General features: G+C 39.5%; 6 protein-coding genes and 1 long non-coding RNA gene across 11 annotated transcripts; 3 read left to right on the forward strand and 4 right to left on the reverse strand.

Annotated features, from left to right (window-relative positions):
• Positions 1-4,038: 4,038 nt before the first annotated feature.
• On the reverse strand, positions 4,039-4,658 carry LOC122758850. The gene is made up of 2 exons (XR_006358203.1): positions 4,546-4,658; positions 4,039-4,230 (listed from the first exon to the last, which is right to left on the reverse strand). It is a non-coding gene; the product is annotated as an uncharacterized LOC122758850 (long non-coding RNA).
• A 955-nt stretch (positions 4,659-5,613) lies between these two features.
• rgrb (retinal G protein coupled receptor b) lies at positions 5,614-10,376 on the reverse strand. Its single transcript, XM_044014519.1, has 7 exons — positions 9,895-10,376; positions 8,290-8,446; positions 7,546-7,667; positions 7,067-7,220; positions 6,835-6,952; positions 6,189-6,302; positions 5,614-6,045 (listed from the first exon to the last, which is right to left on the reverse strand). The coding sequence occupies exons 1-7, from the start codon at positions 9,968-9,970 to the stop codon at positions 5,905-5,907; spliced, it is 882 nt and encodes a 293-aa protein (XP_043870454.1). The 5' UTR covers positions 9,971-10,376; the 3' UTR covers positions 5,614-5,904.
• A 2,993-nt stretch (positions 10,377-13,369) lies between these two features.
• Positions 13,370-16,970, forward strand: lrit1b (leucine-rich repeat, immunoglobulin-like and transmembrane domains 1b). Its single transcript, XM_044014518.1, has 5 exons — positions 13,370-13,667; positions 14,204-14,664; positions 14,894-15,199; positions 15,317-16,443; positions 16,514-16,970. Exons 1-4 carry the CDS (start codon positions 13,546-13,548, stop codon positions 16,393-16,395), a joined length of 1,968 nt encoding a protein of 655 aa, XP_043870453.1. The 5' UTR covers positions 13,370-13,545; the 3' UTR covers positions 16,396-16,443; positions 16,514-16,970.
• A 649-nt stretch (positions 16,971-17,619) lies between these two features.
• Positions 17,620-20,784, forward strand: LOC122759172 (leucine-rich repeat, immunoglobulin-like domain and transmembrane domain-containing protein 2). Its single transcript, XM_044013795.1, has 3 exons — positions 17,620-17,879; positions 17,983-18,764; positions 19,253-20,784. The coding sequence occupies exons 1-3, from the start codon at positions 17,770-17,772 to the stop codon at positions 20,029-20,031; spliced, it is 1,671 nt and encodes a 556-aa protein (XP_043869730.1). The 5' UTR covers positions 17,620-17,769; the 3' UTR covers positions 20,032-20,784.
• A 534-nt stretch (positions 20,785-21,318) lies between these two features.
• Positions 21,319-33,729, reverse strand: LOC122759171 (cadherin-related family member 1-like). 3 transcript variants are annotated; one of them, XM_044013791.1, is made up of 18 exons: positions 33,580-33,716; positions 33,333-33,335; positions 33,069-33,164; positions 32,603-32,748; positions 32,475-32,525; positions 32,074-32,163; positions 31,889-31,975; positions 30,552-30,668; positions 29,667-29,810; positions 29,513-29,591; positions 29,333-29,433; positions 29,043-29,246; positions 28,565-28,717; positions 27,791-27,955; positions 27,305-27,372; positions 25,722-25,950; positions 24,697-24,951; positions 21,319-22,952 (listed from the first exon to the last, which is right to left on the reverse strand). In XM_044013791.1, the coding sequence occupies exons 1-18, from the start codon at positions 33,638-33,640 to the stop codon at positions 22,410-22,412; spliced, it is 2,592 nt and encodes an 863-aa protein (XP_043869726.1). In that variant the 5' UTR covers positions 33,641-33,716; the 3' UTR covers positions 21,319-22,409. The 3 variants fall into 3 exon arrangements, with proteins under 3 accessions (XP_043869726.1, XP_043869727.1, XP_043869729.1); XM_044013794.1 differs by lacking the exon at positions 21,319-22,952 and adding an exon at positions 23,435-23,667 and having other exon boundaries at positions 33,580-33,729; XM_044013792.1 differs by lacking the exon at positions 33,333-33,335.
• A 2,976-nt stretch (positions 33,730-36,705) lies between these two features.
• On the reverse strand, positions 36,706-40,724 carry ghitm (growth hormone inducible transmembrane protein). Its single transcript, XM_044013799.1, has 9 exons — positions 40,638-40,724; positions 40,104-40,262; positions 39,425-39,527; positions 39,055-39,166; positions 38,811-38,952; positions 38,519-38,627; positions 38,113-38,301; positions 37,467-37,638; positions 36,706-37,317 (listed from the first exon to the last, which is right to left on the reverse strand). Exons 2-9 carry the CDS (start codon positions 40,233-40,235, stop codon positions 37,230-37,232), a joined length of 1,047 nt encoding a protein of 348 aa, XP_043869734.1. The 5' UTR covers positions 40,236-40,262; positions 40,638-40,724; the 3' UTR covers positions 36,706-37,229.
• A 426-nt stretch (positions 40,725-41,150) lies between these two features.
• Positions 41,151-53,272, forward strand: LOC122759173 (carbohydrate sulfotransferase 3-like). 3 transcript variants are annotated; one of them, XM_044013796.1, is made up of 3 exons: positions 41,151-41,802; positions 45,843-46,058; positions 46,254-53,272. In XM_044013796.1, exons 2-3 carry the CDS (start codon positions 45,979-45,981, stop codon positions 47,473-47,475), a joined length of 1,302 nt encoding a protein of 433 aa, XP_043869731.1. In that variant the 5' UTR covers positions 41,151-41,802; positions 45,843-45,978; the 3' UTR covers positions 47,476-53,272. The 3 variants fall into 3 exon arrangements, with proteins under 3 accessions (XP_043869731.1, XP_043869732.1, XP_043869733.1); XM_044013797.1 differs by lacking the exon at positions 41,151-41,802 and adding an exon at positions 45,444-45,590; XM_044013798.1 differs by lacking the exon at positions 41,151-41,802 and having other exon boundaries at positions 45,612-46,058; positions 46,359-53,272.
• The last annotated feature ends 17,383 nt before the right edge of the window (positions 53,273-70,655 follow it).

The following is a 70,655-nucleotide window of genomic DNA, read 5'->3' on the forward strand; positions in this document are numbered from 1 at the left end:
AAATTTCCAGATCTGATTCAGTTTAAAACAGTGCCAACAATATTCAAAGTGAGACATCATTTATTTTACTATAAAATAAAGACATTGTTTTCAGAGAGACAAGGGAGTATACCATTTAAGAGGGAAACTACATTGTGTTGAACATTGAGAATGTAAAATACAAAATACTGTAAATATGTCAATATTTGGTGATGGGATAAAGTAGTGCATAAATAGGAATGGGGTATAGATACATGTAAGTTTATACTTCTGCATACTCCTTTTCAAACATGTGAGGAGATGTAAATGTTGCATCTATCTAAAGAATACAAATACATGTTGATGCTCATTTTTATCAATGTGGCTGCATTTACTTTATTCACAAGCATGAAGAGAGATCAGAGTTTTTTTCTTTTTTTAGATTAGAAATGCTCAGCACAACGAAAATGTTTTAAAGAAATCCATTGTCAACATGATTACATAAAAGTAGTTCCCAGTTTTCTTTTACCAATCAATCTATTTAACTATCACTTTCCATAATAATCTAATTTGAAAAAATGTATATTACATAATCTTAAATGTCCACTGAGTAACATTTATTTTTATTTGGCAGAAATTGAAGATTTTTCATAAAAGTACAATCACCTGATTGTATTAATAGTTTATTATAAGGGTTCGAGCACAAGGTGTGTAGAACCCTATTGAAACTGTAAGAGTTATTCTTCCAATTCTTCCGCCCGCCAAATGAATCGTGTTTGAACATACACCAAAACTCACCAATTTTTGCAACCGCATCAGACCTGGTGAAAAATTACATCTATAAGTGGTCCATAGAAGAAAAATAAAACCTTTAAGTGTAAAATGGTAAAGACAGAACTAAAAGATAAAATGAAAAGCCAGATGAAATAAAATGGTAAAAACACATCTCTAGTTAAAAGAAGGCATTTTAAAGCCAAGTAGTCTAATGTTCAGTGGCATATTTATATGCATTAGAAATAGTGGCTAAAAGTAGGGAAGTTGTGAGATGGGGAAAGTAGCAGCATCACCATCGGCTGTAGCATTCCCTGCTTTAGAGTCCAATTTATTATATTCCCTTTAAAATCTGTACAAATCCATATAGGGTTTGAGTTTTCTGGTTAAGATCAACCGAACACTTGGAGCAGTGTCAAAAGGTGCCAAGTCTACAGCAACAGATCAGTGCAATTTGTTTTAAAAGAATTCCACATCTTTACGTTCAAAGCACTAACTTGTCAAAATAACACTCATCATTGAAAAAATATAAGTCAACCATAAAGTTAAGAACAAAAGTTTTACTTGATATAAAGAAGGCAATAAATACAAGTTTTCAATGTCTAACATTACAGGCTGAAAGTAGCAGTGTCTGCTACTTTCATGCATATCATGACAGGCTGAGTCACAAAATCAGATGGATCCTGATTTTGGAAACTTCACAGCCAAGGTATGCCACTCAGTCAGGATCCGTGGCCAGATTTCCTCACACACAGAGAAGAAGGGGAAGGACGAAATGCCTTACCATGTTACGAGTCGACTCAATTTACCTTGTTCTCTGTTGTGTGAAGAAAACCCAGCTCATGGTCAATCTCGCTGACCATGTCCTGTTCGGCAGAGTGATGTAGCAGCCATTGAGGCGTGTGTACAGTTTGGCAAGTTCCAGCATCTAACAAAAAAAAAACAAAAAAATAAGAATCAGCAGACTTTAGTATTAAGTAAATATGGATTAAACAAATTGAGTACCACCTGAAAGAACGTACCTGAAGACATCCCGTGGAAATTATCTCTAAAGGTGTCGCTCACCTTTTTTTTGACAGCCTTTTGTATATGGCGGGTCCGACCAGGTCTCCGTAAGCAGGAAGCAGGTTGTTCCTTGAAAAAAAGTTTGTATTTTAATGACTACATTAAAAGTTTAGAATTATAAAAGACATGTATAACCCTGAATCAGTGTTTAAACCAGTGGAAAAACTCAATCGTAATGACCATGAGTGGAACAGTGAGTTAACATAGCACAGCAGCCATTTTAACTTGTTAATGGATTGGTTTAAGTGTTTGAGTTTCAGATTTTCTTTATTTTGTTAAATGTGAATATTTTCTAATTTCTTTGCTCTATTTAAGCTATCATTGAAATCAAATAATATAAGAATCTAACTGAAACAGTGAACAACATTTAACATTTTATGGACCAAACATCAAAATAAATCACAAGTTAATGAAAATAGAAATTAGATGCAGTCCCATTTAAACCAATAATTTAACTGCTGTAACCAGACAAAACGGCTGCCAATTCAGAACTGGCTCACAATGAGGCACAGCTTGAATATTGAGGTAAGGCTAATTTTTAAGCAAATAATTAAGATAAGATTAAAAGGCAGAGGCAGAGCTTGGCCACCATTGAGCTAAGGCTAATACTGAGCAAACAAATTAAGCTTATATAAATTAAGCTTAAAATGAAGCACAGCTTGAGCAAAAGCTAAAATTGAGCAAATACCTAAAGCAGAATTAAAAATAGTTCGGTAAAGTTGGAAAGATTTTGACAGATTCGGACTTTGCGGTTCAATAACGTGTAAACGAAATGTTCTATAAACATAAGAGTGGTCTCTTAATCAGAATTGTGTACTTAATGATCTTAACTGTAGTATTACAGAAACCACCTTGCACAAAGATGTACTTCCCATGGTCACACTACACCTATTATTTTGGACAATAAATGATTTTAAACATTTTTGATGAATTTTCGTTTCACATCAGTTCCAATAGCTTTTCTACTGTACATTGTATGGTCACCAAAATCATCTCATACAAAGATGACCTTCCCATGGTCATACTACAATTCTTATTTTGGACCAAAATGATTTTGAATAATGTTAGCAAATTTTTATTTCAAATAATTTAATAGCTTTTTCTACTGTACATTGTACAGTCACCAAAATCACCTCACAAAGATGACCTTCCCATGGTCACACCACAACTCTTGTGGACAACAATGATTTTTAACAATTGTACTGAATTTTTATTTCAAATAAGTTAATAGCTTTTCTACTGTACATTGTAATTGTTTGAAAACATTATTTTTTTCAAAACCAAAAGGTGGTGTGACCATGCTACATCTTTGTTTGAGGTGATTTTAATGACTGCATTGTACAGTAGCGAGGGCTTCCCTGTCAACATACACCTGCTAATCGTGGAAAAGCGGACTCAGCCTATTTATAATATACACACACACACAGACATGTATGTATGTATGTATGTATGTATGTGTGTGTATATATATATATATATATATATATTTTTTTTTTAAGAAAAAATAGCTTAACTTTCATTGAATCTAATGCAGCCAAAATCACTCCACACATTGAGGGTCTCTGTAACTGCCCAGCTCTATCATGTAGGGTAAGCATCTCTCATGCATTCCCATTTATTAAAAATCATGCTGTAAAGTTACCTGTAACTACTGACCTGTTACCTAGAATTTTGCTATTATCAAACGCATTGACAAAACTTTTATCAGTCTATAAAAGTGTTTTTGTCTCCATCTAGTTCAGTGTGGTTGTTGGTGTAATATTCTGTAAGTACAGATAATGTAGTCGCACCAATGGTGCATTTTATATCTAAGCACAGAAGTAAATTAATAAATAAATTAAATTAATTTTTGCATTGAAACTGTTAATTTTGAAGCTGGATTAGCTGACCGTCAACCCTGTAATGATTACATGTTACCACTCATTTTTACCAACAACTGGTAATTTGTAATGGTAGTCTTAACAACCTGAATATTGACCACCCCATCCCTAAAAAGGAATTCAGTGTTTCTTATGTTATATGATGACTGCATTTTTAATGTAATTTAGTAAAATGAGTTGATCCATAAAAAACCTGATTTGAAATAAAAAAAAAAATCATCGAAATTGTTTAAAAGCATTTACCTCCAAAATAAGAGCTGTAGTGTGATCATGGGGAGGTCATCCTTGTGAAGTGATTTTGGTGACCGTTCAATGTTCAGTAGAAAAGCTATTGAAACTGATTTGAAACAAAAATTCAGCAAAATTGTTTTAAATCATTTATTGTCCAAAATAATAGGAGTAGTGTGACCATGGGAAGTACATCTTTGTCCGAGGTGGTTTCTGTAACACAGTTAAACAGCAATGAACCTAATGATTTTTTTGTCGAGCTCGTGTTTTCAGCGACGCACTTTGCAGACGGTCCCTGGGCATGCGCGTCACACCCGTCTCGCTCCCGCTGCACATAAACACATGTTATTCTTCCAGCGCGGAATTCAAGTCACTTGGATGAACATGTTATTGTTGCTCATTAAGTACACAATTCTTATGTTTATAGAACATTTCGTTCACACGTTATTGAGTCTGTCAATATCGTTCTAACTTAACCAAATTAAATAATTGGCCAAATAATTAAGCCAACATTAAGCCAAACAATTAACTTACAATGACACATAGCTTGAACCAAAGCTGAAATTGACTTAGCCAGGGCTAAATATGAGCATATAATTCAGCAAACAGTCACCATTAAGATAACTTGACAAAAGTTACTCACCAATCTGGACCAGGTCGAACACACCATCCTGGAGCTCTTTGCTGCGTTTTTAATACAGGAGCTGATGCACGCGACCAGAACTTCGGCGTCTGACGTCACGCCGCGGTAGTTCTCTTTTTTTTCCCCTCTTCTTTTTTTAAAGTTCCCTCGTTCTTTTTTGAGGTTTTAGGGTGGTTGGTGCATTACCGCCACAAGTTTCAGTAGTTAAGCAGCGACACCTTTTTCGCGTCTTTTCTTTTTCGTGCAGCTTCTCTTCAAAGTAACATCACGAAACTGCTGCTTGGAGGAAGATTAAATAAGAAGAGGAGGAGGAAGCAATCAGCGGTCATCAGCTGATTGAAAAACACCTGCGTGAAGGCGAGCAGGTGTGTTGTGTCACCAATCAGTCTCCTCTTTATGCTTCTTCTTCTTTTCTGGGGTTTTATGGCGGTTGGCAAACAACCATTTGGTGCATTACCGCCACCATCTGGTATGGAGTGTGGATCAAAATGTTGATCTAACTGAACTATTACCTAAAAGTAAAAATAATAATTATATGTCTCTATATACAGATATACATACTACAAAACACAAAAAAACAACCACCTATATATGCATACATACACCTATTCATACACACACACATCCTATATCCTCCCAATCAACTTTGTGGTTTTAAGAAACTGGAGTAATATCTTGTAACACTCACTCCGGTTCTTCCACAGTACATCTGCCAACTCCAATTCCTCATCAATGTCTCTCCACTTTTTAATCATTACTTCTCTCTCTCTTTGGTATTTTTGACATTGTTTTATAACATGATGAATGGATTCCTCCTGCCCACGGTGATCACATCTGTCTGTATTGTGTTTGTTGATATGAAATAATATGTTGTTCAATCCTGTATGGCCAAATCTGATCCTCGATATTATATTTTCCTCTTTCCTGCTTTCACCTCAGTCTTCACAACAAAAACCCAACACATTCATTATCTTAGTAAATGAGTCATTAAAGGTCATCTCTGGATGTTGGTTTGCAGTTTTTCCAAGTTGAAAACCATTTGAAAACAGATGAAGTCTGAAGCAGAAGAGCGGCAGCACAGTGTTTTTTTTTTATTATTATTGTGAATGGTTAAACATGGACGGAGGAGCAGTGCAGACAAATGACGTCAGAAAGAAATGAAACACATTTTGTAGATTAAGTGCAATGCAGAATGAGGGGACAGAGGTAAAATGCAGACTGTTTCATATACATAAGACAATAGTATTACTCCAGTACAGGTATCTAAATGCCACAAAGATGTTTCCTTAACCTAAATTATTAACATTCTATCATAAGAGCAAAGGATGATTTGGTCTCGGAGGATGTCGACTTTTCCTTTTATTTTGACTTCTTAATAACTGGGTCGACAATCTTTTGTCCAGTGAGGAAATGCCAAACACCGCCTCGGTAGAACTCATTTCCAAACGTGTAGAGGAGAGCGTTGAAGATGGGATTTGTCTTGGCCACGACAGGGAGCACCTGAGAGACGAAACAAGGACCTCCATCATTTTTTAACATTCTCAATTAAATTATAGGTTTGTATAGGTTACGGCAAAGTCCACACACCAGAAACAAACAAGACGACAGTTTGTTAGATAAAAAAACAAAACACAACTTCTCACCATTCGCAGCTTTGGAGACACAATCTTCACATTCTCAAAGCAGGCGTAGATACACATGAGGACATACGGGCCCCAGCACATCAACATGACCCTCAAGGGTAAATTGGTGTTGAACTAAAATAAAAAAAAACAAAGGCTGTTGCATTAGAGCAGACATCACACATATAAAATTAAAATTAAAATGACATGACGGAGTGGTTCTGCGTGTTTCGTACTTCCTTAGCCACATTTTGTAGTCATGACGCAGCTACACTTTCTCATCTTCTGTCTTTATACTTTATATGTGTCTAAATGTGGTTTGTGAAGCACACAACATAACAAAACAATTCAGGATAAAACAGTTCCAATATTTTCTTCACTCGATTGCCAAGAGTGAGATGAAAATATTCATATCAGTTTCTTAGCTGCATGTTAAATATAGAGAAGGTGATCAATATGAAGGACTTTGAACGAGGCAGGGTCTTTGTCAATCTGCGCTTCCCAGGTTTGAAACTTCATTTCAGTCACGAGAACAGCATTGGACTAACGTAAACACATTCACAATAACATTATTTCCCACACAGCCACTGACAGCTGTTCTTTCACACATTTGTCTGGTGATTGAAGAACAGTTACAGTGGACTGTGTCCTTTAGAGAAACATTTACCCTGTGGTGATGGACTTTTTTGAAGTGCTTGTGGATGGCGCTGTAGCACGACATCATGGTGAAGGCGGGGAACATCAGGTAGAGCAGCACCAGCGTGAGCATGTACGTCACATAGTCCCTGTTGAAAAGTAGAATAAACAATATAGAACACTGTTTCTGACAGCACATGCTAATTTTGCTGATGACAACCGCAGCAAACTGGATATTCTGGCCTACGCGTCCTTATGTCTACCTGTCCCCTCTGGTGTAGTCCAACGTGCAGCAAGTCCTCATGGGCTCAAAGTCATAAACACCCCATCCCATCAGAGGAACAGCTGCCCAGAAGATGGACAGAATCCAGATGATGCTGCTCATTGTCAGCGTTGTGCTCCAGAAGAGCTTCTGTCCTACAGAATAAAAACACACACGGTGTCATGTGATGACGACGGATTAGAATAGAGGGGGGGAAAACATGCTCTACACCAGAAACAAATATGAAAGACTATAATACATTCAGTTATAAACCACTGTGAAAACTAATAGAAATGCCAAAGCACTTTGTATTTACTTTATTCCAATTAATGTTTTTCTGTGTAAGTTATAAGTGAAATGTGTTTACAATGACTTATATGTGAAATATGTGAGAAGTTTCTTTAAAGTCCAGAATCTAAAGGTTTCACAATGATGTTTTTAAAAAGGATTTTGACTCTTCAACACTTCTTGTATCCTCACTAGTGCAGTACTGGTGATATCTGTCCCAAGCAATGGCAGCCATGAAACTGATTGAGGCCAGAACTGCTATCATGCCCTGGAAACCATGATAGGAACATCCATCTTGTCCAAATGGCCAATATCTAGAGACAAGAAAGAAAACAATCGATACATTATTATTATTATTATTATTATTATTATTACAACATTGTTATTGTGTGAATGAGACAGGCTGAAAATGCTAATTCTTTAATTCTAGAGAAAGATAAATACTTTATTGATCCCCATGGGGAACTTCACATTATCCAGCAGCTCTTGATATGTAAGTATAAAAACAGACAAGTATCAAACAAAAAACAGATAAATAGTAAAAAGCGGAACTAAATAAATATCTATAAATGCAAGGTACGTCTATCTGTCTGAGTGTTTATCACATAATTGCCCAACAGTTTGCTTGACAGGCTTCAAATTTGGCAGGTGACTCATTCAGGGCACCGGCGTGTGGCAGTGTTTGGATAAGAACTGCAAGATTTCGGTAGAAATGCAACAGATGCACACTTTAAAAACACTCAATGTCAAAAAGGTTTGCAGCAAAAAGTGAACCAAAAATGACACAGTGAATAATGTGGATTGTGAAACGTAAAGGGCTTATTTGGCCTGTGGTACCAGTGGCTCGTATCAAACACTAAGCCTTTTTTGAGGGGGGGTTGCACACTACCCATAATAAGTAGAGGTGAGAGGAAACTGAATGAATGTGGTTGATACCTGATGTAACTGGCATAAGCAGCTGTGAGACCGTTAATGTTCAGGCTGATGTCGGCCAAAGCCAGATTGAAAACAAAGAAGTTACTGGGAGTCCTCATCTCCTTCACTGAGAGGAAGGACACAATGCTGACCGCATTGAGGATGAACCCGAGCATGCCTGCAAGTGAGAGAGAGAGAGATTTAAATTTCATTACTGGAAATTCAGAAAGTCTCCATCATTGTCCTCTTTTTAAAAAATACCCCTAAAAATGAACAGGATTTCCCTTGAAACAACCTAATGGACAAAAGTATTTGGCTACACCTGTTAAGTATTGCATTCAGGTGACCCGTGACACAGAGCCCTGACCTCAACCCCATCGAGCCCCTTCCTTTGAGATTAACCTGAGCACAGATTAACAGCCAGGCCGTCTCGTCCAACATCAGTGCCTGAAAACCTGAATGGACACAACTTCCCATAGAAACACTTTAAAATCTTGAGGAAAGTCTTCCAAGAAGAATGGAAGCTCTTATCACTGCATAATGGGGAACCAATGATATCCACTTTAAAGTACTGCATATGTATTTACATCATTACAGTTCCTGTTGGTGTAATGATCAGATGTCCAAATACTTTTGTCCATATAGTGTATTTCTCTTTTACAAGGGAGACAATGGACAAGACAGCTCACTAGTTACAGTACAGACAAAATAATAAACAACACAAACAATACTCAATATAAAACAACAGTCAAATTTATGTGCTTGAGGGAAAAGTAAGGTTGCAGTTTGAGATTATTGTCATAATTGATTAATCTGCAGAGTATTGTCTCAATTAATAGATTAGTTGTTTGGTCCATAAAATGTCAGAAAATGTTAATTGAATGTTGAGGATGGTCTTGAATATCTTCGTTGTAATATGGATCAAAGGATAGACAAATACAATAAAATAAATAATAAAACCAAAAAAACAAGTTGTTTTAATTGTCAAAAACGACACTCAAACCAATTAATCCATCACCAAATAGTTGGTGATTAGTTTAGTAATTGATTAATAATCGATAATCTGGAAAACAGAATAATTTTGATTAAAACAGATGCACATTTTCTACCAAAACACATTTTAACTTTCACATCTTACTAATATCTTACAATTCTAATACATACTGCTGCTAATAACAGTGTTTTTAGGTGGTCTGGTTTATGAGAGTTATTTTTAAGTTTATTCAGTACTTTATCATTGAGTTCCCTTTAAAGAGCTACGTAAATAAAATGTATTCTTTTTATGATTATTATTATTTTATTGGACTTTGAAGCTTGACTCGGCATATCAGCTTGGACTTATCACTTATCAGCACAGTCATGTGACCCTCACGTTGTCCAGAACTTCACTCCCTGACCACGAAGTAGGTCAGAACAACAGAAACGGTTTTTTTTTTGTTGTTTTTTGAAAACAGAAGTGGGTTTGTTCACTTGTAATCCAGCACAAAACTTCACTTTGAAAGAAAACAATGTTTTTTTTGTTCACATTTTTTGAAGCACTTAATGGTTTAAGGGTGAACTGTCCCTTTAAGTCGTGTAGAACCTCGTGCGTAAACATGTGTGCATGTGTGTCGTGTGTCCACTCACCCCCGACCAGCAGCGCTGTGCCGAATGTAAACATATCAAAATCCGTGAAACCCTCCGGTAATGTGTACGCCGCCATGGTGAAAAGCACAAATTCTACTTTCTCTTCCTCTCGCAGTTGTGTCGCGGATCAGCGTGTGTGTGTGTGTCACACTGACGCCTTTATAAAGGCTCTTTCACGTGAAAAAGCATAAAGAGACTAATCTTGGTTAGAAAAAAAAAGCCCCTCGTCAATCCTCGCAGGAATGTCCTAACGAGCTCACTTCCTACAAACTCACTCTCAACTTTCTGAGCGCTAAAGGTTTGCGCCTCTGCTGCGCAGCGCTTTGAAGAAAAGGTCAGAAGTTCAGTCTGTGACTTGACTCTTTGTTTGCTGTGAGATAAATGACAAGGTTTGAATGAAGCTGCACAACAACAACAACAACAACAACACAGAGGAGAGGAACTTGCATCGAGCGCTCGTGTCATTCAGCAGCTGTGGTTGATCACAAGAGAGAGAGGAACCATGGGAAATGTGGTCCTTCAGCAGACACACGCTGACCATTAATGATAAATCAACAGTCTGTATAAAGTACCTTAAACAGATACTTGAGTAAAAGTATCTTACCAGAAAAAGTAGTAAGACTTTTAGTAAAAGACATGGTAGATCAGTGGTAGGGCGAGTTGTCCTCTAACTTGGAAGGTCGTGGGTTCAATTCCTGGCTTTGCTCGTCTACATGTGTCCTTGAGCAAGACACTTAACCCCATGTTGCAGCGTGTGAAAGATCATCAAGACTAGAAAAGTGCTATATAGATACAGACCATTTACCAACTCTGGTAGTAAGGAGTAACAAAGATAGTTTTAGAGTAAATGTAGTGGAGTAGAAGTAAAATTGGCCAGAAATACAAATAAAGTAAAGTACAAATACGTGAATTGTGCACATTAATGCAGTATGTGTTACATTACAACACTATAAATCAGTGTGCTGTGTGTTACAATTTCAATACTTTCTCAACATCCCACATTCAAATACCATGTATTCAACCAGATGCTTAATGTTAGTCAAACAGCAAAGGTATACATTTGCACTCTTGCTCTTCCTAAATGTCTTTACACTGACCAACATTAATAGTGAGTCATCAGTGAATATCAGTGACCTGCTTTTAAGGACTTCATTCTGAACCAACAATAACAGGAGTTCAAATCTTAAAGGTCCAGTGTGTAACACTTTCACTTCTGTGGTGTGACCTGTGTCCTCTTCTCACTGAGCATCACTGACATTACAAATGTAAGGGTAAAGTAACTGCAATCAAGTAATAAAGGTCAAATAAGCCTCCAAATGGTATTATAAAAACTAGAGTTGAAAAAAAGAGGACACCAGAAATTGACCTTTGGCTCTCACAGCAGCATCAAGCTTTTAAAATGTAACATTTGTCTGATTGCACCACTAATCTGTCCACAGATTAACCACAAACTCATTAACTATGAAGTAATGATGTGTCCCAACAGACTTATAATACCCTTTTCTGAAACTGCACATATTGTCCTGACTAAAAGCTCAGTGCCCCAGTGTCCCCCTGTTGTTTTTTATCTTCCAAATAAACTGATAATTTGTTCATCAACACGTCTGTCAACTGTCCTCAGTCCCAACAAGAGGCCTCTGGCAGTGTCGGTGTCAGTAAAGCAGCAGGGAAACAGTTTGACAAAGCGTACACGTCTGTTAATCTATCGCAGCTGAATGTGTCGACACAAAAACCAGGTCGATCCGGCACAACAGAGGACATGAATGCAGTGGATTGATCAGCTGAAAATGATTAACTGTAAACTTGAGGAAGTCGCTTGTGTCTTTTTTTATTGACTCCGACATCTTTAACGACATGCAAAGTAAAAACTTCACTTTTGTTTGCTCTGCCATGACTTGATGTGCTCCTCTCCAAGTAACAAAACCTTTAGTAGTGAGTGACGTGAATCTCTCCCAGTAATATACTCACACCCTTTGTAGTGACGGTGCTTTGGTGAATAGTCCATAGCACCGTCATAATCTGCTGGTGTTGTAATGAAACAAAGGTTTCACTTATGAAACTCCATTTGCACACAGGCTGAGGAATGGGAGAAAGATAACTGACACAAATGCTGTTCATTCTCTTTAAAGTATTACGTGATTAAGTTTTGCAGCAATCTGACTTCACCATGTCTTTCCTTAATTGGGGAAACACTATTTTAGAGGGAGATATATGAATAGTTACTCCACTGCACATGTAAAATTATTATGTAGAGAAATAAACAGCCTTATTCTTTATCTGCATTTAGATGATGTATGTAATTTTCTATTTACACTGTTTGAATGCTGTTTTATTCTCTGTATTATATCTCAAATATTATAATTTTTCAATTCAAAAGTGTAAATATGGGACATTTAAAATGAAGTTTCTCTAAAACTCTACAGTGTCCTCACAAATGTCCGATTTGCAGTATTATAGTAGTCATAGATGTCCTCAACACAACCGAGAACTTACATTTTCTCTAAATTTCTCTGATTTACTGCTAGTTGTCATATATGTCCTGAGCACAATTTTGTCAGTTTTATTTTGAAAACCGCATGTCGATATCTTTACAGATAAGCCTGACTCATTGATCCACAGGGTATTTTCTACCAAGAAATCCTTAAAAAAGTTACATTTTGACTGCAGTTGCAGACTAGGGATCCTTTTTCTCTTCTCTGGGAATCTTATTTTTGTTTTATTATGAATTTTTTTTTTTCATTAACCTCCTCCCAATCTCTGGTCAAAGATGCATCACTCTGGAGGTTTTTTTCGCTGGTCATCCCCCAGGGAAACATCCATTAATAAGAGACACAGAGCGATGACAGGATTAAAGGATTTGAAATCCTGTCAGACAACCACGGCTTTAAACCCCTGCACCTGTGAAAACAATAAATAATTGTCAGTGTGTCACATTCTAACACAGTTCCATGAAACAAAGTCACGTGTTCATAGATCTTCAGAAATAATAAACTGACACCGGCAACATAATGAATACAAAAATGATCAGTTGAATGAAAGTGGTGTAATTCCGGTGTAATTACAGATGAAGATGGGAAACTCACTGCCATCTAGTGGTGAGTTGCTGCTAGGTCACAGTCATGATGAAAATGACTTTTCTAAGTATAAACCCAACATGTACTGTATCTGTTTTCCTTCTTTGAAATGATGAGGAAAAGTCTGACAGCATGAGAGACAACATGTGACAAACGCCCACTCCAACTTAAAACCTTAACATGCCATATTTTTACCTTTATGTTTAACCTGTATTTAGATGCTGTTAGTCACTTCCGCGCATAATTAACCACCCAAACAACTATTCGAGAGCAACTCCCTGACAATTTTCAGCGAAAAACGGTGCAGCCTATCAGCTTCCAGGAAGCCGCAGTCTAATCGTGTGAATGAAAATAACCCAAGTCCTCACCACTAATCCCTGCCCATCCTTTTTATCTCAGGACTCTGAGCGGTGGGAGCAGAGCAGTGTGGAGCCGTGAGCCTGCCGAGCAAACCACCATGCATCAGCCTGTGTCCTGTTAGACCGACCAGCAGCTCCTTCACACACACACACACACACACACACACACACACTGTAGTTTAGTTGCATAGCAGTTAGTGATCTGCAGGAGAGGAAACATGAGTGGACACATCAGTGCTGCTTTTTGTCTGGCTTTAGTTTTCCTCCCTGTGCTGGGCTCAGCGTGTCCTGCACAGTGCAGCTGCTTTTACCACAAATTAAGCGATGGATCAAAAGCGAGGTAAGGACAACCACTATGATTTGATTTTAATAACCACAGAATGCTTTTATATATTATATATTTGTCTTTCTAAAAGCTTCCTTCACTTTAATCACGGTGTGTAGTGGGGGATTAACTTGGAGTTGCTCTTTAATCTCCTTTGCTTGTTACAGAACAATAGATCACTACGTTCCTCTAAATTGAACTCTGAACTCATTTTTTAGAGTAAACCTGAGGCAGAAAATGTATTTTGCTTGTTGGTAAATTCACGGTTATAAACCCAAACATCTTCACTATAGCTGTACTTTCTATAAATGTATATGTAGCTGGATAATTTAACACTTCAAGTTTATATATTCTTGTGTACAGTTTTATTCTTTTGTTCACACGTATTCTTTTTATAATTGGGTACAGTTTTCTTTACATTCTAATCTACTTTTTCTATCTTGTTTTAGCACAATAGGGGCGTGTCGCAATTTTAATTTCACAGAAATGCACCAAGTACAATCTGGTGTGACAAATCAACAAATCGTGTATCTTCTGTTGTCTTCATGCAGGAGTGTGCTTTGCAACGACCCAGAAATCACCGCGGTCCCTCCAAATTTCCCCGCGGACACGTCGAAGCTCCGCATTGAGAAGACTGCGATCACAAGGATTTCCGGCAACAACTTCCACTACCTCAACAACCTGGAGTTCCTCTGGATGTCCTTCAACTCCCTGAGCGCGCTGAGCGTGGACAGCTTCCGGGGTCTTTACAACCTGGACGAGCTCAGGCTGGACGGGAACTCCCTCGCCTCCTTCCCCTGGGAGTCTCTGAGCGACGTGCCAAACCTCAGGCTCCTCGACTTGCACAACAACAAGATCTCCACCATCCCCGCCGAGGCCGGCGCGTTCATCAAGAACATCACCTATCTGGACTTGTCCAGCAACAGTCTGACGACCGTCCCTGCCGACGTTCTCATCATGTGGCTGAGTGTGAAGCCGGCGCAGGACACCGATTCCTCCAAACTTATTCTCGGTGAGGAACAAGCTGTGACATATTAAGACAGTGATTTAAGCTGCCTCGCATGATGACCACTGCTTTGACTTCAGAGTTAGGGATTAGTCTAATTATAGTTATTGTGTGCAGTTTGTCAGGATGTCGGACTATCTCTATTTATCTATGTCTTAGTCTTTCTTGAAGGACAGACAGTAAAGGACAGTAGTCCATATGAGCATGTTAGTTTCATGAGTTGTTTCCTCTACAGGGCTCCATGACAACCCGTGGCTCTGTGACTGCCGGCTGTACGATCTGGTCCAGTTCCAGAAGTCCCCATCATCGTCGGTGGCTCTAATCGACACCAGGCTGAAGTGTGCCGACCCAGAGAGTCTGTCAGGAGTTCTTTTCACTGAAGCGGAGCTGCAGAGGTGCCAGGGCCCTCGGGTGCACACGGCCGTGGCTCGCGTTCGAAGCTCACTGGGCAACAATGTCCTGCTCCGCTGTGGTACAGTCGGAGTCCCCATCCCCGAGCTGTCCTGGAGCCGAGCCGATGGCAAGAAAATGAACGGCACAAGTGAGTTCTGCTGAACTAACTGCAGATGTGCTCAGATTAGAACACTCAACGCGTTAATGAGATTTAAGTTATTTGTGCCAATGTTCCTTAACTCACTTCTCCTTTCTTATTTTACAGTTCAGCAGGAGATTTCAAAGGAGGGAATTATTTGGTCCATCCTGAGTGTGCCGGCGGTCTCCTACCATGATTCTGGGAAATACATTTGCAAAGCAACTAACTTTGTGGGCACCGCGGACGCCATCGTTTCTCTGGTGATCACAGATACTTTCCGGTCAGAGGAGACAGGTGGTGGTGGTGGTGGTGGTTCTTCAAAGAGAAACAGAGGGAAGAAATCCGGTGGCATGGGAAAAGCAGCATACCAGGAGAAACTCATCGCCAGATACATTCCTCCGCCGACTACCAAAGCCGGACAGCCCATCATCGAACCTCTCAACGGTAAAGGTGTGACCGGAAAGTATGAGATCGAGAGCTACAGCATCTCTGACAGTGCTTCCCCAGAAAAGGGCAAGGAGTCAGACTCTCAAAGTCCAGAAGAGGAAGAAGAGGTTCTGAGCAACTTAGCAGCCAATGCCTCATCCTTACAGCAAGCTCCAGAGAAAAGGATAGTGCGCTCAGTGAAGGTGATTGGCGACACCGACCACACCGTCTCCCTGAACTGGCGAGCCCCCACTGCCACAAACACCACAGAATTCAACGTCCTGTACGCTGTATTCGGTGAGAGAGACATGCGACGCATCAGCGTGGGTGCGGGGAAAAACCGGATCACCATCGAGGGTCTCGTACCCAAAACAAAGTACATCGCTTGTGTTTGCGTCAAAGGCCTGATCCCGAAAAAGGAGCAGTGTGTAATCTTCTCGACTGACGAGGCGGCCAGCGCAAGCGGCACTCAGAAGCTCATTAATGTGGTGGTCATAACGGTGGCGTGCGTGATCGCCGTGCCCTTGACACTGATCGTGTGCTGCGGGGCGCTGAAGAAGCGCTGCCAGAAGCTGCTGGGGCGGCAGTCCAAGGAGATGCAGGACTCATACGTGACATTTGAGACCCTCGGCCCTGGGACTAAAGCCAAAGGGATGGAGGGTGAATTTCTGACAAGGTTAAACCTCGACGAGTCCAACAGGCTGCTGTCAGCGCGGTCTAGTGTTGACTCAGAGGCCACAGTGAGGACTGAGGGGCCTCCCAATGAGTACTTCTGCTAAAACCCAACGTATGCCTCAACCTCCGGAGGATGCACTTTGTTTTCTAACAGCCTGTGATGTGATGTGATGATGATGATGATGCTCAGAGACAAAGATTATTCTCTCTGTGTGTCTCCAGAGGACGATAATATTTCAGCGTGTGGATGTGTTATTATTTTACAGCCTTGTGGGAGTAAAACACCACCGATTAATGGATGGGCAGCAAAAAAGGGAAAATGCACACAGTGATGATTTCAGTATTTACATGTAGTTTCAATGTGTAGTAAAAAAATCATGCACTTTTAAAGGCGATGTTTTGCAGAGAGAATCGTCTTGACGTGTTTCCCTATGCTGTAAAATCCAGATATTCTTTCCAATATTTAACCTCTGCACTGTGTTTAAAACTTTATTCAAACAATATTTAGAGAAATTCTAATGTAATTCCGCAGTTATTAGTCTTTTTTTTTCTCGTATTTTCTATTTGTTAATGTGCCAGATTTTACCTAAACCACTGTACATTTTTATAAGGTAAATACATGTGACCTGAAATATGTATAATGTAATATGTATATTATATTACATATTATAATGTAATGAATGTACTGCATGAAAATAAATATTTTTATACTGATACATTTTTACAGGTTTCTTCTTTTGTCGTGGCATCTCAGAATGATATTCTGAAAGGTGTTATTTACCAAATTAAATGTATTAAAACTAAATCCACTCAGAGCACAGATTGTTCTGCCTGCGTGTGATGATGTGGAGAACATTTATAAAATATTCATTTTAAAAAAACACACTCATAAAGGCTTTTTATTGGTAATTTTCTTCCTGATAATCCATATACATGTTAAACTCAGGTGTTTGAAGACAGTAAAGGACATTTAGAGAGCTTGTTTTCACACTTGCTTGATTCTGCCTGAACCTGCGAGACGACCAGTGTTGAGATTATTGAGGTCAGGTTACTGTCGTCTACAGACATCTGTCTCTCTCTCCCCCTCTGTGCAGCTAAGCCTGACGCGTCCGGCTCTGTTTATACGGACACGTCTCTCCTGTAGCGTCAATGCTCGCACTTTTGTGGTGGCACAAATAAAGTAAATTAGACTGATGCTAAGCCTCTCTGGGGTTTATACCTGAAACTAAAGCAGTGACGACATTGCTCACTGAACGTGGGTTCAACAACACAAGCTGATATATATTGTTTTGTCTGAGCAGATTTTTCTTTTAGACTAAGTGGTCCATCGCTATAAATATACCTTTCCCTGTGTTTGCAAAGGTTATTTGTTGTCTTAAGTGTTACGTCAAGGAGGATTAAGGTAATAGGCTTTCATCCATGCAGGCCATGGGCATGTGCCGCCCTCACAGGCCTATTTCACATGCTCCTCCAGGAATATGGACGCCTATCGTGTCACATTGCATGTCGTGTTGTTATTTTATCTCATCACCCCCGGATCGACCACCTGTCCGAGTGGCTGCTCCTGCACAGATGATAACTTGGGAAGGTAAGCTATCAGTTTACCTGAATAAATTCATATAATAGGTTTGAAGTAACCTCTCAAATGTGTGTGAAAACTGACAAAAATATGTTCCATCTCACCATCCCAGGTCTTTACTATGTATGGAAACCTCCATGGGACAAATCCCACAACATATCCCACGCGATGCCACGAAAATACGAATCGAAAACTGCCACCTGACGGAGTTACCGCAGCAATCTTTCTCTAAAGTTAGCGCCTTGGAGTTCCTTTGGCTGAATTTCAACGAGATCACCCTGATGAACATTAAAAGCCTGGAGGGACTGGACAGCCTGACAGAGCTGCGGCTACAGGGCAACAAGCTGACTTCAGTGCCGTGGACGGCGTTTCAGGACGTGCCCAAACTCAAGATTTTGGACCTGAAGCACAATCAACTCGATGTCCTCCCTGAACACGCTCTGAGACACCTATCTGCCCTGACCTACTTAGATTTATCCTTCAATCAGCTCGGTGTCATTACTAAAGATGTTTTTGTGAACTGGCCTCTTTACCAAAGAGCAGAAAAAGAATGGGGGAAAGAAGGACTGGTGTCCAACGTGGTTCTGGCCCTGCACGAAAACCCCTGGTTGTGCGACTGCCGCCTCAAAGGCTTTGTTGAATTTATCAGGACGATCAGCACTCCCATCATTCTGATGAATTCTTACTTGATGTGCTCGGCTCCCGCCTCCGAAGCCGGCAAGTTTTTCCACGAGATCCAGTTAAAGTCCTGCATGAAGCCGGAGGCGACTGCCTCGGAGAATAACATCACTTTACCTCTCGGAGCAAACGCAACGCTCACATGCTTAGTCAAGGCTCGACCAAGCCCGACCGTTCAGTGGATGTACAGTCAAAAGATTATCAGAGGATTTACCGGTAAGATTTTTTTCTTTTTAAACCACTATCCATTAAACTGTCATGTACCTGCTGTGACAGCACAGACGTAGTGAGCTATTTCTTAAATCTTCAACGACATTCTTTTTAAGATGAACGTACCATTTCTTTATCAGACGTAAACTAAGTGGCAACTGGTGATGACGTCACCTGTAAGAATCTGAACTCCTGTTTTGACCAGAACCATGTCCACAGACACTGGTGTCCACTGATATGTGGCGAGCCTTATATTTTTCCTGTAAATGGAAACTTCATTCTCTATTGAAGAAGACCTAAAACTAGCAATTGGGAACATTAACTCCTCAGGAAAATGTTTAAATCTAGTGAGAAGTGGGTTCATTTTCACATAGACCTCCATCCAAAGGGAGTTGTTTTTTCAACCAGCAGGGTTTGCCCTCTGGTGGCTATTCACTATATTCTTATTTCCTTATTTTCCTCAGCCAACAAACCACTCTGTTTTCTCCTTTCAGCCGCCGAGACTCACATAGATGCAGACACTGTCACCTCCCAGCTGCTGATTCCCTCTCTTCACCTGGCGGACCGAGGTATCTACACCTGCACGGCCCACAACTTCATTGGCAACTCCTCAGTGAGCATCGTGGTCAACATAAGCTCCCCCAACTCCACCGCTCCACTCCCTCCCCCCGTCCCCATGTTGTCGACCGAGGAAAACGCCTACATTGACATACGCATCGCCAAGCAGACAGTGTATGGCATCACCCTCGAGTGGTACGCTGTGACCGACAACCCTGCAGAGACCTGGTTCACCATCCACTTTGGCAAATACGATTCGCCGAAGAAGGAGATGATCTACATCGGCCCTGGCATCAACAGCTACTCTGTCAGCGACTTGCTCCCTGTCACCAAATACAAGGTCTGCGTGTCCCTGAAGAACCACCCGCCGAGGGAAGGCCAGTGCATCGTCTTCGTGACAGGAAGTGACATCAGTGAGCTGGAGCAAAGAGAGAGACTCATCCACATCGTAGTCATCGTGTGCGCCATGGTGCTGGCAGTGCCGGCCGGCATGTTTGCCTGCACCACAGAGGGCAGGTTCAGCTGCATGGAGCGCTGCCTGGATCTGTGGAAGAAGCACAGGCGACGCAGAGAGAACCTGCAGAGAGCCGAGAGGCAGGGAACCTTTGACAGCCTGCAGGCCACGAGCGAGGAAGGTCTGTGCAGGGACTCAGAAGAAAGACCAAAGAAGAAGGACGAAAGGTGCAAAGGAGGGAGTCAAGCTCACCTGTACTAAAGAACTGCACATGCATGTACACATTTGAGTGTAGCCCCAGTTTGTGCCTCTTTTAAATGACATAACTATACTTCAGAGATTCTCAACAGCAATAGTCAGTGTGATCAAATTTGAATTCTTTGACTCCCAGTAAAATACCTTGTCTGCTTTTGTTTTTGAAATGCTTTGACAAGTAGAAGCTGTGTTCTACTGTGTAGGCAACACAAGAAAAAAAATAAAAAGTCCCTTAGTCCCTTTTAAAAATAAAACATTAACATCTGTACTGAGGAATAGATAATGGTGAGTTCTTTAAATTGGTTTAAGCTGCAAAAATCCCAAAAACTGCATGAAAAACTGGGGTTTCTTTCTTTTTTTGAACCCAGATACATCGTGTAAAGCTGTGACTTAATTGTTCTTCAGAACAGACGCAGACACATGACCAGTTGAAAATGGAGGCCTTCCTCCCTCGTTATACAGGGAGTTTGTTTTTGTCTGTGTGAATGTGCTTAAATGTATGATAATATCATAACTACTATATAAAATGTATTTACTTTGTCAGAGTCTTGTGGACAGAATACAGAGACATGCATTTAAATTAAACATGTGTATAATCAACACAGCACAATGTCTCTGCTGGTTACTTTGATATTAAGTTTATGTTTCAGTGGATTAATATTTCAAGATGAAATTGAAATTCATTTCCACTGTCTTAAGATTTGCTGTCAGAAAACAAAAATCATGTTGGGTGTGGATTAAAGGAAAGCCAAAGACGAATGCTGAGACATATTCTGATTTGTTTCTAAAGTGCAATCACTCAAAGGATTTGTTACATAAGCAGCGTTTCCCCCGTGCATTTATACGTACACTCGTAAGCAGATTAGAGTGATTTTCTATCTGAATCCTTTTCAGTGGGACATGATATTTCCATTTAATGACAGCATCTGGACCTCAGCTGTGCGGACACGTAGTCGAAGAAACGAGAGGATGTGGAAAACATTTCTTTGTTTCTGTCACAGCATATAAATATGAGTCTTTTAGCTGAGTCATATCCACAGTGAATCATTTATCACATATGGATCTTTATTTAAACACAAGACAACGTGTGAATTGCTGCTAAATATGATCATGTAAAATACATTTTCTACAGTAAAAAAAGACCTTAACACCTGTATATTGTGCATTTATAGTATTATTTGTTGAATGTACTCAGAAAACAAGTCCCTTTAAAAAACGGAAGAACAAATCTAGACAAGATTTAGTGCAAAAACAAACTTAAAATCAAAAATGAAAACAAGTGTAGGACCAAAATTCTTTTCAAATATTTATTCAAAATCAAGACGATACAAAGACGATACAAAGATATCACTAGAGTTCATAAGATATATCATTTGTCTCAACTTATCTAAGACATTGTAATTGAAATTGTACATGATATCTATAACAGTTAATCAATGTGCCTACATTTGAAGGCATTGGAGAATGTGTGTGGACCCTAAACACAGAATCTATTTAAATATCTCTCTAAAAGATAATGTTCAAGCAAGTTATTTACAATCTGAGCTTGAAAAATAAAAAGGTTTTATGACCACTTATATATACTTCATTAATATCCAATTTGTTCATTCGATACATTGGAAATGAGTGTGTGTCTTTTCTTATACTGTATGTATATTCACAATGATGAAAATAATACAGTGCTGTACCTGCTGCGTGTAAAATATATAAAAGCATTTAAACTCTACAAACACGCAGTCAGACGAACAGAAGCAATCTCCGCTTGTGTTACTGTGAAAAAGCGACAGTGGCACATAATTGTAATCATACAAAAAGAGCAACGCCTCAGCTCTCGAGTGGCTGAAGTAACACAGTAAAAATATCATGTAACACACGGACGGGTCCTTTAGCACTTCATAACAAGCAGTGTGTTTGTCAACTGCGATATTTCAAGATTTTTAGTTCAAGATTTATCGAATGAAACTCTTATTCTGTGATGAAAAACTTTCCAGAGAGTAATGTAACTTGTGCAGACAGTCAAGTCTCCGTTATCCTCTCCCTGGGTAATTTACAGTGGTGCTTCTTACTATTAGGATGACGTGATCCCTCCTCAAGATGGCAGTGTTGAGAATGATGTAGGACTGCACCAATGGCAGACTCTCAGAGCTCTCTCCTCTCTTTATCTGAGCCAGGTCAGCTGAGGATGCAGTAGACCCTCCTCGTTTTATATCTCACCTTAAGACATAAATATTTGTAAACCTTCCCGTTTTTTGTTTTTTTTTAGCATTTACTCACGAGTGATGTAATGTCCACTCAGAGCTTCCGGTACTAACTCTCGGACGACAGATGAGGTTAAGAGCGGCAGAGTCGTCAGAGCATGGACTGCAACCTGACACCAGATGTGTCTAACAGTAATAACCCTGGTTGCTCTCAATGATTTTCTGCTCCAGCTTCATTTTGAGCTCGGACACTAAAGCAGAGCTGATGTTTCCTTCTTTTCGCCGATTTGATTTCGCTTTCTTGGATCCTTTGGAGGCCAGTGTACCAGATATTGTTGGGACCGCGCGGGGCCTCTCACTGGCCCGCATGTTTGATGGTGGTGGAGGGGGAAGACAAGGAGCGCTGGGGGGTGGGGGTTTTGTCCGAGGGCTGCTGCCGTCCCGCTGAGGACTCTCTGGGTCGCCGATGAGGAACTTGTCCGAAGGGTTATAGAACTTGATGAGAGGCATCTTGAAGGTCCAGGGCTGCTGGTCCCTCTGTCGCCTCTTGATGACGCGACGCACGGGCATGATCCTGTTAGACTTTGAGTTGCGCATGTACATAGCCGTAGAGATCAAGACAGTCACCCCTACCAACACGCTAACGATAACCGTGACCATGCCTAAAGCTTTCATCGGATTGTCCCTACTTTTCATTAAAAAGGCCGCCATGGGCCCCTTGAGAGGCGTCTGTGAAAAAGCACAAATGAAATAGTTTAAATCAAGTCCAAGCGACGCACTCCAGATGGTACTGCAGCATTTGCCTTGAAGCATGCAAGCGTGAGAGATGGATGAGCAAAGCACTGACAGAGGAGGCCCAAAACAACATGTCTAGCAACACTCACACCCACTCATCCGTCTCCTCTGTCCTACATCAAAGGACTGCTGATGCAAAGCTAACAACTGAGAGCAACACTACGCTAGTTTGTCGGGAATGTGTCTGACAGTGCGGTGCGTCACATGTGAGCGGTGAGGAAGAAACGAGGATGATGACAGTTCATGAGATCAAAACAGAGTGAAGAGAATGGCTCGGTCTCGAGTCGGTCTCGATAAAAGGTGTTTTAAATCGTTAAAGATGGAATATTTGAAGTGGACAAACCTTTTTTCTTTTCTTTTTTTAACAAAATAAAGAAAACTCCCAAACACAAACCAAACCAGTAGAAAAATAAATATATGTTTAAAAGTTGGTACAGGGATCAGCAGTTTTTCACTTGATTCTGCGGATCACTTTAATATAGTTACTCTCCGGGTTGATTCTGGACTTTTTCACGGCGTTACAGTACAGGATTGTGGATATGCAGATTGTTAGTAAAATGAGAGACGTGACAATGCTGACACAAATCCCAAAAACAGTCAGTGGACGCTTGCTGAGGCCCATGATGTATGAAATAATTCGACCTTTGATCTGAAAAGCACGATACACAACACAGAAACAGAACCAAACGTTATCTCATCATGAAGAGTGACTGAATGAACACACAATGAAAACATGAGGAATTGGGAGAATGTGTGTGGCAGTAAAATCAAAAATAATGGGTATCAATGTGAGTCAATGACAACTTTAAAGGATATTGCTTTGGTTTGTATTTGTATTTCCAAACACCCATCTCGAAAACTGCATTATTAATGTTTTTAGAAATTCATTGTGTGCCTCTAATTTAACAGGGACCTGGCACACTGAGGTTCTGACTGAAAATGAACCAAAAAAGACGGCAGCGAAGAAACTAGTTTGTGGCACCACATTAAAGTGCCACGATGCAACAACTTGTGTTTTTCAATGGCTGACAAATCCTTGAAAAATGCTTTATTGGCCATTAATGAACCACGTTTAAGTGATTAAGCTGTGAAAAACAGAAAACAGAGTTGTTCAAAAATCTCCATTTATCAACTTTTAGGACAGTAAACTTAGTAGTTTAACCCTTAGAAAATGTTGTGTTTTCAGTGAAACTTTTTATGAGACATCTAATAATCTAATCTAATAAAATAAAAAATGAAATAATACTATGCCACTTTACACTTAAGTGAACTTGTTTTTTTATGCTATGTATTTTGCTAGTTTAACATAAAGGCATATTTGCGATTGCACTGAATGGTGTGTGCAGAAAATCTGTTTATTCTAATTCAGATTTAGATTTTGAATCCTGAAGTTACTCATGTCCTCTGGATGTTTAAATGATGTTAAATTAATGCTCCTTTCAAATCTTTAGGACATCGACAGAGGAAGAGTTACATAGTGACGGAGACGTCATTGGATGAATGGTTTCATCTCTTCACGGGGGAAAGTTGACAACATTATCCTTTAAAGAACGTGAGGTAAAAGAAAAGTGAGGATGCTAAATTAGCCGCTGCGTAGCGTGACAGTAATGCATTTTTATCATGAAACTGCTTCCATCTACAGCGCTGCAAGCATGCGGCGAGTCAGAGCGGGTCTTACCGCCTCAGTGATGTCGATGTTGACCACGGCGGTCGTGCTGAAGGACGGAGAACCTCGGTCGCGCGCCTGGACCACCAGAGACCACTTGCAGTCCTTCAGCTTGGTGATGTTCTGCACGATCTCCATGGACTTGATGTACGGCTTCAGGTTGATCTCGCCGGTGTCAGTGTTGATGTCAAACGCGTTGTCAGGATCGGCCGTCATGATGTAGTACTCGATGACGTTGTTCGGAGACTCTGCATCGTCGTCCATTGCCTGTAAAAAAGGCAGCAGAACAGCACCATTACCATTTCAGTCATAACATCAGATACATTCAGTTTTGGGAGGAAAATGATTGAATATATGAACTGGTGAATGGAAATTGATTACATCTCAAATGTAAAATAATGAAGGATTATAAATTCGACATAATCTGATTTCTTAATCTCCATATTTAGTGATTGTATTGGTGTGATACTTATTTAATTTTTTGTCCGATGCATATTCAACAAATTGTTCTGTGTCATTATTTATAATGTAATGCATAAAAAACACACATGCCATATCAAGTCATTAATGTATGATTGGAATGAAAATAAGAAAGGTATACAAGCCTTGTCAAACATGACAGTTAAAATAAATGCTAACATTTTTAAATTATGCATGTATGAATAAATTAGGGAAAAAAAAAAGATCAATTGAGAAGTCCTGGGCTTCCAAACCACAGTTTTATGATATTTACAACTGAGTTACAACCTACTGATGACAGGATGCACTGTATTTCACTATCAGGATGAAATGGATCTATAATATTGCTAATTATCAGGTTAAAATGTCAGATGATTAAATATTAATCACAGAAAAATTAAGAAACTAGTAAATAGTTTTAAAATCCCTCAAGGAAAACAACAAACACTTAAACAGAGAAACATTTCACAAATCTGAGGCAAAACGTTCACACTGACATACTGTACATTAAACCTTTGTTGTGTTGATATTAAAATGCGTGATACTATATACTGTTATTGAAATATTGCGTGACATACCTCCACTCTGACTGGCGCGCCAATGACCATCGTCTTCTCCAGGAGTTCACTGTCAAATTCCGGAGGGTGGTCGTTCATGTCGAGGACGGTGACGAAGACTTCAGCCAGACTGTACTTCCCCTCCGAATCCTCGGCCTTGACGTAAAAGTTGTACTTGGATCGGACCTCGGCGTCCAGGCTGGTCCACGGCTGCGTGGAGATGAGGCCAGACGACGGGCTGATGGCAAACCTGCAGGTTCACAGCAGTTCCGTCAGCGTATGAGTCCATTATGAGCTCGAAACACATCTCACCTCCAGGTGTTTCTATGATGGACATCTTCAATTCACAGTGCAAGTGATATTTACTTCATAACCTGTGAATCTCAACATGAGTCACTCCCTAATGGATTTATTGTATAAAAGCTTCCCTTTTTCTTTTCTTTTTATCTCTGGGAGCATGTTGCAAAATATACTGATGTGTGAAGAAGAAAAGTCAGATGACTGAACGTGCCAGAAATAGATGATTTGTCTGTGTAAACGAATGCTAAAATAATAATTGAATAGAATATAAAAATCATACAAACCTGTCTCAAAGAATAAGTAATCAGGAGATGGAAATAATGCTTTTTCTAAATAATGTTTAATTTAGTGATTCTATTATTGAGTCGATTATCAAAACAACAGCAGCAGGGATTACAGTAACACTTTACAACCACTTGGAATATGCTGAAGAATAATCAGATAATGTGTGCTTTGCATTTGTTATGTTTTTATTGTAGCTGAAATCTAAAATTTGAGGTATGCAACCTTATAATTGTTTATCTGTGTAGGTAAGGCCACTGTCGGCTAGTTATTTTCCTCCATAAAATGTCCTTAGATTTTTTTTCCCAAACACAGAATTTGCAATTTTGACCATGTGACAGGCTGCCCCAGTGTTCGTCCAGATTTTCCTATTCAGTGAACAAAGTCTGTTTGCCTTTAAATCCATTTTAAACAAGTTATTATAATCACATAATATTTTACACGAGAGGGCACTGAGGAAAGGCTTCGTTGTGTGCCTCTTGTTCCGACATTGTGCTCATACTGCTGTTTTATTCATCCGTCTTCTCTGTCTGTGAAAATTCACAAGTTGCCTGGCTTCTGATAACTTTCGCACAATTAACTCAGCTCGCTGCCTGCAGACCGGCATAAATTCTCACTTTTCCCTCGCTGCACGCTGCCTTGCTTTCCAAAGCTGTTTCTGTGGCTCCAGCTGTCACACTGCATGCTAATTGGCTCTGCCTATATGAGACGGGCCAGGCTGACTATTTTTAACCCTCCAATCCAATTAGAAGATTAGTCAGTATCTCGCAGCCATTTTAGAGCGAGGTGTTTGTGTAGCAGTGGGGCCAATCAAACCGTTTACCTGCTTACGTCCTCCGTCAAAGGGACGAGGACGTGTCCTGTTGTTGGAGTTTGATAAACACGCTGAATCTCAGAGAAGACTTAGCATAAAAATAGCTTCTTCCTCTGTGAGAGGTGTTAATGTGAAAGTGCAAGAGTTGAGCCTCTGATCAAAGTCAATACAAAATGGCAGGCGTGAAGTTTTTTTCTGTTTTACTCACAAATCTGATCCTGATCCATAAATTGTGTATTTGACTTCACCCCAAGGTCCTGAATCTGGATCATGAGCCTAGAAGCAAAACATGGTAGAAAAGGTTAAATTAGAAGCACTTCTCATGTATGGTGGGTGGGGCAGGCTGTAAGTCTCTTCCTGTATGGAGGTGTAGGTCAGCATGATTAACCTTGGGGTAAAATAAAGCTTTTTACACCGCACAGCTTGGCCATATTGTCTGCTGCAGGATTTAAACAGTATAAGATTAGTAGATTAAAGAAAACGTGTAAATGCTCGTATTAATGACGCCCCCCTCTGTGAGCGCTCTGTGGAGACATGAAGGAAGAACACAAACAAAGCCAGAGACAGCGGATGGGTCTGGCAGTGACCACCTGTTTTCACCTCGTGAACTGCGCAGAGTAATACGCACTTATTGCAGGATTGGTGGATGGATTATAGAATCACTTTGGTCAGTGTTTAATCATGATGGACGTACCGTCACAGAGACAACGCTGGAACCTCCGGGGGAGTTCTCAGGGACTCTGGCCATGTAAAAGTCGGACGTGAATTTGGGCGTGTTGTCGTTAGTGTCCAGCAGGTTGATCAGGATGTCCGCCGTCGCACTGAAGTGCTCAGGAGTGTCGATCTCCACTGCCAGCAGCTGCACTCACACAGAGGCAAGGTGTGATTAAATCAGTGTTGTCAATCAACTGATAGGTTGACAGACATTTTGGAATCACTACCACATATCAAAATGAAAAAAGACTGTAGGTTTTTCAAATAGAGTTGTTGTGTTGGAATCATTTATGTCCAAGGGAGTGGTTATTACATAAGAAATAAATTTTTGTCAAAATGCAAAGTAACACAACAGTAGAATGATGTGATATAATTCCTTTTTGAACTACTAAACAGTTCATATATCAAAGAAGTGGACAAACTAAATTATAGTAACTGATGAATCAAAGTTTTGATACAATCACTTATGTCCAACTCTTTATGCAGCAAGAGGAAAAGTCCGTGGATCACCAATCTCCAAAAGAATCATCCTTTATGGACTAAGAATGTCTGCACACAATAACAACAGTGGTTGTTGAGACATTTTTAGCCTGGACTGAAGCTGAAGAATCATAATCACCTTTCCTTTATTTGAAAATTCATACACAACAACAAATATACCAGAAAAAGGAAAGCCATGTCATTTATCGTGAGCTAATAATAGTAATAGCGAATAATAGTTTTAAGCCCTGGATTAAACATTGGTGAGTCAAACCTTAAAAGCCAGAGTTGTTCCTTTTTCATAGTCGATGCCAGATGTGTCCTCCACAATGATGGTCACCTGAGCTTCGTTGAGAACAGTCTGGGGAACCACTCGCAGCACTCGACTCGGTCCCACAAGTCTGAGTTTAAATTTAGCATTAGCTCCCTGCAGAGACAATGAACAGCGGGACGTAGGAACTGTGAATCATCATAGTAAATATGAGTGTAGCTGCTGAGAAACCCAATAAAGAATGGGAAGGATAATGTTTCATGTGTGATAGACAAAGGCAGGATAGAGAGAGCAAACATGATGAGTCTTGAGTCAAAGAACATTTTATAAACTGTTGGTACTGTGTCTGTCCACAGGGGAACAAATGCACATGACATTTAAATCTACTCCTATTTTGTTTTTTAAAGAACATTAATGTAAAGTGAATGTCTTTTTAAACAAACACACAAATACATCAAACGAAAAGTGGGAATAAATCTACCTGGTCGGAGTCATTGACGGTGATCTTAAAGCCGCGGAGGATTTCTCCCGCTGGTGGATGCTCGTACATGGTCACCTCGAACTTGCTCTGTGGTCCGTTTTCTCCATAAAAGGTTGGCGGGTGGTTGTTGAGATCCACCACCCGGACAGTCATCGTGGTGATGTCAAAGTCCAACAACTGCTCGTTCGGTCCGACCTCAGACGCCTGAAAGAGAAAATATGGCGTTCAGTAAGTAAGAGAAGCAAATGAACGGTTATCACAGTGTGACTGTTTAAGAAAACAAACGTTACCTTGACTAGAATTTCATATAATTCGTTCTTCAGCAGCGATGGATAAGTTGTCAGGGTGATGCATCCGCTGGTGCTGTTGATGTCAAAGACGCCATCGCTGCCTGAAAGGTGATGACAGAAGAAGTGTTCATGCGTTTTGAGACAGGTCACGTTTAAATCTCCATGTACGCGTTTTCTTACCATTCATGATGGAATAGTGTATGGGGTGAGGACTGCCTTGATCTCCATCTTTAGCGTACACAGTAAATATTTCAGAGCCCTGGAAGATCAATGACAATGACTTAATGTAAGTAACATGACTGCAGTGTGCACAGAGTAAAAGAAAAGGACTTACAGGGACTGAGACTTCATAGACGTAGCCAAAGTAAGGGGTTCCAATAAAGGAGGGAGGCATGTCCTGAGCATCGATGACATTCACTGTAATGGTGGCAGTGGAGGTCAACACCTGATGCTTCCCTTTGTATTTACCTCCTCCATCCTGAGGAAAACAATTATGACGCAGAGAGGAGTCATGATTTCATTGCATTTGTGGAAATGTTAATGTTGAAATAAACATTGAAGTTACTTTCCTTTTACATCTTAAATTAGGGTAAGGGTTCATCTTCGTGCATCCTTCTTGCTGCATGATTCAGTACATACTGTTACACTACAGTATAGTAACAATAAAGGCATTAAAGCTGTTCAGAGCTGCTTTACATTTAGGTTTTGCCATTCACTCACATTCATACATGGCATGACATTATAAAATAAACCAAAATAAACACACTCCATGTGTTTTAAGTGGGTTTGAATCATGACTAGGATGTCGGCAGTCAGATTACATTTTACATGTGAATTATGTTACCATGCAACATTCTTTCATAGAGACTTTTGTCCCTGTCTTTTCTCAGCTAAGATAAACTGACTGATTTGATATCAATAATTAAACTAGCATTTCATATGTAGTGTCTTTTATTAGCTTCAACCTCTCAGTATCTGATTAGTCTACAGATACAAAGAGGTGAGGTAAATTGTGTGGAAACTTAAGACCAAAGTCCTCATGACCTTTGACCCTCAGCAGATTCTTCAAAAACAGTCAGTATTAAATAAATATCATTGTATTTTTCTGATTTGATTACAATGCAAATGGAATAAATGTCAAAAATGTTGTTGAAGGTGTGTGTGTGTGTGTGTGTGTGTGTGACAGAAACAAACCCAGAGGACAACTGTGGCCTCTCACCTTTGCGACCACTGTCACAAAATGTGTTGGCGTGGTCTCGTAGTCCAGAGTCTCGCCTGGTTTGACTCTGAGGATCCCACTGTGCCCATCGATGATGAACTTGGCAAATGAGGAAGTCTGGGGAGATTTATTTATTTTAGTTTATGACAACGACAACAACAGATGCATGTTTTATTTTGGCTTTTGAAACACATTTCCACCAGGAGAGTGTTGTCTCACAGCTGACACATAAACAGACTGCATCAAACTCTACTGTAAGCTCCTCTTGAGCCTTCAATGCCTTGCTCAAATGTAATTGAAATTTAATCCACAAAAGGTAACACCATTTCCAGACGGCTCTGTGGAATAAGATTAATCGTTCCCCCTCCACACACTGTCCTATCATTTGAATGCATTTTTATTCTCTCCACACGGCAACAGCACAGCTTGACTTCTGGTCGATCCCTCACACGTGACTGCCAGATACGAGTGTGACGTTAATGCAGGTGTGATAATAAATGATACATTTTTAATTAATTGCAAAGTGTAAATGGGGAGAAACTATAAAAGTGTCTACATAAAAAAGTAAGTGCGAGCGAAAGGATGAAAATAGTAATAAGTTAAATAAAGGTTTTAGAAGTGATAAGCATGTTGGCAGACTTCACAGGTAGTTCATGACACAAAAAAGGATGTAGATAGATGTAAAGTCCATTTAAATGTAAATAAATACATTCAAATTGAAAACAAAACATAATGTTTGTTTAATGTTATACAAATGCACTCAAACAGACCAAATGGTCAATCTAAGTAGTATTTCCTTTTCTATGTCTGTTGATTTGTTTTCTTTTTCTTACTTTAGTGATCTTGCTCATTCTGCCGTTTTTTTGCTTAAGTTGGTCTTGTTTTGTTTTATGTCTTCGTCTTGCAATGTCAAATTACTTGTCCTGCATTTATGTTAGTCTTTTTACATTTATTAATTTGTCCAATTAACACTCAATTGGTGACTAAAGAAATGAAATGTGTGGAGATTCAGCCTGAAGCCAAATAACGACAGCGCCGTTTGTGTTTAGTAAAATCTTACAAATCACAAGTGAAATTGTTATTTTAGGTCATTTTTATGACCTTGTTAAAGCCAATCTGCTGTTTTTGTGCATTAATGCGAGTAAAGGCAGATGTGGTGCGTGAAAAGGTATAAATTACTTTTGTATTAATTAATACAAAGTAGAAACGGACTAATAATAGTAATATGAGTAATATTTTCACATTCGCTTTCAAAATCAAATAAGAATTATATGAGTGAACAAAACTGAGAGTAAAACCTATTCTACTACTTCTATTCAATAAAGCAGTTCAATTACCTGTAGATGATACGAGACGCTGCCTCCTGAGCCCAAATCCTTATCTAATGCTTGAACTCTGTAGATGCTATTTCCTGGAGTGGTGTCCTGGTAAAGAAACAAGATATGTTATTGTCCAAAAAACATAAATCACTATTTATTATTTGCTTGATTGAGATCAATATCATAACACGTGTATTTTGTACTTCAGGGACATCAACGGTGAAAGGCGGGTTTTGAAATTCAGGAGCTTCATCATTGGCGTCAGTGACAAACACTCTCACTGTCTCAACAACCTGAAAGGACGGACAAAAACACACAAATGTAAATCACATTGTGAACTTGCTTTCAACGTTAATATCAAGTTTTTTACAAACTGAACAAAGAGATTAAATGTAAATATAGCCTGTGCATACATTACTTTTCTTTCTTGGAGTAAATATCACACATAGACACATCGTCTATTTATATTTGATTGTACAATTACCACCTAGGGTTATACCAAAAACTGTGAAAATATAATGGACTATTAGTGAAGAGGAGCGATTACTGCTGAGGAAAGTCCGTATGGACCAAAACAATGTCACATAAAGAAGTGAGAACTTACTTTATTTCGACCATCTGTTATGCTCACGAGCACTGCGATTTCATCTTGTTTCTGCAAATAAAAGCACACGCGTCACGCTGAGCCACACTGGTGACAGATTCTCGTTAGGGTCTCGTTAACAGTCTCACCTCCCTGTCGAGCTCCTGAATGAGAGTCACGTTTCCGGACTTGGATTCCACCCTGAAATATTCTGTGGAGCCCATCTCAAAAGTCAGACCGTATCGCACTGAGTCACCCTCTGGATCTGTACCGTTCAGGACGTATATGTGTGCACCTGAGAGGACACAGGTGACAAAGTCAAGATTGACGTGTAATTAATAAAAGGCTTAAAAATTCTGTTTACATTCGGTGTGAGCAACACGTTTGATAATCTAGTCAAATGAGCCACCACCCTTATTGTTTTTCCTCCTCCTAAGTCTTGAGGCACGTCACAATCCAAAAGGTGTTACAGTGATTAGCCGGAGCCTCAACCCAGTGCCATCATTTCATCATCGGATAAATATCTCGAACCTGGACTGAATTTCACCACACAGTGAAATGAACTGGACCTTCTCTCTTCTTAAAGTCACCGTCAGAGGTGCATGTGACACTTACCAACTGGCGTGTCCTCGGAGATGCTGAAGAAGGCCATATTCCCACTGGTGCTGCTCGGTCCATTATCATAAAAGTACGGAGCATAGTCCAATTGCCCTTAACAAATAAACATGCTCCGAGTTATTAGAGTAGAATGAAAATGACACAACCTTACAATACAGTTTACTCCACATACTGTACACCAATATATCTATGTATGGTTCACTTTGTAAGGGAAATACTATGTGGTTAAGGGATAAATGAAGTGTTAAAGGTTGCACTCACTTGCTAAAAAGGGCAGGAACCGAAGGCAGGGAGGAGGAGGAGAGTAGACATGAATTATACATACACATACTTCAATTTCTACTATCAAAATACAAACAAACACATTTAACCACACTAGTATAAGCAGCAGGAACAGTCCACACTAAGATGGACATGCCCTCTGAGTGTGCTGGAGGATTAACCAGATAAGAGTGAGGCAAGGAGTCTTAACCACAAAGACGAAAGGCAAAAGAAAAACAGCACCTACCAAAGGTGAAATGAAGCAGGAGGAGAAACAGTAAAGCATTTGTTTTCTTTTCTTTCTTCATCCTGCTGGGGAGGTAAGGCTTGGCTGGCTCATGTGGAAGGCCTGGTGGAGGGAGAGCGAGTTGTGAGTGTCGAGCCCTTCGGAGAGCGTCGCAGTCACTCAGGAGGAAGAGGCTGGGACGAGATTCTCAGGCACTAATCCAGTGACGCATCCCTTTCTCCGTTCCTCAGGCATCTTCCACCACGCTGCTCCCACTCTCATCTCTCCTGGAAAACTGGAGAGTTCAAGTTTTTCACACAGTCTGTGAAGAGGTGTGACCAACACTTCTCTGCACATATGACTATGTTCACTCAGAATAGATCAGAAGGCAATAACAATTTAGGTTGAGAACACTAACACAGTGGTAATCATTGTGTTACAGTGAGGTAATATTGTGGCAACACCATCCTATTTCTAATGCAACCCCCAGCTTTGTAATAACAATGGTAATAATGTGGCATTATCATAATACCATGTTATTATCAAAGTACTAGCCAGGTAAATCTCGGTATTATGAATTTCTGGTTTACCATCAGTATATTAGCTACACATGAAAGGTAAAAATGTATAATTAGTATAATTAATTAGTCAAAATTCATCCTACCTGATGTTCTGCATGCATTTTCCGTTGTTAATAGCAATCTATTACAAGGTGATTATTATGTAGGCTATTACTTTCCATTACAAAACTATTATCACACGGAGGTCAGGTCTGGTCAACGCAGCCTTGATTACACTTAAATCACAAATCAGTAGGAGTAATTTTAAACATCAATGTGACGTTCAGGTGACACACACACACACACGCACACGTCACTGATCTGCAGCCAATTACAACTCCGTTCACAAAAATAAATGCTGAATCCATGGATGGTACAATGTTTACAGAGAAGTACTAGTACTTGTACTAGTACTACTTTGCTATAATATGTGGTTCTATCTGTTATCAATTGGTCTATAGGTGGAGTTTATTACAATTATGCAGAACAAAACAACTTTATCAGTTTTTTTGTTTTGTTTTTAAAACTAAAACGCTTTTAAAAAGCTATTCTGCACTGTTTTAATTCCGTGTGAGTGACACATTGATAATCTGGTCAGAAGATCATGATTCTGACTGACTTTAGGCACATGCGGCTGCTCTCTTTGACAGCAGCAGCTCAATGACCAACACAGGTCTGAGCTGTCCTTGTGGATCTCTGATGCACTCATCGCCACTTTCCCAGGGAGACCCAGTGATCTGTCAATCACTCACAACATCATGTGACCCAAAACGGTGTGGGGATTTTTTTCGATGCAATTTTCACTTTGGCCTCAAAGGACTTTCTTTTTTTTTGAAATAATAATTATATTAATCACATTCCGCTATGAGAAGGTATCATGTGAGTATATGTTTGGCTGCTGGTTCAGCGTGATTTTCTCACTGTATTAACTTACTCACTTTGAGGTGTTGACTTGTGCCTTCCCGCATTTACACATATAAAAATAGCACATGACGTTCAGGTGACACACTCGTCTATGTCACTGATCGGCAGCCAATGGCAAATTTACTCAGTACACGAAAATAAATACTGAATCCATGCATGGTACACACTTTATAGTGAGAGGAGTACTACAGTTTCACTATTTTCATTAATGCAATGTGTGTTATATACATATCTGCAAATGTTTTATAATGATATTGTGATCACAGATTTATTAACAAATGGGTAAAAATAATGTTTGGTGTTGTCAGTGGTCTATACTTAAATGAGAAATATGGTCAGGGACACAAATTTATCACAGCCATAGGTTTCCCAATGCTTAGGGTTTGTTTAAATAAGGAGGATAAGTAGAAACAATATGATTAAGATATTAAGTTATGAGCCTCTATGATTTAAAATGCTTATTGTACACAGAGTATGGTGTTGTTGGTTATAATTTCTGTAACTCTGTTGAGGTGAGCTATTTTGGCCAGGTGTCCCTTGAAAACATGGTTGTAATCTCAGATTAAAGAAATACAAGTATTTTGTTCTCTTATTTAAAAATGTGCATCATCATAGTCTGTAACTGTTGGTTTGTCAATAACAAACTTTCAGTGGATTCAGCTGATTATTAGCTGCTAAATATATTAAATTAAAAATGTAAATTTAGACTTGTAGGTCAGAAGGTAATTTGTAAACGGGAATGTTTTGAAACTACTTGTGAAAAACATTTAATTTTGGGTAATTTGGGTTAATATAGTAAAATTGTGTACTATAACACACTTGTAAACACTTCTTTTCAATTAGCAGTAAATACCTTGGTCATCTATTTGAAAATGCCTGACAGAAGGTGACTTTTATCTGCAGTAATGGCAGATCGCATTTTCCATCTCATCCAATCTCACTCAGCGCTGCGTTTATCCCCCCGTCTGTGTGGTATTTTCAATTCACAGTGTCTAAAAATCATAGCTGTCATAAAAACGAACATGATCTAAGAGATTGAAACGCTGGCTGGCAGCTGTGCCATCCGTGTGTATGTGTTTTAATGAAGCACCTGCATATTTACAGATGTTAGCATCTGCTGCAAGTGCCCTGGTTTGGAGGTTTAATTCTAGAGGAGCAGGCAGATGGTGGACAAGAGGATTACTGCTAAGCCTTTGTCATCTGCTGCCACACACTGACTGTTTGCTGGCAAATACAAGGTGGACCCCCGCTGGTCCCTCACAGTCATGGTCTCTCCAGAAACTACTGTTTGTATGTATGTACAAAGCAGTGTTAGATTAACACCAACATTTCATTGCACTAACTTTGGAAGCAGCTCATTATTGCTTATAATTCCTGCTTAGGTTTGAGTTTTGGAAGCTACTTTTGCACATCTCTGATCTCATTTGAAACATCACTGCTTGTTGCTGTTTATAGGCTAGACTTTGATATAAGGGACCTTCTTCCAAGTGTTGGAGAACCTTAACGCAGCTTGCATTCAGCAAGCATCAAAGCTCAAAAAGTAAGGTGTCTTTTGGGGTCCATTGTAAATTGTCACCATTGCAACATGGTTAAAATGGTGGTTACAACAAATTGTCAATATGTTTCTTGCCACTTTGCAAACAAAAGAATATAAAAGCAGTCGTAATTTAGAAAGTACATTTATTCATCTTTTGATTTTAAAGAGTTGTTTTGAATGAAGTTGCCATTAAACGAGTTTCTGATGAATACATGGACTAAGCCAATCCAAAAGTACAGAAATGCAATATCACTTCCATTAACTGTGAGTATAGTCTACATAGTGTGACATTTCTGTTGCATACGACTGATTCTTGAATCTTCATGGAAAATAAATAGAAAACATATAGAGGAATACAAAGGACAGGTTAATACATGCAGACAGATCAAATCCATCTGTAAACCCACACATAAGCCAGATACTTTTCTGTGTGTTATCAATGTACAACATTTCTTTTCAACTTGGACTGGTAACCTGACCCACAGAACCCAATCCTCATCTTCACACACTTGCAAAGCAGCCATGTTTATTTACTAGTTTGATATGAACTGCCTCTAAAATGACATTTGGTGTACGCTGCTGGTAATAAAACATGGCTTTGTTCTGTTACGTGTAGAGTAAAACTGAAGCTAAAGTCAAAGTTCTGCCATTCACTTTCTTTTGCCGCCGCCACCGTTTGCCAGAATCATCACTAGCCTCATGAAGATGTTCAGTGTGTCCATGTAAATCCCCATGCACCTGCAAGATAAAGAAAATTAAACATGCAGTCTTAGTCCCATATGATGAATACATATATTTTCACAAAGTATGGTTTATCTGAAGATCCATTTTTCCTATGTGCTTGATGCCATTTGAAGTGTGTGGTCCTGTTTCCTGGAGAGACTTACGCGTTGATGGGATCAAATTTCTGTACAGCATAGAGTGGGTATGTTTCTGCCTTCTTGATGACTTTCTGTGTATCATAGAGAAGGAACATGCTGAAAAGGACCAGGCCTCCGTAGATGGCGACAGAGTATAGTCCAGCTCCAAAGGCCGAGGTGGGAGGCAGGAACATTGATCCTGGAAAAAGCCGTGAAATAATCAGCTCCTTAGGTTTTTACATCAACTTAATTGCATTTTTGCACTTACTGTCCTACAGTGTTCAGAAACTGAGCTATCCAAGAAAAAGCACTTTGTCATGGCTGCAAGATTTTTGTCAACACAGTAACTGCCAGTATTTATACATGTTGAGTTGAATGCATAGTGTTTCGTAATGGAAATTAACATTTTAAAAATACATTTAACATCTATGTTCACCTATAATTAATCCAACCTACAATAAAGTTACACTTGTTTAAAAAACCTTTGAAAATATATAATTATATAATTATCCGAGCTTCAGCACAGACTTATTCAGGAACAACACTATAATCTAAAAACCTGTAATTCATTGACTTTACTCAGATCACTGTCTGTAGCACAGCAAAGCATTTGCACTATTAACTGTCGCACATCAGAGTGAGACTTTAAGAAGTGAAACAGAGCGACACTCACCAATAGAGGAAGCAAAGACCACTCCAAAGCCAACAGCCAGTGGGCCACCCATATTAAGGAACTTCTCACTTGGGGCACACATAGCTACAGTGGACAGACCTCCCACAATGCCTGCTGTGTACCAGGCAGCCCTCATCATCAGAGGCCCTCCCAGGAGAGTGAGAGGTGCGATGACAGCACCCATGACACCTTATCAAATGAGCAAAAATCACATTCAAAAACAAAAAGTAAACAGACCCGTGCTATACACCTTGATCTTTGTAGGAAGAATACAAGTGCAGTAATTTCACACTGATGTTGTATGTGACTGCCATCTAGTGTTAAAAAGAGGGAACTACAAAGAAGAAATAAAACTGAGTAGAACATTACACGTTCATATTACGCCACAGGACATTGTGCTACAAACCTGCATGCAGCATCCACGCGAGATGTTTGGGCACTGGGCTATGCTCATATGAAATGGATCGGACCAACATGCCGGCACCAATCATGGCTGCAAAAGTTGCTCCAATTGCCTGATGTCAGAGGAAACAGGAGCCATTAATGTTAGTTACCAAAATATTAATATAAATAATTCAAATAGCTTTCAAGTTATTATAACAAGCTCTTTGGTGTATTAGCTTCCACTCTGGTGTAAAAACAAAAATGTAGCAATGAATAGTGAATTAAAATCTTCATCTGTGTGTTATTAAACTTACGAGCCAGGACCCCCTCATCATCAGACCCATAAGTGCCGGGGTCCTGCTCACAGCTACAGCTGACAGAGCAGTCAGTCCAATACTGCCTGCAAAGTACATGTAGGTGGAGTGAATCCTGTCCTTCACATACTGAGGCCAGATCCTGCACAAAGGTCAAACAAAGGTTAATAGTGGACATATTCAAATTGACCTTTGCATCAAAATTGAAAAACAGCCAATAACCTGTCCCAAAAAGATTACCCACACTGCTTTCTCAATGGCACCAACTTCACTGGACATGCCAAGTCCATAGTAGCACAAAGCTCCAAGGCCAACTGCTGCACCTCCAGCCAGAAATATTCTTCCCATACCGTCGACTAGGAAGAAAACAAAAATACTTTTATACATTTTTTATAATCACTTCACATTGCACCATAATGAAAACTCAAATACTTAACTGCCATTGCCAGATAATGTTTAATTTGTGCCTCATAACAAATAAGTCATTTTACTTGTATCAAAGAAGGCTTCCGTCAATGATAGTAGTTTATAGTTTTGAACATAATTTTAAGTAATTTAATGTAGCAAATTAATACATAATTAAATATGCAACTTGTAAATTTCACAGTATTTACTTCTAATGGCTGTGTCTGTCGCTGGCTCAAAAGCAGCTTCTTTGATCTGGTCTCTGGCCATCTTCCCACGACGAAAACCAAATCTGGCCTTAGATGAAAAACCCTGGTTCAAGAAGAACACGCATTAACAAACAAGCAATGACTGATCACATTTTAATTCTCAGCTTTTCAAAAATAAAAAATGGAATAATCTCAGAATGTGGTGTTTGGTGAACATATACTGTAAATTGCAGACATTTTTAATGTACAGTTTTATGGAAATGACTAGATTGTGTTCAGGACACCAATGACTACTACTGTGGGCAACTTTCATAAAGAGTGAAGATCAAATGAAACCAAACGACACTAATTAATCAGTTAGTCATTGAAACATTTATATCACTGCCAATATATCATATTAATAAAGATGAGAAATAGTCAACTACTAATTGCTTTGCTATAGCCCTTGAACATGGTTGAAGCTAATGTTCAATTTGAGACTTCAAACTTGCTTCAGGGAATAATATCCTGTTTACAAAACAAATGGACACATTACCTCACATTTACTATATTTCCTAGTGAAATATTGTTTCTTAAGTAAATGTTTGATGTTTTTTTTTAATGGTTGTAAATGGTAATGCAGTTTCTGATGAACACTTGTGTGGTGGCACAAGTGTTTTCATTCATGTGTTTACTGTACCTGCTGGGGCCTGATCACAGGTGTACAGGTCTTGAGGATGGGAGTTCTCAGGGCAGAGGAGCCCTGCCTCAGCACGGGATGGAGCCCGGCCATAGGGAGACTCCTCAGGCACGTCAGTCTCGCGACCAGCATGTTTACTGTCTACTATCTTGTATCAACCTGAGAGATAAAAACCGCGTCAGACACAGAAACAGTGTAATTCAATGTTGTGATTATAAATGACTGTCTGTCTGAGCACGTGACAGTCACAAACACAGTTGGGCAATAAAGTTTAAAATAACACTAAGGTAGAACGGGCAAAAAAGTGGACACAAACAAGTTTTTATCATCATATTACACAACAGTTAAGTAAGCTAACCGCTAGCCAACGTTAGCTCGCATGGTGCGTCAACGTCTAGACATATTAAGTCCCTTGGAAACCGCAGCTATTGTAGTTTTTATTAAACAGTATAAACGAACTAAACATCAACAACACATTCAATATTCGACCATGATACGTCTCGATGTAAGTAGCTGTTAATTTAACACACTTACCCGAAGTGGAGCGTTTGTAGTTCACCTTCCTAAACACAAGTGCGCAAGATTCTGACGCAACTGTTCTGCAACCTTCCTGAAAATTCTCTCTACGTCATCTTAAAGCGACGGGGTTACATTGTAGTTGGAAGCGTTTCAAAGTCAGTCCGCGTTCATAAAACCGTATTTAAAAGCATAATGTGTCATGAGTAAACATCAAAGTAGAAATGTGATATTGCTTTTCACCTAATGGCTAATTTACACAGGTCTAAAATGACAAACACTGGCAGATCCTACCTGTTTATGTAGATCTACAAATGACTTATCACTTTTAAGCATATTTTATTTTTATGCATTAGATATCTGCAGCCACATCATTTACGGCAAGTCCAAATTTTAAATTCAAGATATTTGTAATTTACCTAAATTAAAGACAGGGATACAGCAACTAGTCAGAATGGCAAAAGTAGTGTTGACTATTCAAACAGCACCAAGCTAAAATTAATTTTTAATTTTAAGTAGTTTTTTTATTTTCAGGATATTGACAGAATCTTAATTGCTTTACTACTAAAAGAAGTTGACGTTTTACTGACGTCAACTTCTGCTAAAGTAATTTTCTGGTAAGATACTCAAGAATGCCTTAAGACTGCTACGAACCACACACCTGCTCCCACAGTTGGGACGCACTAAGTGCTTTTCACCACTAGGTGGAGTGCTGTCACTTTTTTCCCTCTCAACTCCTACGTAAACATAAACTTTGCACAAATAACTACAGTTTCAGGACAAAACCCTGTTGTTTAGTGGGACGTTACTTACATGTAGTGACTTAGCGTGTCTGAGAACCGTTACTAAAGACAGCAAAAGGCAGGGGGTGTGGGTGTGGGTGTGAGGGTTCATATAAAGCGACGCGCCTCCTGTCTGAAACTTGGACCAAACTTTTCCCATGTGATTCCCAGTGTTGGAAGTAACTTGAGCTTCAGTGTGACACGCAGCCTCCTCAATCATGATTCCACCTGATCAACAGGTTTCACACACGTTTAATTGCTCTGATATTTGTGTGCATCGGATTACTCTTTGGCTCACAAGTGAAGAAATGGAATTAGTGTCTGTCCGGAGTCGCTTCTGGAAGAAAGGCTGATCAGCTTCACTGATGAACCAAAGCGGGACGCGGCAGCTGATTGTGATGGTATGTATCACAAAAAAAAAACGAGTTTGACTTGAACTTTTTTGTGTCACTAAATCCTATAAGATTTCGTGGAGATTAGTAAATAACGAGGCTACTAGAGAGTCTGTTTCGAGATGGGACTCACTGACAAATAAGTCACTTAAGGGAGATGATTTGCATGAATCCCCTTATAATGAAAGCGTGACTTCAGTTTTCTTTTGTGCCGAGACCTTGTTAACTACTGCATGACTTTAATTCCTCATTTAGCCTCTGCTGAACTTAATAAATGACTTAATGGCAAGTTTGCTGCTCTTAATTTACAGCATCATTATGCATGCATCGGCTGTGTTTTTGACTGTATACTAACCAAACTACTCTTACTATATCCCCAAATATGAAACAAATGATCAACTATAACCAATCCAGTCAAACAAAACAAAAATAGTAATGCACTTTTAGCAATATAATTTGATCCCACACAGTTGTGAGTGACTGCATTAAAGGGCTTGTAACCATAGCACCACAACAACTATTTGATGATATCAGATATGGATAAAAAAATAAAAAAATAAATAATAATAATAATGATGTGTAACTTACCTAACCATCAAGTAAGAGGACACAAAACAGAGCTTCATTGTTTTCCTTTGGTAAGTGGTATACGACACAATTTTAGATGTCCTTATATAGACAATAATGCTTTCTTATCACAGTATACATAATGTGTGGAACCCTATTAATAGATAAGTCCACCGTGTATCACGATTGGAGGCTTTCTGTTAGATTAACTTAGGCAGAGTGTACAGAAGATAACATAAGCAGATTGTTTTTATTTGTTAAAAAACACCAAAAGACTCCAAGAACAGGTTTTGTGACCTCGGACACACCTCTCCCTGCCTAAACACCCCAGACAGACAACTTTAGCTTTAACTACAACAATTTCATAGTTACTTTATAATCATATTTAACCATTATACAGTATATTGAGTTACAAAAGTGCACCCTATGTGGGAAGTCACTATATACGGCTACCACATAAATGTATTCTAACAGCATAAAATGCAGTGTACATTACAGATATTACTAAGATAGACACCACTGTATAAGAAGAAAAGAACATTTACAGCTGACAAATTCCAATCACACAATAGTTAAGTGTGACCTAACCCTACTCCGCTATTATATTTAAAATATTTTTGTGTAAGAATAATAACATAAACACAGTAGATGTGAAATAATGTAAGGAAAAATGAAAACTTCATACTGTTGGTATAGGACATTGAGAGACATTCACATCACAGTCTCAAGCAGAATGTGCTCGGCTGAGTGGTGTTTAATTTGCCTTCGAATGAGATGTACATTAAATAAAAGGCAGCTATTAAAAGCGTTTGTTACAAGATGATAAATAGTGCAGTGGCGGTTTTGTTATGAGCTGATGATCAAACATGTCATATGCCTCAGTGGTTTGTGAATATTCAAGAATGTCAGCTCATGTGTGTATTTTTTTTTTTACTTTACACACCAGATGTAATAAGGCGAGATAATTGGTCTACATCTAATTTACCATATAAATGACAAAACCTCAGACCACTTATTTTCTTGATGAATTGATGTAGATTTTTCCTTATTTCAGATCATATTCAGAGAAAACTACAAATGCTAAACCTAGTGTTGTAAATGTAAGATATATCTTTGTTAGTAAGCACTCCCTCATGTCTTATTCACTAATTCCCAGTGTTTGTTTTCATTTGTCCATGTACAGACAATGCAGAAAGTAAACTACCATTTTCACATCCTCTGTTTGTTCCCCTAAATAACCTGTGATTGTGTTCACACAATGTGAAATGACAAGAAACTGAGAAACTTCCTCTGATGCAACCGACTGACCAACCAGTTCCAGTTCTACATGACTTGTAACATCCAGGGGCTTAGCCACTGACCCAAGTGACATGTGAATGACCTGGGAGTTTATGTTCTGTGATCTCAATGCACAGCTGGGTTTAGAGTCACTCCTGTGTAAAGGGACTATTGTGGTCGAGGCATGCGGCAGGGTGGTGCAAGATGGAGCTTATTTTTCCTCCCGGTGAAAACGTGTCCCAGCGTACCAGCTGCTCACCTTTTCATTACAAGCCGTTCCACGTCAACAGTGCTCTATTGGAGCCCGAAACTTACCATTCCCTCCCAGAGAATTTCACAGGCAGCAGCCAACCATTCCCCATGTTTAGACTGTAGTCACTCAGACTTGCTTCTGTGCTCAAAACTCACCCAGGACAGAAAGCTGCTTTGGGATGTGAGGACCTGGGCCTCCAGATGTGTTACAAAGACAAACAAAGATTCACGCTCATCACAATCCAGAAAATCCTGTTTGTGTACGTGGCTTTTCACTTCTGCTGCTTGTTTTGTGTCAAACACGACAATGTTGCAGTTGTGAGTTCAAATGTTGTTCTGCTGCCCATGACTCTGCTGATTATTAGCAGCAGTTTTATAGATGAGTCAGGCCTGAGGCAAGGTCTGCTACCATTTAACAGTGATCCAGACACACTGAGGATTCCGTTTTCCCTTTCAAAGCTGGTATAGACATCTGTCCTTTTAGATTACACCAAGCACAGGTCTGAACACTCTCGATCCTTCCTGAATGCGACCCCAGATCTGATCACAGAAACATGTGGCCACATTCCTGAGCTGCATGACAGTCTGCCCTCAGAATGCAATAGAATTTGGCCTCCTGAGCTGACGTCATCTGACCAGCACTTATCAGTGGCCATTCGTTTATTTATTTGCAACCACTGCCAACATATTAACACTGCTGCCATATGATTTCCTCTTCCTCTGTCTCCATCACTCATGCATAAACACACAAACAGCAGACATATTTGTGCAGTCAGACATGGTAAAAGACACCATTTTGTTCTTGCAAACAGTAACAACATTCGTGTACAGCCGTCGTTCATGTGACTGGATCATTTTCCAAATAGTCATAATGAAAGCCTCATCTTCATTAGACTGCCCACTGCCTGCCCTCTGCAAACTTATAAATGTACTGAAACTCCTCCAGGCTCACTGCTCTACAATGTATGGCTCTCTCCTCCAGTCTCAACACCGTGCAGCTTCACGTTTCTCTGCATTTGGACATGTGTTGCCTTCAGTCTCAGGTAGTACGTTAAAAGCACAAAGGCATATTATGGGGAAGCAGCAAGTCATTAGACCATCACCAGCTGGTCTACTGTACCAGCAGCACACGTTGAAAAGATCTCATCCCAGTGCTGACATAGAGGAGCGGCTGTTTGGACCACAGACCACACTGCCACCTCAGAACCTTTAAGCAAACTCTTGCACAACAACAGATCAACAAGTCATAAAATGACTTTTTCAATTCTATAACAACTATTATCAAGCATTCTTTGCTTTTGCTCTCCTTTCTTTATTGTTATAATACTCCTAATATATTGTTCTTTGGCCAGTTTTCCATAAGCAAACCTCTCCTGCAGCAATAGTATTTCTACTTCATAATTTCTTCTGTCCCCTCCATTTAGAGGGACTGAAGAGAGATGCTACCTCTCATCTTCCTCATTTACTACTCTAGTTATGTGACCATGTTTTCTTGTTCACACTTATGGCCTTGCTGTTTTTTTCCGCAGTCGCTTCTGCAAAGACTGACTCATTCAGTGCACCAGTCTAGCGTGGTGGGTGGGCATGTTCCTAAAATGCACTGACGCTCTTAAAGATAACAAGGACTTCCTTGTGGGAAAGACTTTAAGTTCCACCTTTCCTAGTTTTAACTTCTCGAGATATGATATTTTTGTGTCAAGGTAAGTTTTTGTCTTGATGCGTTTGCACAGTAAGTAAGAAAAAGACTACACCAAAACCACAACTCTGAGACAGCATCACACTGCAGCTAACCACATGCAATAATAGACTCTCAACTTCCTGATTTCAGCAAACAGTTGAAACGAAAACTAACGGCGTTCAGACAGAAAGAATTGAGACCAAGCAGGCACTCACAGTCATACTCAAATGTGCAAAATGTGTAACTGACAGGTTGATGTGCATTTCATTTACAGGGTGAAACATCCCCTACAGCGAGGAATACAAATAACTGGAAGGCTCTTTAAGAAGGCGACTGGAGACTTGGGAGATTGGCAGAACCTATTAAGAAGAAGTCTGTAAGAGCATATCCAGACACAGCTACTTCCAAGAATGAGGATCAAATACACAATATCCATTGTCTTTTTTGTGGCACTTGTTATCATTGAGAAGGAAAACAACATTATCTCAAGGTAAGTCCATTTTAGTGAATCAATAGAGCGTGTTTTATGTTTTTCAGTAGGATTGTGTGTTTATTTTTCCCTAAACTTTAAAGGTATAGTACAAAAGGTCCTCGAGAAACATAAAATTGCTTCAGATGTGGAGTAAAATAACAAAGTAATTTATTTATGTTGATTTTAAACAAGTGTCCCTTGTAACACTTGCAGGGTGTCAGATAAGATGACCTTAAAGGAGACACCTCAGACTCTACTACAGCAAAATGGCTTCTCCCGCATAGTGCTAAAGGACAATGTTTCATTTTCTTCACTCAGCAAGATGGACTCAGCCCTGACGATGCGGCGTCTGGAGAACTACAGCAAGCACCAAGAAGTAATACCAAGAGGCAAGAAACACATCCTCTTGTTAGCCGCCACAAGGACAGGTTCTTCGTTTGTGGGAGAGTTTTTCAACCAGCAGGGCGACAACATGTTTTTCTTGTTTGAGCCACTGTGGCACGTGGAAAAGATGCTCACACTGGACACTGGAGGTACTAACGCCACAGCGTCAGCCAAGGCGTTCCGGGATGTGCTCCATCAGCTCTTACTGTGCGACTTCTCCTTCCTGGAGAGTTTCATCCAACCCCTCCCTGTGGACCATATTACCACCACCCTCTTCCGCAGGGAGTCCAGCAGCTCTTTGTGTGACGAGGCGGTCTGCAGCCCCTTCATCAAAGGGGTTTTTGAGCGCTATCACTGCAGAACCAGAAGGTGTGGGCCACTTAACCTCACCATGGCGTCTCAGTCCTGCCTCAAGAAAGAACACATAGCCATCAAGTCAGTGAGGGTGCGCCAGCTTGATACCCTTCGACCTCTTACTGAGGACCCGCGTCTTGATGTGAGGTTCATTCAATTGGTTCGGGATCCTCGGGCTGTACTGGCCTCGCGCATGGTGGCCTTTGCTGACATGTACAAGAACTGGAAGCAGTGGGCCACAGATGGGGATGAAACCATTGATGAGGATAAGGTGAGGAAGCTGAAAGGGAACTGTGACAACATCAGGATGTCTGCAGAGGTTGGCCTAAGTCAGCCACCGTGGCTGCGTCAACGCTACATGCTAGTGCGGTACGAGGACATAGCTCGGTTTCCCATGAGGAAGGCATCAGAGATGTTTGGGTTCACTGGAATCCCGTTCACCCGAAAAGTGAGACACTGGATCTTAAGGAACACTCAGGCGTCCAAAGAGGCAGGAGGCATTTACTCCACACAGAAAAAGTCTTCAGAACAAGTAGAGAAATGGAGGTTTAGTTTACCTTTCAAAATAGCCCAGGTCGTACAGGATGCTTGTGGACCAACACTGAAACTTTTTGGTTACAAATTTGTGAACAGTGAAGAAATGCTGACAAATAAGTCTATTAGTTTGATTGAGGACAAAGTGTTCAACTTTTCATAGACTATGGAACATGAACTCCTGATGCAGGAAAACCAACAGTTCTGAAAACCCTTGAATTACTGATATTTATTAGGATCTTTTAACCTGATACAAAGAGCTCCGTTTTCCTACTTTGCTCCAAAATAGAGCTCTATTTTCACACTTTGTCAGTGTGTTATTTAAAGTGATTTCTCACTGGTTTAAATAGTAATGGCAAAGACAATGTTTGTTTGAACTATTAAAGCAAGAATGTTAAATGTTGACATGGGTATGATGAAAACAGAGAGCCAGAGTATCTATCTGTTCTTTGCACTCTGAATGACTTTCTCTGTCTAATACAGTGTCGTTGGCTTGGGCTAAATTTATTCCTTAGGTAGTAATGCAAACTGTTTATACACCAAAAAAAACTTGAAATGACTTGGAATGCATTGCAATAAAGAAAGAAATGAATGAACGCAGATAAGCAAACAAAAAAGCTTTGTAATACAAGGGCTATTTCAACACAGAGACAATGTTCCATGCTAAGCATATTTAGTTTTATCTTGCCAAGAAGTCATAAAGACTCTAAATCTGAATGTTCTCCACAGGTTTTTTTTTTCCTCCTCTGCAGATTTACTTTTCTTACGCTGTACATGCAAGTATTTGACTGACCAAAAATTGTTTGAATTTGTCCTCTGGATTGTGAGGGCCCTTTCTGTAAAACAGATGTTTACACTGCTACTGTATGCATGCATTCCATCTGCAGCTGGTTTGCAGGATTGTGTGAGGTTTGTCAGCAGGTTTCGGTCTGTTGACACAAGTCTCTTGGCTGGTGATAAAAAGGGGCCCCCGATATTCTGGCTTGCCAGTCTATTTGATGATCTTCCGGTCTGTCAATGATGCATTTTCTTTTGTCACACACTTTTTTCACTAACTTAAAGGTACTTTATGTAAGAAATGTATTATATTAAGTCATAAAATGACCATGCTATGTCGATAAGGTTAAGAAAACTGGCTTCACTCAAAACAATGGTGCAGGTAGTATATTCACAAAATAAATGTTTTATTTGTGGGCCACAAACTTTGCTTTTGCTTTGGTTGGGTCATTTTGGTCTGTTGCACCAACTGCTGCCACCCTGCCCAATAATGCAGCTCAGAGCACTTCAACACCGGGGATGCCAGCAGAGTGAGCAGAGAGCAGCTATATGTTAAGCATCAGAAACGATCAACGATCAATTGAACCTATTAACCAAATAGGTTGAATACTCACAGAAATGAAACAGATGGTAGGACAGCTTGTGCACGTGCAAGGGATCACCAAGGTTAGAAAGGCCACTCTGGATATCTGCAACACATTTTTGACAAAATATTTTTACTCATAAACAAAAATGTCACCTCATGGAAGTGCAGGTGGTAACAAAGTCAATAGGATTCATGAGCTAGAGACCACATACACACACACAGACAAAATGTTGTGATACAAATATACTGGAGCCTCAATGACCTCCTGTTTGTTTGCTGCTCAGTACCGGTTTCCATTTGAATTGCATATAAGAGAATGTTGACCTTCTTTGTGTGCTTTGTGCTGAAGGGTATCTATAAAAGACGTGCACAGATCATTTCATATAGCTGCAGTTGTCAAACAACCACACTGATTTCCAAGCATCTTCAGTGCACCTCTTGCTTTTCTGGTCCTATCTTAACCAAATGTTTAGGGTTTGTACACACTGGCTGGTTTGTCTCTGAGGTGGTGAGAAGGAAGGATACTGTGGAGGCAGCAGCCTTGACATCCAGTGTATTTACCACTGTGGGCCTGGCTATTTAAGTCTCTAAACCTAGTAATTACCCCAGTTTTACATATAATGTGGTCCAAGTCATTTTGGTCCACCTGACCCCACCCACTTACAGAAATACAGTTTGTACAATCTCTTTCTTCTCCGTCTCTCTCTCTGTTCCCTTTTTACAATAACTTTTTTGGCCCAGACTTCCCTTTCACACACTGCTCAGGTAACATGCATGAGCGCACTTGAATCAACAGATCACGATATGATCAGTTTGAGCAGGTTGTTTTACTTTTTGGCAAAAGTGTTGCCAGGTCTGCCGCATCCCAGCGCAAAACTAATGAGGAGAGGTTCAGCGTTCATAAATGGCTTTATGTGGGACGTGCGGAGGGTGGAGTCACTGTATGGTTAAGCAAAATATAGAATAACCACTTTCCACTGAATTAAAGCCTGCTCAACCCCCTCCAACCACCCCCACTCAGCGGTGGAATGAGGGCATTTAGGTAACCCCACCCTCCTGCTCTGTTATATGGTACCCAGCCACATCAACCAAACGGGGTTTGAATTAGGTTAAACAGCCTGAATCTAAGACCTGAATGATGCCATGCTGTAAGAGCTCTGACAAACAGGCATCATCGTTGATGTGGTTCAGACTCATTGCCTGGCTGCACATAAAACTGTGCTGTTGTAGACAGTAATGATGGTTCGGGAGAAGACATAAATCTAAATTCACACTAAATTATCTCACACAGAGGAATCCAATAAAATCAGGTTGTTGCATGTGATAATGACTGAGGGAGTATGGAGTGGGGAAAAGACTTTCATTGCGCAGCACTAACATACTAGCGTACAACTGATGACTGACGAGCAGACGGATGAGGCACTTTTTGTCTGTTATGTAAAGTCATATACTTTCTCATCTTTGAACCATTTCCCAACTGTGCATACAATCTATACAGGCGGCTCTTCAAATTCATCAGCAGAAGCTGCTCGGTTGAAAACGTTGCATAAGAAGCACTTCTTGGCCAATATCGCGCCGTTTCAAATAAAAGACGGGGGGATTCGTCAGCATTTATTGACACAAGATCAAGTGTCAAATTCTCGCCGTTGTTAAAGCCAGACATTTGTTAGATTTAGTGCTTAACCAGAAAAGGGGTAACCTGGAGATTTATGACTGCTGTTAATTTCGTTTTTTTAGTTTGTTTGAACCACATGCAACCACAGACAGACATCAAACATCTAATGCGGTTTGGCTTCACTGCCATGGCAAGTTTCTCAAAGCAGTAAAGAAACGCCAGTGTGTCTTCAACACAAACGAACATAACAGCCCAAACTTATCTACTGTATGTACTGTACATCACGTAACCTCCTTTAATCCTCCACTGAGCAGAAATTCAATAACTGAAGGCTCTAAAAGTCATTGTTGGGCAATTTTGTAATAAAGACATTAATTTGCACAACTTATTGAAATACTGAGCATACATTTTCTTTGTGACGTGACATCTGACACTCTTTTTTTTTGGAGCTCTCTGGATGGAGGTTCAGTGTGGTTGACCAACCCATAAAAGCTTTTGACAGAGCGGAAACGGATGCCTATTTTCTCTGGATTTAGATTCAGCTTAACACATGAAAAGTGACGGCAAGATGTGGATGGAGGTTTAAGCTGTCTGACCACTGCAGCCACTGAAATGTATTAAGAAAGATAATAAGTTTTGTCGTGAGTGTGACAAATCGAGAGCCAGATTTTGATCCAAAATGTTTTCAGAGGTGTTCAGAAAATCATACTATTAAAAATAATACTACTTGAATACGACCAAAACTTTTTGGATACAAATTTGGAAGCAGTGAAGAAAAGTTGGGTGTTTTATCCTGATACAGAGATCCCTATTCTTCTGTCAGTGTGTTTTTTTAAAGTTATTTTTAACTGATTTAAATAGTTTGGCAAATATTGACAAAATATATGACGAAAACAGAGAGCCAGAGTATCTATATCTGTTCTCTGCAGTCCAGATTAAATTCTCTGTCTAATACAAACACTGGCATTGGCTTAAGCAAATCTCATTCCTTGTAGTGTCTGTGTTCTTGTGTGTAGTACAGTATATGAGCTGTTTTTCAAACATTCCGGTTCCTCCTTTCGTTAAAGTTTGCTCTACAACTCCATAGCTAGTAATGCAAGCTGTTTATAAATATATAAATTAAACGGCCCTTTGTTTCCAAATAAAGTAAACGTCCTCTCCCACTTGGTTTTCTCCTGATTTGCCTTTGTTTTCACTGGAACACACGTTATCATTTTCATTATGAACTCAGTGTTTATACAGAGCATACTGCCAAGCCCTCCACCCAGTCCACCTAGAAAACCTAAAGTGCTACTTCCACCCTTAAACCCTAAGAATAACTTAAACATTTCATGGGTTTATAGCACTGAGCCCCCTGCAAGAAAAACAATAGCTTTGTGGGTTAAGGAAGAGTTTAAGTAAATAGCAGAGGTCAGGTCAGCAGGTGGTGTAAAGTAAACTAGATGACAAAGTTCTACTCTGATTCTCAGTGAATAGGTGTCATTCACATATTTACTCACTGTCTCTGGCCTTTGTTCTATAGGTGGAAATATACTTATCATGCATGTTTGAATGTAGAGTCACTGAGTCACTGTTTCTGTAAAGCCAGAAAAGCCAAATACATTTTTGTGATTTATGTATTTTTTTTCAAGTATGCAAGTATGAAAATTAAATGCTGGTGAGACAAAAGTTGGTTGTAAGGGCACTGACGTTAACATTGTGCATTTTCGTCATTCAGACTTATCTCAATTTTCCGTATTACAGAAAACGATCATGTCTTTCATTTCCTGTCTGGCGTGTAACTAAAGTGCACAGCTCAAATAAAAAAAAGGACCTAATGTAGGTCTCCAATACAAGATATGCCACCATTTGCATGTTGAATGAAAGGTTTGTGAAGGAACTGTTTCCTCAGCTAGATCTGGTGAGCATACTAATACAAAGCCTCAGTCTTTCCTTACATCAATACCTCCTTTTGTGTCGAGCACCAAGCTAGAGCAGAGAGGTCCTTAAAAAAATTTAGAGCTACTGAATGGGTCGCTCCATTTGTCCCACTCTGATGGCTTTGCTCCAAACTCCAAGTAAGTGGCCTTCTACTGCCACTACAAGGCACAATAAAACAGACATTACAGTTTAGGGCTAACAGGAGCAGATGGAGTGGGGTGACTAATGAGGAACATCAAGCATTGGAAGAGAATCTCCTCATTTGCCATAAGATGTGGCAAATGTGGCACTTATGCATTTACCCATTATAGATTAATCTCCTGCTTCTACAGTGCAATGACAGGCCTTTTCTTGTTTGATATAAAAGACGCCATGTGAGCACCACCCATCTGATGCTGTTGCGTGGCTGCCGTTGATAGAAAGATCCAAAAAAGTGTACAGAGAAAGACCAGAATGACCACTGGAAGCCTCTTTGTTTTTTTTGTTTTTTACAAAAGCAGGAAACAGAACTGCAACCATCCAAAGAGTCAAAATTGTCGGCTTTCATTCCCACCTTTCCGCTCACTTAGACGTTCGTTTCTTCTTAAAGCTACAGAAACAAAGACTCATTTGTGTTCCTCAAGGCACAACATGCACCACTGACTGAGGAATGGAGACGGTTTATTTTGAGTTCAAGTTGAACAGTAATTATAGACTGTGGCATCCTGTTGTTGGACTCTGAATTTAGAGTTGCCATAGGAAACGTGGAGAATTTTCTTTTTAATATATTTATTATGCGGAGATAATTTTAATATCGGTCAGTGACAAGAATAGAGCTGTATGAAAGTTATGCCTATGTACACATCTGACCAATGACCACTGTGCCAAAAAACTGAACTCACCCCCGTCATGTGTGCCACACCACAGGAGGCTAGCAAAAAAACCCCAGAAAAGTCAGCTTTAATGTTGCCAACCTCCACTTGTATACAGTTGTAAGTTTTGATGGAAATAAATAAACCACCTACTACAGTGTGAACTAAGTCTGTGCTAACAATAAATCTGTCAGAGCATGAAATCCCTAAATGGCTTTCTTCTCCTTTCAAACGGCCTCCTCTCAAAGTGCACTGTAAAAAGCCTTGAGAGAAGTAAACACCACAGGAAACAAGGCAGCTCTTTCCACAGAGGCCACTCGTTCCCTCTGATTTAGGCAGCAGGAAGGGAACATTTTCATACCTTTGCCTCAGCCATTTTGCGTACACAGAGCTGCTCTATTTCTAGTGCACACGTTTGTGGTCTTACATGGTCAGACGATGCAGATAAGGTGCATTGAGAGGCCAAAGCCTCTAAAAAGCTACAATTGACAGACTTACTGCAAGTTTCTTATCTCAAAGTGAGAAGAAAACAACATGTATCCACATTGTTTCCATCAAATCTAAACCGAAGCTCAGAGGGGACAGAGCTTTTTCTGTTTGTGGAACAATCTCCCACTGCATTTGAGACATTGGTTTTATCTTTATTGTTTTTATTGTATGACTTGTTTGTGTTTTTATACTTTCTGCAGTATTTTATTGTTTGTTCTGTAGGTCTATTAGGTCTTATGTTTCTATATTGTGTTTTGCTTTATTTATATCTGATGTACTGCACTTTCTTTTCTGCTGTTGTTGTTTTTAAAGTGCTTTATAAATAAAGTTGGATTGGATTGTTCCCATCTCAAGAAACATGCGTCTTTGTCTCATATAGGTCAAGCTGGTTTGTAGTTCTACTTACAGAATGTTTCATCACATTTGATACATACAGAAATATAGTTAGTTAATATGGACGAGGAAATGTGTTAAACGTATATGGAATTGATACAATTGTTTATGTTTGCATGGAATTGAATTAAAATAAAACAGATATTGGTCTATATTTAAATTGTATTGGGATGGATAGGGTAACGTTCATATACTAAGTGAAAGAGGGGGTAGAAGTAAAAACATGTCTTATTTGTGTGTGTGTATTATTTTACATGTTCAAATTAAAGGAATTACTAGCTTAGCTCTCAGATAGCGTCACACAACTAACGTTTTCGTCAACCACTACAGGGCCTCTGTCCAAAGACAAAGTACACTGAGATAAAAAATGGCATGTGATAAAATCATCCCAAACAATCTGCGATGTAGTTTGCCAGACAGGATGGAAACTTTGGTAGGACAACAGGACGGGAGCCACAAATCCCACACAGGACAACCACGGCTGGCCCCAGAGCAGTATCGCCTGCAGCTACACAAACATCTGTGTGGCACTAGAATGTGAAGAACAGGTGGTAAAGGCCAGAGCTCTTCATTAAAGCCTGATGACAGATAAGCACAGAATTCAAACGTGCATATGACTCACAATGTATGGTTGTTCTCTTTAACTATGATAAGTGAGCATTTACAGCCGGCACTTTATCAAGTACACATGGTTAAAACTAACAGGCAACACTGTTTAATTTGTTCAATTGCATTAGTTTAAGCTGCAGCCAAAGCATTGCATAGATTTTATTTCACATTTACATTTACCTCTGTGACACCATCCTCTATAATGGGTGGACAGGAGGAGTAACCTGAACTACAGCTGCCCCTTCATTCCTATCTTGGCCAAGTGCCTCCCCCCCAGCTCGTATTTACCCACCTTCAACCATGTTGGTACTTTGTTAGCTTGTGCAGGAAAGAGGCCCTTCAGAGGGGGAAGACACACCTCGACACTTTTCCAAGGATGGGAGCTGAAATTCAAGGATACTAGAACACCTAGTCTCCCAGGAACTAAGGGAAACTGTGTTAAAAGAAGACAAAGCTGATTTATTTATTTTATGGGATCAATATGAATTTAAAATGCACAGCAGGGTGTATCATAACACCAGATTTTCTCATAGGATTCTAATTGGTGTATATGTAAATTGGCTCAAAGACAGATGTAAGATTGAAGAATGATTTACAGGTAAACACACAGCTGCGGTGAACCCTGTCCTGTCCCTCAGCCTGGCTGTAGGTCCCTGCACAAATGTCAAAGGAAAAGGGCAACTCTACAGACAATGGATGGAAGGATGGAAGGAAACATACATACAATTGTTATTGACTGACCCAAACTAATTGCTTTGGTTATATTTTCATTTACGCAGATCATTTTAGAGATAAAAGCATGCCACATAAAAGTGGACACCAGTGTGAATTTTCAGCTTCAAACACTGAAATTGTGCAGGTCAATTAGTTTAACTTTTCAATGAGCTGTACTTAAAGATAAGAAAGTAACAAAGAAGGTTAAGCTCTGTCATCACATGTGTTATCATGTGCGAACATGTACGTTATTTAAAAAAAACCTTGTATATAAATGTGTAACACATCATGTAATGATAACTAAAGGCTTATGTATTACACTAAAATAGCTATGATATATAATGTACATACTGTATTATCTATCTATCTATAACCTTTAGTTATACAGGTTACCCCACTGAGACACGGTCTTATTTTCAAGAGGACAGACAAGATTCCCTCTTCAGTGACTCTAAAAGAATTTTAAAATCTGCTGAGGGAATCAAGAAAGATCAACAGCTTGAGACTCTAGTGAAGCTTGTTCCAGGTTGAGGGGGCAGAGGAGGAAAATTAATTTTCATCACAAAAGTGATGAAGTCCTGGGAACATAAGCTATGACTGGACTGAGTAAGTAACATGTAGGACGATAGATATGTGGGCAACAGGCCTAGGACAGATTTCTAAATAAATGTCTTTGCACAGACAATGATGACCAGCTGACCAGAGAGTACAAGGTGCAATGATGTGTGAGGAGCCTACAGCCAGTAGTGAATCTATGACCATCCAACACAAGAAGAGCTTGAGCAGAGGCATTCATAGAAATGATATCTCCATAATCAAGAAGGGGCAAGAAAGTGGCAGCAACACCAAAAAATGGATCCATGAATAGCTTTAACTTTATACTGGTATAATATAATACATGAAATGAATAGTTATGTATAGACACTGAAAGAAAATGTGTGTTGGTTTCTGTAAGCAAGCTACTAAGTCTGAATATACTCTGCTGTTAGATCAACATTCAGCTGTGCAGTTTGTTTTACTTGGTATGGTCAAAAAAGTGTTATAAAAAGTGAAGTATATCATACATTTAGCTTTCTAGACATCCCTGTGGGAAAGTGAAGGGAACTCTGTTAAGGCGGAATTATAAGAGATAATTCATATGTTTATGTTTTGACTCGCACGTCAGAAAAGCAGCGTAAACAACCGCAGCACAACTGCAGCCCTTAAAACTACCCCAAAAACTCTCAGCTGACGTGCAAACTTTAAACACAAGGGGAAATGTCCAACCTTCAATTTAGCTTTACAAGTAAAACCAAGCAGTCTCTGGTTTGAGAGAGTCAGTGATTTTCAAACAAAAAATACAGAAAAGCTCTGGTACAAACTCCCTCGCTGCTATATACAACACTATAGGGTTGGTTTTGACAACATGCTAACACTTTTCCATGCAGACCACCAGAGGAAAGTGAAGTGAAACGTGTAACATCCGCTCCTGGAAAGTGCACATGACATGTCTGTTCCAAAAAACCTGTTGTTTTTCATTGATAATACAGTACATTCCTCTGTTTGAAACATTTGCTGTATGGAATTAAAAGGCCAGGCTGCTCCTGTAGAGGTCAGTGTACTCCAACATACACGAGTATTCGCTGAAACTGGTCATCCTCCATGACTCCCAGGCAGACTTACCTCTCACTAACTTGTATTCTTAACTTCTCTGTGTGACATCATGATGTTCCTGCCTCCAACAGTGTGTGAAATGAAGTGAATGTGAATGAGTTGTAGTTGACTCCACAAGCTTATAAACAACGAAGGATACAGAAAGAACAAATAAGACCATGACCCCTCGTAACTTAGAGGTGGAATTGGGTGGTATGATGGGTCAGAAGCATTTTCTACTAATTGTCATAGGTTACAAATACGCCACATTTGCACAAAGGCAGCAGCTACTCCAAGTCTTAATTGTGACTGCTAAAAAGCAGTCATGGCTTCCCCCTGTCTGTCTGAGCAATCTGCATGGTGTCTTCTATGATTGCGTCCCGATTTTCTTTGACGAGGAAGTGTGAGGAATACCTTCAAAGGCATGTGCGCCCCACCAGCACTAATCCCCACTTAATGGCCAGCAGAAGCAACAGACCCCAACAACCTCACATCCTGCACAAGTCTCATGACCATAATTCCTTTGCCAGGTTTTTTTTTTTTTTTAAAAAAGCACTCAGCAGCCTAAATTAAATAACTGCGTCAGCAACGCTACTTTCAGCTGTAATGATGATTACTGAAGGAATAATAAATACTATTTTAAGTATTTCACATACGGAATGAGGTGTGAAAAAAGAAACAGGTAGTGGAAGATATACAGAATCAAAGTTACTTTCTTTTTGTATACAGTTAATGACACCAAATAATCTCTGAAATGCGTGTTTTGATTCCACGAGATTAATCCACAATATTTGATAGAATACTGACTTCAAGATTTAAGCATTTCAGGGTCAAATGTGGTGGAAATTCTGATGCATTTCTTTTCAAACTCAGACAGAATGAGTGTTAAAATATACATTCTTTCTTTTTCTTTTTTTTCACTGGGCCTGTTTGTTTTTGCACAGCCAATAAAAACGTGTGCAGTGGTGATTAGTGATAACTTCCCTGATGGCAGGGCTGAGGCTGTTGAAGTGGTTTGTTCCACTGACGCTGAGAAACAGACGCAGCTCTCCCTGCTGGCCCCAGGCTGAACCAACAGACCGTAATTGGACTCACAACCCACCAATTTACAGAATTAAGGAGACATCAGCCTGTCTTATTCTGCTGATTTGTGCCCAAGACAAACACATTTTTATAAGAAAAGGTCTGAGGCTTTTCTTGTTGACAAAAAGTACAAGTGAGGTTCTGATATATATATATATATATACTGTATATATCTATATAGGCATCACTGCTGTGAGGAATTTTGTGTAGACCCTTTAATCAATTCCCAATTAAATAACATCCATTAGGTTGTGGAATACTAACGCATAGATTTCTGTGCAGAAAGGGGGGACCCCCCCCAATTAACGCTTTAGCGCTTCAAAGTCAAATATTTACACCAATACAAGCACAATTAATTGGGATTAATATAGTGAAGCATGCATGTTGTTGCTGCACACATGTAGAACAGATGCCACTGAGCCTTGGGGAAGCGCAAACACTTCACTTTCACGTCGCTGATCTCTCTGGCTGCTTTGCAATGATTTAGCATTTGTTCAAATTATTCAGACATCACAGTTTGTGCCATGTGACCTGTCAGTGCTCGTTACACGGCGGAGACGCCTGAGGAGATCTGACACGTCCAGGCCACTGCAGACACTCGGATGGCTTGAGATCACTAATGTTACAAACAAGTTTAAGATGATGTGTTAAGAAATGTTAAAAAATTGGTGGTTTTGAATAAATTATTGATTAAAAAAAAAAAATTCTATACTGGGCAAAGTACTTAATAGTTGAAATATTTCCATAATTTAACCATACAAATAATTTAACACCTCCATGATTCAGTGCTTTCCAATGCGTTACTTATTTATTGATGTATATAGTTGAAGAAAATAATTTCTCTCTAAGGTTGCAAACACTTTGATTGGTAATTTCTGACTTGTTTGTTCCCCCTCTTACAATATTTATGCCGTCTGAAATGGATATCAAGACAGTTTCCAGCTAATGGGAGAAGAGCTTGCACTCGAGCTCAGCAAGGAGATCATCTATTGGTCACACTGCAAAATTGTTGAATCTTTAATCGCTTCACCTTTTGGCTAATTCATAATTTAGTGAAGTGGGAGTGAGGCGTTTCGCTTTTCCGGGCTATGGCCCGCTAAGTGAAATGGTGTGGAAAGTGTGAGGTCATTAACCTGTGCCAGGTATGTTCTCTCCTAATAGTGGGGATAATATATTCCACCCAAGTGTGACAAAAAAGAGCAAAAACTTTCTTTTGCTCTTAATATTAAGTTGATGTTCTTCCTTATTTTTCTATTTGCATATATTCTTTTATTTTGAAATTCTGTTGTCCAATGTACTGTGAACGAGTGGAACACACACTTTTGCCATCATTTGGATGGTAATGTGATTTTTCATCCAACTCGAAAAACACACAGATATTTCATATACAGTGTGAAATACAGATATTCATTTTAACCGTATGTAATGCATATGATCATAAATGCAGCTCTGTAGATGCTAATTTCTTTTATTACATGAAACCAGTCAATATCAGCTACAAAATAAAATACAGTAACCCTAAAACAATAGCTCAGTTTTCCATTGATAATCTGAGTTTACATTTATTCATTTTTGTGTATGTGTATCTAAATTTCTGATTCTATTTTCACTTGTACATAAAATACCTTATTTGTTAATATAGTGTTATGTATTGTAATGTATAGTTAACCACTCCCTGTGCCTTTTTACTATATGTATTTATTCATATCAATTATAGTTCTACAGGATAATGCAGGTTGTGTTTCCATAATATCATATTTTTTGGGGCATCTTTTCTTTGCCTTCACCGCCTGCATATTATTTCAATATGTTTAATGTTTTCGCAGAGGCCCCCGTGTGACAGACGAGGCCATAACTCTGATGTTTATCGATCCTTCAGCCTTTGTTGAATTTATTTCTACAAGTCTATACAAATCTGTTTCTGTGCAGCCCATTGTACCAGAGGGGTTAATGTATTATACAAAGTGTTCAGATCAGGGATTAGATTTTCCCCCCAATTCCATCAGTCAATTCTCGGTGCTCTCCGGAGCATTCATCATTTTGACAGTTGCAGATAAGGCAATTATTTTCCTCGAGCAACTACAAAATGTAGACAAGTGCTTCTTTGACAGTGTGTCTGTTTGAGGGGGGAACACAAATATTATTCCACCAGTCACTGATGGCACACATTGCTTGCTACAAAGCGATATCCTCTGTAACACAAAGGGAAACAGATGTTACAATCATTTGTGTGTCCTAATGCACAAGTGCATTTCTTCTCTTCTTTTTTTTTTTTTTTTTTACAGTGAATTGATGCCCCACGCTGCAATTCAATACGGCATTTGCTGTTGATTTCTGCCTCTGTGGTAAATACATATTGGCCATGACTGTTGTTAATAGCATTCTGCTTATGTTTTAATTATCATTAAACACCAATTTGATCCATTTCTACATTCTCTGTTTAAAAAACAAAGAGGGAAACAGAAAAAATGTAAATAGAAAATATGCACACTAACAAAATACAGCATAATAAAATAATATATTTTCACACAACTGTGCAAAGAGTTGATGACAGTGGTATAAAAGCACATAATGGTCACAGTGCTGACCCTAGATCTGTTTACTCAGCAGGATCTGACACACAAAAGTTGTACCACATCAAATGAGTCCTACATGAAGCAAGGAGCTTTGTGCAATCTGCTCGACAAACCCCTGGGGGGCAGCAGACGACCTTCATTTCTACACCAGAGTGTGCGACTGCTTATGCCTGACTTACACCACTGCCACCCACACTGCTCAGACTCAAGCCAGGGACATGATTCACTCTGCTAATAAATCCTCCCAGACCAAAGTTTGCTTCTACAATCAAATAATCAAAGATGTCAGAGACAGAAACTTCTGTTTCTCCCTCTGTTTTTATCAGATGAATCACCAGCAAGCTTGAAATAACACGAGGTCTTAAATCAAAGCTTGTTTCATGTAGATAACAAAAGAAAATCTGTTGATACGCAAAATAATGTCAATGAATCAACGGAATTAGTTGAGAGTATTTTTTAAGTGTAAAAAGCCGACACATAATTATAATAAAGGAACAGTGTGAAATTGCACAATGATAACGATTGGTGTTGTTAGTCATCACATAGAAAGACACTAACAGGCAGAATTGTGATGTGTAATTGCTAAATATATAGATATAATTGTAAAATATAAACATAGTGCCTATATTTTGTTTTTTTATGTTGCAAAACTGTGACTCAAACTGATTTGAATGGAAAGTTAAGCATTTTCCTGACAGATTCTGCTCCTGTAATGATATCTTACCTTTCATTTAAGTATTTTAACAGAGCTTTTGCCAGATTAGGTGAAGCAAACGTTGCCTGAATCTTAGACTTAATAAAGAAGAGATAGCAGAGGCAGAGTAGGAGGATGACGCAAGGCTGAACTCAGATCTGTCATCAGATCAAAGTGGGAACTTGTTCTCTCGTTGCTGTCAACACGTTTTAATGATAGTTGACCGGGCCAAGCCGCTCCTCCCTAAAACTTTCCCATACCAAGTGTCTGATAGATTCAAAGCTTAATCATTAACCTGAAATTAATTTATTCTGGGGGTAACATTGCGTTCAGTTTACAAGGGGATTTTTGGTCAAGGTCAGTTTCATGCAGCGACCACTTTTGTCACTAAATATAAAAAATACTATTTTATATGTCCAGAATCGGCTTTAAAATTAAAAGACCTTGTAAAAAATCTTTGAAAAAATTAGACCTGGAGAATTTTTTTTTAACTTAACTTAACTTTTAAAACAGCAGTAACTATTCAACCCAATGTGTGAATAATTACTGAAAATGAATAATGAAAAAAGAATGCAACATATTGCACATTAACTCGATTTTGCTCAGGAGTTTGTATCTTTTGTTGACTTGACAGGCTTATTTTCCCTGTAATCAAACGCCGTGATTTATAAATACAAAGTAAAGAAGAAGAGGGAGCACTGTTCTGTACGTCCACTCACGGAGATAGAAACTAAAAGTGAAAGCTTAAACATAAATCATGTGAATTCAATATGAATCTTAGACTAAACTATTTAGAACCCCAAACAAAAGAAATAGTATTTTTACACAACAAATGAAACATTTACATGTGCGCTCTTATCTGTTCAACTCACATTAAGTGTGTAGTTGTGGTGTCCTTCTTCACCTGATCTCCTACACTTTATCTTATTGAAAAGATTTCATACTCTGCACTTCTTTACTCAAGGTTTCTTGCTGAAATAAAGCCTTAGGTCATCAGTTATAAGTCACTTGGGATCGAATGAAAAACTGGTAAATGAGTAACTAAAAGGCACATTATTATTTTACTGTATACAGCAGTATAAAGGTGACATCTTTGGGGCCGTAATATAGGAAAAAACAATTTATGACAATAACTAGGCAAAAAGAGATGAGAATGATGACTCAAATAACAAAAACAGTGTCATTAGTGACATGACGAAGGCTTCATGGTGCCATCTGAGCTAAGATACAGTGACAATAAATCAAACACAGAAAGAAGGCCAAAGCCTTTATGGGGAGTGCCACCCATATATTGACTGCACATCACAGCAGCACTCATGTTGTGTGCTCGATTATAAATCCCATTTCTAAACGATATATGGGACATTTGATGCCTCAGACGTGCTTTTTTTTTTTTTTAAAGCTAAACCATGTGCTTGATGTTTTTTTTTTTGTTTTTTTTATTTACATTTACAATCCCATTACTCCCAAAACTGCTCTAAAGTCAACAAAAGCTATTTGTACATGCAATTCACATGAATCCACTTTTACAATACAAGCCATTAACATTGCTACTGTTTGCATAAGTACAGGGTTAAACACTGTAAAACACTTGGAGTAGAAGTTGTACTTTAAACTATCTTACCCCCTTTTGTGCGAAAGTGTCCTGCCCATCTGTACGTCTGACAGGACGCATGGTGCATGTAATGAATGAGCCGGCTGCTATAGGTCTCTATAGATCTGAAAAGTAGATTCAGGGGGGAGAGGGAGAGGGAGAGAGAGCGAGAGAGAGAATGATCAGTCAACAGATGAGGCGAAGACGATCCAAACTGAAGCTGGTATCAGCCTCTTTAAAGGGTCTGGAAAAAAATATGACCTTCATCCCAGTGGAGACCCTCGTCTCTCCCACCAAGGACGCAGAACTTTACAGTACGTCCATGCAAAATGTGTACTTTGAGTATGATTCTTCCAGGCTTAAAACTGCCTTTTAATATAAGAAAAATACATAGATCTGCAGTTTGCTTTAAAACTATTTATGTTATACAAAGATACTAAGGAATTACATTTAGTGTTGTACAAGATGTGGTTTACAATGAACAACTGGAAGAAACACATCGCAACATCTTTCTAAAATAAAAAACAAAAATCTAAAGACTCAATTAATTAATGGTTCTTTGAAAACAATATTCTGACCAGATATATGGCATTTCATTTGCAGTATATAAAGCTAATTTTAAGCAATTAAATACTCACAATAATCCAAATTACTGTGTTGTTATTTAATGGGTGATCCGAGTAATAAAACCCCCCAAAAAAAACAACATTGTCTCTTTACAGTCGGCCTACACATTAGTTGTTTGTGAAACAAAGTACTTTGTGTGACAATGTCTCCTGGATTCATTTGCATGAGAAAAAAATCTATTTGAAATATCCACAGCATGGACTGTGGTGAAACTATTACTGTGTCTACAGTGACTTATGGGAAGTTTACAGTCAGCGCTTTAGAGCACAAACATACAGAAAGAAGAAAAACACACACGCACACACACGCACACACACAAGCACAATCCTTCAGAACCATTGATTCTGTTTTGAATGGTGTATTTCCTCCTCAGTCTAGATAGTCTTGCTACTGCCCATGCTGTTACTGCGGCAGGCATTTTCAAACTCTTTACATCCATTACATTCCACTAGGTAAATACCTAATGCTGGAAACATTTGTCAATGTATGCGCCTGGCTGAACAGAATAGATTATTGGGGGCTGAGTAAAATACACTGCATTTCCAAACAGCACTATGCCTGTGACATATTAAAACTTCACACAAGACTCCGTGCAGTTTCCCCCACACTGCACCAAGGATGTGTAATATTTCAAGGAAATAAAGCGGGCAAACAATAGTAAACATTCTGGGTAAAGAATAGAAATGTCAGTGTTTCAAATAATAACATGAGAATCCAGGCCATTTATGCCCCTGTAGCAACAATACTGTAACTGCCATTTTTTGGACTAGACTACCTATTTAGAGGGATAATGAGCAAGAAACTATTAATATAAATCAAAGCACTGTTTACGATAAAATCATTGATCTTTCTGGTTTTATGTATAAAACTTTTAAATGCCATTTTTATTAAAAGCTGTTCTTCTTCTCAACATTTTTGAAACATTTCTCATCAGCTCTCTGGTATTCATCGCTTACACCTATTAGGGATAAATGACAAAAAACTCTGGATTGCAGAGGAAGGTGATGTCTTCCATTAAAAACACATCAGAGCAGAATTAGAACATTGTTGTGGGGGAAAAACATTGCATTACCACTCTCTTCTATTTTGACAGAGCCTGTTGCAGAAGCATTTTGGAGCTCCCCCCCTTTTATTGCCACAACATTCAAACAGGGACTCATTTTGGAGCATGAACACACCTAAGTAGTAATGGGAAAAGACCAGTTTGAGCCTCATTAATTGGATTAGCACTTCTCTAAAATGGCTGGTATGAATATGCATGGAGCAGTGGGAAGTCTCCTCGGTGTGAGTTGCGGGAAAACAATGCTGATTTTTCTTTCATTCCCAAGCGAGTGCACTGGCTTACACCACATCATGCAAAACATAGAGCAGAGTTTAAGTGACAGTATTGGGCACAAAACATGGGATGACATTGAATTGTCTGTTTGCGCTTAACCAGGAGATATCTGGAAAAAAAAAAGTTCAGCACTTGCAATCTTTTATTAACAGAGATAATGTAGTTTCCTGTGCTACTGGTCACACTGGCGAAACATTCTCATTTGTCAGACAAACAGCATTGTTACCTTCATCAGAAGAAAAACTCTACAGCAGAAACACTTCAGTAGTGGGAGAGAAAGACAGTGTGTGACCTTTTAACTTTGGACCAGTCCACCCCAATGGAGGGTGCTGGAGTAAACTTATTTTTTAAGTTTACTGAAAGTCAGATCCACAGTTACTGAAAACCTAGACTGGCATAACAGCATTGTCAAGCAAGTCATAAACAACAGTATGAAACAACATAGCACATTATCTACAAACATTTAAAAGGGTCTGTTTTAGGAAACACCATCCACTGTAGATTGTGAACATATCAGAAATGCCATTCATCTTAACATGTTTGGCCTGGTTTGATTGAAAACACTTGTATACTTTATGCATATTTATGATTAAAGTACTGTATATTAAAGCTTCCATATACCATGCACTGACTGCACAACTGCCAGGTTAGTAAACGTCCAGTAACCTTTTCAAAGACTGTGTTTTTATGCAAATACAGGGATCAGAATAAGAATAAGAATCTGAAGCATTGTCCAATATTAAAATGACATGGAGAGGATTGAACAGCTCCGGTGGTGATTTTGGTTGACAGTTTCGAGTGTGCTGGCATTTAAAACATTGCTTTTACATGGACATAGTTTAAATCTGACATCAGCATGTCGCTTCTCTATGCCTCTTTGATCCTCAGTAATTGATAGAGAAAGGGACTCCTGTATCAGACCCTCTTTGACAAAGATAACCAATAAGAGTGGACGGGGCGATGCTGGGTCTCTTATTTGGGTGTGTTTCCATTCATTCCTTCAATATTGTATCCCCGGGTTCTGCTTCATAGGTTTGTCTATTGTTGAGCACTGAATGGAAGAGCGCAGGAGCGACTCCGCTTCCGTTAATTAGAGCTTTTTGCAGCTTCTGTTTCTTGATGAGTTTAAGTTTAAGTGGAAAAAAAAAAAAACATCCTTCTGTATTGCTCCAACCTCAGTCCTCCATTTTGGTCTCTGGGATATGAGAAGATGTAGTTTACCAGTGGGCCGGGGTGTAGGTGGCTGCAGTGATGGAGCAGCCGAGGCAAAGACAAACAGTGAAAAGTGAGATTTGCCACCACATTGAAGGGAGTATTACAATAAACGACAGGGTTCTGTGTGATGATGTGATATTTTCTATTAAGAGACCGATGATATTCATGTGATGTGTAAAGGGTTAGGACATTTCAAGGACTATTATATGCATACTGACTGTGTAGGAAGCCCTGCTTGTCTTTACACATGAAATGACCAATTGTTGGAGCCGGTTTAAGTCATGCACGAGGAACAAGAGGTATAAGAAAAAGTCCTGGGGTCTGTTATGACATGTGGCTATGGGTGCCCTTTTATACCTCGAGATTCCCTTTGCCTCATTAGTTAACACACTTTCTTAGTTTTGAACAATACCTTAGCTTGAGTTCTCCCAGCAGAAATCCCCCTGCTCAGTCGATATTTCCAGGGCCTGCAGCAGAGTTTCAGAGAGAGGGCCCTTTCCCCCCTGTCCTAACAGCTTTAATACTTGTAATTATCTCTTGCTGGGGGAGGCTAGAAATTGGATTAGGGTGGTGAGTCTCAGCTGAATGAATTACCTCCATCTACCCACTTGGTGGGCCACACACTGATAAAGTGCGGAAAAACGGATTTGGATTCAACCTTAGCATTTGTGGCTTCCTTGTGGAAAAATGAAATTTTCCAACAGAAGGGGCCAGTGTGCCAGCAGTATCTGTCCACAGCATGTTTCATCTGCTCCTGCTCTTCTGGAAATGCAATTACCTGCATTATCGGGGCCTAAATGGTGACAGTTTGGCAGGCTAGCATCTACTGCCAAAGGCATCATTTGACAGTGCTTTGCTGCATTCTGTATTCCTTCACTTGGAAATAACCCCCCCCCCTTATTTTCCTCCTGTCACTAGTAAAACAATATGCTGATCTGTTTTTACAGATAGAATGATGCTGCTGTTGGTGATTGAAACTAAAAATGCAAAAAATACTTCATCTGTCGCACTTGATGATATTGTGTTGACATGATCGGTTTTGTCATAAAGAATTTGGCATAACATTTTTTTCATCTATCCTTTAACTTGTCATGCTCCTGTATTTAGAAAATGTAATAAAACAAGGTTAAAAAATATAATAAAAATGTAGTTAATGCCACAATTTAAAGCTCGGAGTCACAGAAGTACAGAACACTGGAGCGGAGAATAGAAACAACTGGAACAGCCAATAATAATGTTTTATTTCTGTACTGTTACCCCAGCCTTCACTTGAACGACTGCACATACTGTATTGGCTGATACTAAATTATTTAACAACATCAATTCAGCTAATGTTCTACATGTGTTGTTTCTCTCGAAAGAGAAAAGCCGGGCTCTTTCAGGAGGTCTGTTAAATCAATATGTGGGAAGGCTTGCCACTGTGGATAACTCACCTCCAATACATCACACAGAGCAGAAGTGAGTAATTAACCTGCTCGATTTTACGCTTCAAACCATCAAAACGCAGCGCAGATCTCGAGTTCTGTGCACTGCTGTTGGGAGGTATTTGCGAGATAAATGGATTTAAATTGCGATTTTATTACAAATCATCAAACACGTCCCTAAATGTTGTGTCTAAATGAAGCAAAAATTACCTCAGACTAAGCTGAACTAAAGAGATAATGCTCTCAGGAGAAGTTAAAGAGCTCCACTTAATTTGGAGCGCCGCCAACTTTGTTTCCCTGTTGTTCATTATGCAGAGGCTTAAGATCGGTTTCATATTTAATTTCCCGCTGTGTCATTGTAAGGAATCAGATCAAACAGAGGACAAACTAGCCCTACATACCCAGCACTTGCTATCAGACACCCCCCTCGTCTTTTCCACTTCCCATTCTTTTAACCCCCCGCTGAGGACAATCCTTGAAGGTAGATAAAAAGAACAACAAAAGATAATTAAATCTAAAAAAGGAGGGAAAAATCTCTGCTTTCTCACTCAAACAGTTGGGGATAGATTTCAGCACAGTAAGGGTTTGGCTAATTTATACAAAGGCCTGATGGGAGTCCTTCAACATTTACACTCTGCCTGGGACATGGATGGGTAAAGAGATGCTTCCCTCCAGTTGTTACATCTTCCTATTTTTATAGTTTTACCTTATCACACTTACCAGCACAAATAAAACAAACTTTATTTGCATTTGTCCGATTGCAAGACCACCAAATGCCAAAAATTCATAATAACTCATGATAAGATTGTCAATTTACAGCTCCACTGTTATCAGAGGAGTAAAGATTTCTCTGACGTGCCTCGTTGTTCCAACTCAAACCTGCATCCCATCAGTGACAAATCTAAAATTATAATACAGTAATGCTTCACATAGACCCAGCTATTTAGGCATGAATTTAATATTCATTGCTTTTGCAGCTTGGTTGGTTTTAAGGTGCTATCACCCTTATCCACCCTCCTCCCAACCCCACCCACTCCCCAACATCACTGCCATCTACACTCCTACATCCACCAAACAGGGGCAAATGGGAGTGACTGGGAAGGACACACACACACACACACACACACGCACACACACACGCACACATCCAGCCATCTCTTTGTCCCCTCTCCTTCACTCATTTCCCCCATTCTCTGTCTCTGGCTGCCTCTCTCTGTCCCCCATCACTCTCCCTGTCCTTGTTTTTGATCTTCAAACGCTGGTAGGGATAATGACTACAAATCAGGGATGAAGGTGAGTGATCACAATGTGGCCCACCCATCCCAGCTGGCCTTTTTACTCCCTTCATATGATGCATCTTCCTGACTCTTTCTGAGAAGCCACTGAACTGCAGCACAAGGATTTCCTATGGAGTTCACAGGGGGCTGAATGCAGTCGGACAGACTCGGGTGTTTAAGGCTTTCAGAGTGCTCGGACTCTCTGTGAGCAGCACAGACACAACTTAAACAAACACAACTTAACATGAGGCCACTTAAATTTAACAGTGTGTGTCTTACTGCCATAGTTAGGTTTGTTGCTTTTATGATTACTAACCAAGTTATTGAAGACTAATGAAAAACTGCAGCACTACACAAGCAATTTAATAGTATTGTCTAATCCACTGGTTACAAAACTTTTTATATGGGAGCCCACATTGAGTAGACAACGCAACGAGTGACCCAATTCACAATATAAACCATGACAATAGTAATTCTGTGCTTCAACATCCATATCTGTCAAATTAGTCACAAACATAACACGTCCTGTGCCTGTTTCAAAGTAAAAGCACTCGATCTTTTAGGTTTCCTAATTGCAGGACCAACAGACACAGTGTTTCATACTTAAAGGGTCCTGGCATTCAGTTGAGGAGTATTTAGAAGTATATTATTCAGGGTATTTTCAGAATTAAGCCTTATATTCTGTAAAGCAGCGCCACAGCAGACAAGCGGAGATGGAGGGTGAGACATGCCAGCAGCCACATGAGGCACTCTACTAGCATTTGTAGGTCAAGAGAGGCTATGATATGTTGTGGATTCATTAAACCTGATCTCCTACATCAGTGATTACCTCAACACAGAGGGTAAAGTATCTAAAGAGTTTTGATGAAGGTCATAACAACTTTCTGACAAATGTGCTATGTTTTTTTGTAAGAATGCACAAACAGCATGTAAGAGATTGTGTTTAACATTTAACATTAACATTTTCAGAGCAGTGGTCGAATAGACGTCTATAGCAGTCAATGAGTATGTTATCATTATTTAGTCATTTTTTTTAATATTTGGACATTTAATGTACTTTCATCTGATGTTTATTAATAGTCGGGGCTGTTTAAGATTTATTGCCTGCAGCGAGGATGAGAGTGAGACATGCAAGCGGGCAACAAGTATGAAAAAAACCTAAAAGTAATCTAACTAAAATGGCCATACTGACCCGACACCCTCTGTTAGAATTCAACTTTTAGACATTAAGTCATACATTTCCATGATCAAATGAAATTTGAAAAAACAAACAAAGCCTCAATTCATGAAACATATAGGCAGTGTGCTACCATGGAGATTTCAGTGTTATTTTGGAATGATTATCAACATGGAAATGCCACATGATCAGATTGTCCTTTGTTTCATCATCAAGGACACATCCCTTATAAATGAAGCTACTGCCACATGCCAGAAGAAACCAGTAATAACCAACCAACCAGACGGCATCAGTCATTGAGAGGGAGAAGAAAAGGGAAAGAAAAGAGAGGAACAAGGCATATTTATAAATGAATTTGTCATCCGTCTTTCAGCACATACTATAATGGAGGTTTTTGTATTTTAAAGTCACTGGAGTTAGCCGCCGGTATTCAAGTTTTCTTCCAAACTGGACTACGCCAGTGTACACCACAAATTTGATGGGCTCCATATCATCTTCAACAAGCAAGACAAATGAGGGCATAGGAGCACTTCAAGACCACAGACTGCCAATTACAGATCACACATGCACAGACTTAAGAAGCAGGAAGTCCATGGCTGGTTGTTCCCACAGAGATCGATCTGACACAGCTATGGTGGGATCCTCTAGTCTCATTGATTCTTCTTTCTCTTTGTCACTCAGCAAACTTGTCAAGACTGCTAACCTGGCTGATGTAAATACAACAGAGGAAGACATGCATAAAGCCATGACACTA

Source organism: Solea senegalensis, linkage group LG18 (genome assembly GCF_019176455.1).
Source record: "Solea senegalensis isolate Sse05_10M linkage group LG18, IFAPA_SoseM_1, whole genome shotgun sequence".
Classification (NCBI taxonomy): Eukaryota; Metazoa; Chordata; class Actinopteri; order Pleuronectiformes; family Soleidae; genus Solea; species Solea senegalensis.

Coding starts and splice junctions, on each gene's coding strand:
- rgrb (XM_044014519.1), bottom strand. CDS start 9,970: ATGGCGGCGTACACATTACCGGAGGGTTTCACGGATTTTGATATGTTT. Junction 7,668..8,289: donor GCTTATGCCAGTTACATCAG/GTATCAACCACA, acceptor TCTTGTCTCTAG/ATATTGGCCATTTGGACAAG. Junction 6,046..6,188: donor TGTCTCCAAAGCTGCGAATG/GTGAGAAGTTGT, acceptor TTCGTCTCTCAG/GTGCTCCCTGTCGTGGCCAA.
- lrit1b (XM_044014518.1), top strand. CDS start 13,546: ATGAGTGGACACATCAGTGCTGCTTTTTGTCTGGCTTTAGTTTTCCTC. Junction 13,668..14,203: donor AGCGATGGATCAAAAGCGAG/GTAAGGACAACC, acceptor GTCTTCATGCAG/GAGTGTGCTTTGCAACGACC. Junction 15,200..15,316: donor CAAGAAAATGAACGGCACAA/GTGAGTTCTGCT, acceptor CTTATTTTACAG/TTCAGCAGGAGATTTCAAAG.
- LOC122759172 (XM_044013795.1), top strand. CDS start 17,770: ATGGACGCCTATCGTGTCACATTGCATGTCGTGTTGTTATTTTATCTC. Junction 17,880..17,982: donor ACAGATGATAACTTGGGAAG/GTAAGCTATCAG, acceptor TCACCATCCCAG/GTCTTTACTATGTATGGAAA. Junction 18,765..19,252: donor GATTATCAGAGGATTTACCG/GTAAGATTTTTT, acceptor TTCTCCTTTCAG/CCGCCGAGACTCACATAGAT.
- LOC122759171 (XM_044013791.1), bottom strand. CDS start 33,640: ATGAAGAAAGAAAAGAAAACAAATGCTTTACTGTTTCTCCTCCTGCTT. Junction 29,434..29,512: donor ACACTATTCCATCATGAATG/GTAAGAAAACGC, acceptor ATCACCTTTCAG/GCAGCGATGGCGTCTTTGAC. Junction 22,953..24,696: donor ACATCGACATCACTGAGGCG/GTAAGACCCGCT, acceptor GCTTTTTCACAG/ACGCCTCTCAAGGGGCCCAT.
- ghitm (XM_044013799.1), bottom strand. CDS start 40,235: ATGCTGGTCGCGAGACTGACGTGCCTGAGGAGTCTCCCTATGGCCGGG. Junction 38,953..39,054: donor GGTGCCATTGAGAAAGCAGT/GTGGGTAATCTT, acceptor ACCTTTGTGCAG/GATCTGGCCTCAGTATGTGA. Junction 37,639..38,112: donor GGTCTTTGCTTCCTCTATTG/GTGAGTGTCGCT, acceptor GGCTTTTTCCAG/GATCAATGTTCCTGCCTCCC.
- LOC122759173 (XM_044013796.1), top strand. CDS start 45,979: ATGAGGATCAAATACACAATATCCATTGTCTTTTTTGTGGCACTTGTT. Junction 46,059..46,253: donor GAAAACAACATTATCTCAAG/GTAAGTCCATTT, acceptor TAACACTTGCAG/GGTGTCAGATAAGATGACCT.